This window comes from Dermacentor albipictus, chromosome 1 (genome assembly GCF_038994185.2).
Source record: "Dermacentor albipictus isolate Rhodes 1998 colony chromosome 1, USDA_Dalb.pri_finalv2, whole genome shotgun sequence".
NCBI lineage: Eukaryota > Metazoa > Arthropoda > Arachnida > Ixodida > Ixodidae > Dermacentor > Dermacentor albipictus.
In genome coordinates, this window is record NC_091821.1 from 352,855,809 (window position 1) to 352,912,891 (window position 57,083).

Sequence of the window (57,083 nt, forward strand, 5' to 3'; positions counted from 1 at the left end):
GCCAGCAGCAAGGCCTCTAAATCTGGTGACCTCTAAATGAGGGAGGAAAAAAGGAGGAGGGGGGAGGGGTTTAAAAGGAAAAATAAAAGAAAAAGCAGACTTGGCATGCTTTTCTTGCTCTTCTGTACCCATCTCTTGTTCAGCATTTAGTTACATCTAATGCGGCTCAACTTTGTTTCTTCGAAAAATAATTTTGAATTACTTTTCATCTCGAGCCAACGATTGAACGCCGCCCGCAGCAGATAGACTGGGCGTTTTCGATGGCACGGCGTGGCTATACATTATGACAGCATGCCTGATCTCTAGGTGTAATATAAAAGGTGCGTATATTATGTGCTCGGGGGGATTTCTTCCTCTTGTTTGTTAATCGAACTTGAAGCTATTGCCGGTAATGCTAACAAGTGACTAACACATGAGTCATTCAAAACTCATCTCTGACTAAACCCTGCAATCACTTTCGGGAGTTATCGTGCATTTGCCCCTGATCCGAGAGCGCTAATTAGCAGCCTAGACATGACAGCGCCGCTGCCACGTCAGTCTTATCCGAAGGGCAAGAGAATTCATTCCGCGTGTAGGAACGCGACCGTCCCGCACAGGACGGATCACGTTCAGGCAAGCCCTACCACGTCAGAGACGCCTCGCTCTTCGCAAAGCTTTACGTCCCAAGACGAGCCTCTTTTTCTCCCCTCAGGTGAGAGAATCCATTCGCACCGCGGGGCGCGAAAGAGTGCCCTCTCCACCACCCCTCTCTCTCTCTTTTCCGGCAGAGAACGTGCGTATGCGGGCAGACAATTCACTCTTTAATGAGGGCCGCGCGCGCGTGTGGGGGTGACCGGGCATCCCGCGTCCGGACCGCGGCCGAGCCATTTATCTGTCTGCGAGGCGCGATCGCCGTTGGGGCCCATGGGGAGGGGAGGAGGACAAAGAGAATGTAAAGAAAGGATGGGGGAGAAAGAAGCCCTCGAGGAGGGCGTTCGTGCACTGCGACGACGCCGCGGCAAGCAGCCCGGGCGACCGACGAGACAGCTTCATAGGCGACCGCTGGCGCCGACGATGGTGCCAAGTGGGCGTTCCCAAAAGGCAAGGCCTCTGGCAGGTATAACTGATGGCTCCGTGCCCCCTTGCGGGGTGGGGTCGCCTCATAAGGGAGAGGAGGCGGACCGCCCTAGTAATCAGGCGACCCCCTCTCCTCCTCCTCCTCGCCCACCACCCACCTTCCCGCCGCTAACGCCCTTCGCAAATTAATGACCCTCTTCCCCTCCCGCCCTGCTCTCCTCTCGCTTATTCTCTCCTCCCCTCAATTCAGGAGAGCAAGAGGGGAGAGGGGGCGCACCGCGGCGATTACCCCCGGCGACGTCGTGCACGCAGAAGCACGCCGCGGAGACCAGAGAACGCGGCGGCAGCCGGCGGCGGCCGCTAATCCCGGCCTAACGCGCGCGCCGACTTGTTTCCAAGTGCCCCGGCGGACCACACACGCACGCGTGTGAGCCTTACCAAGCAGCGGGGTTCCGGGGAGGAGGTGAAGCAAGAAAAGAGAGCGAAAGAAGAGCGTCAAAAGAAAGAGAGAGGGGGGATGAATTGGCTGATTAGGTTCTCGTTTTGTTTCATTCTTGGGTGCCGATGGCTCTTTCCCCGCCCGGCGGATCCCGCCGCTCTCCCCCGTCTTCAAATTCTGCCGCTTGCTCGCTATACAGAGTTGTGCCCTGCGCTCGGTAACCCCCCCTCCATCTTTCGTGTCTGCTCCTGTCTTGTTGTTGTTGTCGTTGTCTCTATTCGCAAGGCGCAACACCCTCAACTAACCTCCCCCCTATCCCCCGGTCCCGGCCACCCCCTTCTCGCTTGCGCCCCCCACCGCCTCAGTATCCCTGCGCGTCCGACACGGCTGCGAGCAGCTGGCGTGCGAGAGGATGTTCGTAGCGATCTTTACGACCCGCTTTCGATTACGCTGGCCCAGCGAGAGGCAGCCAGGGGAAATATGGACTAACCTTCGCCTTCAAGCGTGCTGCGGGACGATTCATTGATGAGGCGGTGCCCAATGAACACCGGCGGAAATGAAGAAATCCTCGAGAGTGGAAACGGAAGCGGGCTCGAATGCCGGCGGCACGACTATGGAGTTCACTTTTGGCTCTGAACGTATCGGATATAGCATGCGATCGGCGGCGGCCGTTAGCCGATGATCGCCCACGAACACGAGAGAAGAGCAGCATAAACGCATTCTATCAGGTTCCACGAGGCGCGCCTGCCCAGCTGTATGCGCTTATAAATATATGTACTTACCCCCGAGTGGCGTGAGAGGAAATTGCGATGTGTAACCATCAACGAATGTTGAATGTGCACTATTGATTGTGGCTCGATGCTCGTGGCTACGATGGCTCTACGGTAGTGAACGTCATCGGGAATTTGTGTTCCTCACGGCAGCCTCACAAATAAGCAATACTTTCCGTCGTTCGAATCTATCAGTACGTAGAGACACACTTACAGAAGCTTTCAAAACATATTAGGGCCGTTTTCAGGACTACGCACACATGTGTAGTGTATGGTCAGATTGAAGAGCGAACCACGTAAGCTAGCAGCTACTTATCAGCTTCAACGAGGCATGCCTTTTTCGCACCAAAAGAAAAACTCTGCCGAGCTATCTATCATAAGCGCGAAACATAGTGACGCGAAGAATGGTACGTGCTCGTTCTGCTTCCTAAGCATGAGTCGATCGCGTTTCATTCCGGCTTGGTGATACATAGTACAATACGTATACGGTACACAAGGCTACTCGTATAGTGTGAAGGCGACCGCTTCCACTGCTACTGGCCGCCAGGTTCAGCAGCATGTCGTCCTAGTCACTGGAACTCACTTACGTCGAGACGGCATGTGCTTCAATCCGGATGTCCATGAAATCTGGCAACAGACATTCATACAATGCGGCCCAGTGCTAAAGGAAACACCACCTTTATATCTGAGCAGTGATAACTGCTTATGTTTGGAAAAAACGCTTGGTGAAAGTTTCTTCATAATTGAATGTCTGCATAACAGTTCATATCATCCAGTTTTCATTTCCTTTATTTTTCTTTAGTTAGGTTGAATAAATATTGGCGTTACGTTGACTTGAATACTACTTTGGTGTTCCATTCAACTGTGGCTCGTGCTGTATACATAAGCCGAGGCGAGCCGGAGAGAAGAGCAGTGACGTACTTTACAGCTTTGCGACGCGATTCAGCAGGCAAAGCGTCACTGGCTTCGCGGCTGCAAAACCGAAGCAACACAGATACAACGGTAGTTTACGAAACAACATCTTTATAGTGCACGTAAGATTGGAGGCGAAAAAAAAAACAAAGAAAACGTTTCTGATGGCACTGAAGGCACGCTGGTGGTAAACAAATCGTCGCATGGTGCCCGTGGTGAGACAGAACAAAATGCTCGTGTAGCGGAACGAAATAAGTTAAGTTTTGCAAATAAGATCAAAACAAAGAAGACGCCGCTGCCACTGTTGTTGGAAATTAAAACTTCTTGCTCTATTATCCCCTCTGGCGGTGCGGATACTAAAGTCATGCAATGTAAAACGCGACACCATAGAGGTGATAGCGTATTTTACTTTAACGTGGGAATTTCCGGTTCTACGATGTCATCAGGCGCTTGTGTCAATGAGCAGCAGCGAATTCGAATTCGTTACGATGGTTGCCCGTGGCGCTAACCATCTCAATAAAGCAATTGTTATTCATTTATGATTTCGTAAACCTTCTTGGTACAATGACGGTATGCTAATTAGGTTGCGACATCATTGTTTATGCTAATTAGGTTAGTTGCAGTCTCAGCTCAACCCTACCCTAGATTTCGCAAAAGCAGTTGAAAAGGAGTACGCACTTGTTTCATCCCACCAGAGGACAAAGTTTATAAAATTATGCAACAAATTTAACTGAGGCACTCTGAACTTTCCCAAACGTCCCGATGACGATTCCCACAATCTTTGTCATTAACAGAGCTCATGGCCAATTATGTATTTTTACGGCCAGCGTTATAGCTCCCGAGTTTTCAATTCGACATCGAACAAAAGTATTGAAGGCATTGTTTCTGTTCACACTTGTCATGCGAAAATTGTCTTACCCACATACATTAATGCTATAAATGCTTTGTAAAACACAATAAATAAGGACGCAAACATCAGTGTAGCCGCAATACGCGTTCTTTAGCTGCCACTATATAATTAAGCGCAGCAGCCTCTCATATCCCAGCGTCTCGTTAACCATTACTGCAGTGTTATAATTCATTATTACGAGTCTATCTTCCTGACTGTGGTCTCTAAAGAGCTAGTCATTTCCCGGCAAGAAAAAAAAAAGAAGCAGACAAGAGAGGTTAAGACGTTAACATTCGCGACAAAATGCACTCTATTGACGTTCATTAAAACATTTCAAATGTAAGCACGCAGCTCATTACCCCACAATGTGATCTTTGGCACAACACTTCGGTGCTTTTTCTTTCTTCTATTTTTGTAATATGGTGATGCAGGTAACTAACTAAACTGACTGTTCACATTGACTTAGCCGGGTGTTAAAATGACGCGGTCTACAGCTTTTCTTTTTTTGTTCCAAAACGGTACACCGTCATGAATTGAAAAAAGTTGGCCATAAAAAGCAGCTTACGACGAAAAATGCTTGGATGCGAACACCTACCATTCAAAGCCGCATTAACACAGCGTCGATCACTGTTGCCTAGAGCGAAGTTTTTCTTGGACGAATTTTTTCATGTAGTGAAAAAGAACACGAAATACCGCCGTGAGGCGGCTCGCTGTATTAATGCGTTGATTGAGTTGTTACTGCACATTCAATCCCCAAATAAAAGGAAAGAAAAGAAGAATTGCTTCATTGCTGCTTTTTTTTTTTGCCAAGAAAGCAATTGACGCAAAGCTTTCCGTGCTAGACAAGCGTGATCAACACTGCATAAAAGCCGCGAGAAAGTCATCAGCGTCTCATCAAAAACATATTGCTAACAACACTGCACCACATAATAACACGACGAGAAAAGCCGACATATAAACTGCACTGACACGAGCACGTTAGTGAAATGCCTTAAACTACGCATCAGAATGACATACGTATTAACAAATTTTCACATAGCCTGCACACCTCTCATGCGCGGCACTGGGAGCACCACAATACTATAAACAACCATTTCATCTTTCGATCCTGACTTGAAGGGGAAAAAAAAAAAGCCACAGGAAGAACACAAAAGCGTGGAAACTTGACTATACCAGGTCTTAAATGCCATCAGCCGGGGGAGGCAAGGAGCAGCAAATTACAACTGTCCTCTTCAAATCGCCAAAAAAATTAGCAACAACGACGCGAAAGAAAAATGCCACCGACACTTCGCTTTTTTTTTCGCCAGCACGCACGTCGCGCGTTCGGTCTGCAAGATCGTCCACATTCTAAGCGCGCGTACGCGTACAGGTGCCTGGCTTTGAAAACCACCGGTGGATGCGATGCAACGGCACACCTTCCGAATACCGGCTTCCAGTCCACATATGTACACGCAAGCACGACAAACACACACACGCACAAACACACACAGGCCGCCGGTCGTTCGAAGCACGAGCTCACGGAGCCCACTGTTCACTATATCACAGACCTTGTCGAAAACGAAGAAGCACTTTTGTTCTTTTTTTTTTTGTTTGCTGTTGTTTAACTTCTGACGAGCCCGCGCCACTGACGTGTCTCGGCGGTAGGCAGCCCCGTGAACCCTCTCTCTAAGCGCTGTTTCAAACCATGGTTAGAAACGCTTGCACACGGTGCTTCGAATCTTCGTTACCGGCGTTTTTGAATGCGCGAACGGAGGCACAAGAGAGCAACTCTAATAGAAGAAAAGTCACGTTCTAAGTTACTATAGCGGTCGAATGAAGAAGAAAGCAGTTTTCCGTCATTCGCGTGTGTACGACGCTTCAAAACAAACGGCGACGTTTCTCCGGGCAGTCCAAGAAGGCTCGCAGTCTCACCATTCGTCTCTCTCACTAAGCCAAACACTAACGGCTCGCAGGTCCTCGCAGCGTTCGAAAGAAGTAAAGCTATAAGGGTGCGGCGGCGGCACAGCACAGCGGCGCGCTTTTTTCCAGAGTAGCAGTCTTTGGTCCACAACAAACAAGCCGGCACCGAGGGACCCTATAGACACGTGGTCTCGTGCACAGTCTCGAGGCACGTCTGGCACGTCACGTTGCAGCAGTACTGGAAGGTGCAGTTGCACGCGACGCTCACCACCGTCTGCCGGTTGCGCACCTTGCGGCCGCAGCACAGCGTGCGGCAGTCGTCGGGGCCCTGCGAGCCCAGCTTGCAGAGCCGCCCGCGCGTGCCCAGCGATCCGGTGCGCCGGTCCGGGTCGCAGTAGTCGGGCGACTCCTCGGAGAAGACGATGTCCTCGCGGCCCGGCGGCCGCACCGACTCCGGCACGAAGCCCTTGCCCGAGTTGCCGGCCGTGACGCGCACCGCGCCTTGGAAGCGCTGCTTGAGCCGCAGTCCCACCTTGCTGAAGGTGGGCAGCTTGCGCCAGCACGTCTTCAGGGAGCACGTGCCGGACATGCCGTGACAGCGGCACACGCGCTCCAGGTGCAGCCGCACGGCCTGCGCGCGCGCAAGTGGAAAGAAGAGCTGTGACCCGACGCTGTTTGTACACGTGAACCGGTATGCATGTCTAAACGAGAAGAAAGGGGCTTAACTCAAGGGCCCGATCTTTATTAATCGTATCATAAGAAGCCAACAAACAATGACGCCGAGGACAACATAGGGAAAATTGGTTGTACTTGCCAATAGAGTTAACGAAATTATAAATTAATGGAAATGAAGGTGGATTGTGCTTCGTGTGGCTGCGTGCCGCATTTTGGGGACACGCGTCTCCTATAGTAAGAGCGGGGATTCGCTGGTACGTGAATTGCTGGAATCCTAATACACGAAGAAAAAGGCTGATGCTGTCATGCAGTGCCCCACTATAGTCTCATTGCACAATAGCGAATACCGATTTTTACGTGAATTGCTGGAATCCTATTACATGAAGAAAAAGGGTGACGCTGTCATGCAGTGTCCCCACTAGTCTCATTGCACAATAGCGATTTTTAGACTCTCTGTGCTGATACTTTGGTCTTGATGGCATGTATTGTCGTGTTTGTAACGTTGTTTACTACACGTGCAGTACATTTGATGGTTTTGCGCATGTCATTCCCGCTTGTATAAGATATGAGTGTTTCTGTCTAATAAATTCAGTCGCAAGTTGGCGCTCTATCTGTCCGTTCTTCTTTCCGCTTAGTTTTTCTTGCACCAGAACCACATTTCAAGCATTAACCGCCTAGCCCAACATCGCATCCTGCTTTCTTTAGCTCGATCCTCTTCCTTTCACTTCACCGTTTACGATCGGCCTATTCTGTTGATAAAATACAGACGGAGAGCCTCTCGGACCACTGCATGGTGGAGCGCGAGAAGGAATGACATTATGATAGAATCGTTACATTATGCCTATAGTGTTTCGGCAATATGTTAGCTACCCTAAAACTGCATCCAGCACAAAAGAGGAAATGCTATGCCACGGAGCTTTGACAGAATTGCAACTGGCGTGTGTTATACGCTTTGCGTGGGACGCACTTGCCCTGCGTGAGCTGTTTGAAGAGGCGGCGAGGTTCTAAATTTGCACATTTATAGCGCGCATAAACCTTGTTGCGATAACCGACTGTACTATACGTTCCCCTTATCTGCTTGCGTAGTCGTGTCAACATAACGATTATCTTCATGAATGTGTTTACGGCCTTTCTTCCGTTCCTGAGACGAGAAACGCAGCATTTGTAAAGGAGTTACGGTTGAAGCACTATACGTCACAAGATGTTAAGATGCCATCACCGGTTCATACGCTTCTGGTACCACGCACGGTGATATACGCTAATGATAATAGTGCATTGAGAATTGTTCGAGGTTGCCCGGTCGGCGTCCCAACGCATATGAGTACCCACCTGTCGTCCGGCCTCGTAGTTGTGTGACAGGATGGTGGCGCGCAGGTCACCGACTCGCTTGCGGTTCATGAAGTCGCGCGACTTGTGGTATCCGAAGTCGACGAAGTGGTCGCAGCCCGTGCGCCCCTGCAGGTGGTTGGCGGCGTTGTGCCGCCGCCTGCACTGGCAGTCGAGCAGGCGGCCCTGGGCGCACGCCTCCGTCAGCGCGTACACCACTCCCGCCGCCACGATGGCGTCCACGAAGGCCGCCTCCCGAGTGTCTGCGCAAGTGCGGATGCGAGGTGAGAGGTCATCAGACCGTGGTGAAGGTGCGCGCATGCATCGCTGTTGTGTGCAGCCTCGGTGCTCTTATTAAGAAACCTCGTGACTGTGGTATCGAGGTCCGTCTGTCAAGTAATGCTCGCCAATCTGCTGTATCAATCAATCAATCAATCAATCAATCAATCAATCAATCAATCAATCAATCAATCAATCAATCAATCAATCAATCAATCAATCAATCAATCAATCAATCAATCAATCAATCAATCAATCAACGAAATTTAAGATTTCCTTTACAGAACTGACGCCCAGACGATGAACGGTTGGAAACCTGACGGGTCCCATGCATGCCTCTGCACAACATAAAGGCTCGGTCCTATCTGCTGCGCACAATAGCACACGTGGCCGTGTTCGCAATGGCTCGGGATTCACACCACAGACAAGTTCGTACCCGACGCCTGCACGTCTGATGAGGCATACAGTCGATCCCGGTTATAACAAACTGTCCAGAAAATAGTTCAGCCTATCAGGTAATTTGACATGCTCAAGTTCGCCGATAAGGAGCTCGAACTTTTGTGATGCATTGGAGAATATTCTATGAGCATATAAATTAATGTTCTGTGATGCGTATGAACGCTTGCTTGGTGACCAAAGCAGGCGGCTGTCTTTGGTCTCTCATGTTCCGCGCTCGATGCGTCCGCTTATGAATGCTTTAATTTCTTGTATTTTTACGCCTGATTACTTTCTTATTTTATTATTGACTACAATTTGCACTTTCTGCGTATAAACCCTCTCCTGTAACAGTCCCAAGTGGGACCAACATCCAGATTTGGCTATATCCGACGACCAGTTCGTTGTGGGGCAGTTACTTACCTGAGTATCGTTCAGTAAGATTCGCGCATTTTGTTATATAGAAAACAGTTCGCTTTTTTCCAGGTTCGTTATGTAATCGTCTCGACCATGCGACAGGCGGGGCGCGTGCAACGCCGGGACGCACCTTTCATGAGCACCTTCTTCATGGAGGAGCGAAGCGTGGAGCAATTCCATCGGTGGAAGCGGAACTGGTTCTGGCACTCGCGAATGCCCAGGTCGACGCCGCGCGCGATCTCGCGCACCACCTTGGGCTCCTTCCGACAGATGCGCGCCTTCCGGCCGCGCAGCAGCCGCTTCTTCTTGCACACGCGCGCCGGCTCCATGATGAGCTGCCACCGCATCGCCCTGCGACGAGAGAACACCGCTCGTTATATAGACTGCGTACACGTATAACGTGGCCCCCGCGATCGGCTTCGGCAGCGCGCAGGCGCGCTGATCGGCGGAGGCCACGTATGCATATATACAGTGTGGGCGCGCGCGCAAGCACACACAAGTACGACGCACCCACGCGACGTTCTAAGAGAACGCAGTATCAAAACGCACAAAATAATACATTCATTTGCACCGAGACTCGTTCATCATTGCGGCGGCAGCACCACTGAAATGCGCGGTAAGTAATTATGTATCCACGTACACTCCTGCCAAGGCTTCGTAGACAATTCATGTGTCTGCGAAAAATGGTGCGCTGACGAGCAGTTCCAAAGGAATGCTCAAAAAAAAAAAAGTGGGCGCGTTCGGCTTTCAGAGTTTGTCAATGATAATTGTCGAAGTGTTGCCCCTAAGTTAAACGTCATGTTGACATATTTACCGCGAAAAGGGCGAGTACAAATGCGTATAAACACGGAGGGACAATCCGTCCTTCAGCAAATGCCTAACACTGGCCGATGAAACATTGTTCAAAGGGCCTTAGTGCAGCACGCTAGTGAGGTAGCTAGGCTCAGTGGAGCCCTGGAATAGGGGCCCACCCTTGCCGGAAGAGGCTCCCAGTCGCCGGCGCCCAAGAAAGACGACGGAGACCTCGAGACGCTAAATCCTTGAAAGAACCAAATAAAGTTTTTCTCTCTCTCTCTCTGTGGGCCCGGGGTGGCGCCGTTTGCGACGATTGTGCCATCCGCTCGCGCCACTTATATTGGGCGATGGTCACCTGCAGTTTCGGTTACCACTGCGCTATTAGAAGTAAAAGAGTTGCCTGCTACATGCAGGCGCGCCAAGCTTCAAATACTGCCGCATTGTTTACGCATCATGGGTATTACTTTTTTTTTTTACATCCGCATATCTGAACTAGATTTGTCGTAGGTATATCTTATATATATGTTTAATATTATGTTTTTATCGTGCGACCCCTTGTAACGTCAACCAAAAAATTTTACGGAAGACGAAATCTGAGAAAAAGATGAATATCCGCGCACTCTCGGAACGCGGCCTAGTATTTGCATTTACAGCCTCTACCAGTGTATGCGAACAACATTGTGATGTTCGCTTTTACTGACTGCTGTTACAAACTGCTCAGAAATTGAACGTTTCCCGAGATCCCGTGGTCCGTAAACTTTTGTGGTCGACTGTACATTATGGTGTACTTTGTACCTTCAATACTTATCGATACTGTCTTCGATTTGATTACTGTTTACCCGGATATATAAAGTTGAATACAAGCGGAACTGGGTTTAAGCATATTCTTGCCGTCAACTTTCGCGAAAATTTATACTAACATTAGGATGTAGCATCAACGTGACAACCTGTATGTATACCATGTGGTTTTACACCTTCGTTTCTGTGTTTGGGAAAGAAAACGCGATCTTTATGTCGAGCAACATGCGGAGACGATTGCTTTCTCAGTACAAAAAAGATGCCACTTTTGGCATCTATCCATGCATGGTATTTAAACGAAAAAGGGGTTTTCCACGTTCGTAAGGTATCAGTCGGTAATAAGAACCGGCTTGAGAGATTACCTTCAAGTCCAGCTTCGGGCTGTCCAAAGGGCCTGCGACAGGGCTGAAGATCACGGTCTTCCGCCCCCGGCGCAGGTGCGGCCCGCGACTACGACACGGTAGTCCCTTGGGACCAATTAAAGTTTCTTGTCTGTCTGTCTGTCTGTTACGTCCTGATCTGAGTTCGGGCACGAAGACGATATAATTTCGTGACCTCCACCAGAAAAAAAGCACTGCAGGTGGGAATGCTGGCACCTTAGCTAGATCATCGACGTCTCTTTGCATGCCGAAGTTCGTGCTGCTGCATCTGTATGATGTCACATTTGTCAGGTTGTTTACGGACAACCTGACAACAAGGTATGCGCTCGTAAGCAAAAGGGGCTTCTGCGAAGTATGGTGTACGAAAGGGTGAATTTACGTATATAACAGAGGTGTATTTACTGCATCGCCGTTCTCAGCAAATTCTCAGAGGAGTTGAAACCGAAACGGATAGCAGCACCGCTGCATCGTCATGATGTGATGTTCTGGGGCCCCCCTGTCCTGTGTGTAACATAAATCTAGAAAAGACAATATCTGTCGTTAAAACTACAGGCCCGTCGCCCTGCGCGCAGGGTCCTTTCTTTTCTGGGCCATAGAAAACTTCGCTGGCGTATAGCCTTCCATGTACCGGAGTTAAAACGCCGCTGGATACGGGGTCACGACATCTGTGGCCGTCCTTCAGCGAGCGGAACATGGCTCGCGCATTACAAAAGGGAGAAAATAAAAGGGGGGGGGAGGGGGTGTGGCGACGAGCGGCGCAGCGTTTTTACAGGGGCAGCTGTGTGGCGCAAGGACCGTTTACACGCGATGACGTTTGCGTAGAACACGGCGCTCTCTTCGGCGTCCTTTTTCCTCCCTCCCTCTCCCTCTCTTCTCCCTTAGCACTCTAGCAGCGTCCTTCCCTCTTCTTTCTTTCTTTCTTTCTTTCTTTCTTTCTTTCTTCCTTTCTTTCTTTCTTTCTTTCTTTCTTTCTTTTTCAAAGGTTCAGCGGACCCCTCGGCCCTGTGCCAAGTTTGTCTGTTTACGCCGCAAGGCATAAAGGAGGCCATAACGTTCCCATCCACACGATGCCGCCGAGTACGTTGCTCGCCTGTACACACACATACACACGCAGGCACACGCAGCCCTTGCGGGGCCCGCTGGGTTATGAGCCGACCGCAAGGCGCGTACATGACGGCGCCGCGAAGGGAGCGGAAGTACGAGTTTTCGGGTGAAGACAGCCTGAAGTCTGGGTTACAACAAAAATTATCGGTATAGCGCGCACGCCTAGGCCGACGCGCTCATTTGTAAACCACTGTGCTTATGCATCCAAATTTGCGAGAGTCTGCATGTAGCGTCACACATAAACGTGTCCTTTGTGAGTGCGCGTGTGCGCATGTGCTTCCGTATATGGTGCTTGCGCGTGCACGTGTTTGTCAGTGGGCGCCACCTGGATCGGAAAGCAGCGGTGCCGCAGACATCTAAAACTGATTCGCTCTCAGTCCTGCATACTAGAAACGAGAGACGTACGCGAAGGATTAGCATGCCCAGCGCAATCTCATTGTCACGCTATGTTTTGTTATCACTGACGTTGGGAGCCCAAACCGCTGACCTATCAGCTGGCGTACGCCAAGAGCTATTACCCATGCAGAGAGTAAAATTGATACGGCAGCCACTCGTCAAGTGCAATGCGGGGCTTGTATACGCTGTACGGTCGCGTGACTAAAAATCGGCCGCAGTCGTTACGGTGCGGGTACACGGTCCTTCTGAAAAAAAAAAAAAAAAGAAAATGTGCACTGCAATGTTCAAACAAAATCAGTCTTTCTCCATTTACCTCAAAACGAGGAAATGGTCACGGGGGCATTAGAATGTGGCAGAAATTTTTGTAATTGACTTAATTGCAACCTATACGTAAGCTTTTTGCGAGATTTAGGCGCCTCATTCGTGATAGTCGTTTGTGGCGTGTATGTTTAACTTATAGAAATAAGTTTTAACCAGACAGTGAAGCAATCGCAATATTTTAAGCCGTAAATCAGTTCCGGCATCGGAAGCAGCCGTGGTTTTAGAGGTATGTGCTCTTCATGTGCGAGTCGCTGAGTAAACCAGCAGTATACTACTAATAAAAAAACGTAGGGTCTGGAATGGACACACCATCTGTTATTTGATTAGGAAACCGCCGCACGTTTACTTCCTGTCTCTGCGACCCACCGCGGCGACTCAATGGCTGTGGCGTCCTCCTGCCGAGCGCATAACAGTGGGTTCGATTCCTTGGCGTGGTGGCCGCATTCCACTGGTAGCGGAGTGCCAACACGCTTTCGACCCACGGGGTCGAAACAATAGGAAGCTTACGGCCTTTCTCACAGCCAGTTGTGCAGCTTCGGGACGTTATAACTGGCAGACGGCTTAAATTTACTCGTGGTTTCAATATCGACGTACTCTCTATCTCTCTTTCAGGTGTGGGTCCATAACGCCCTTTCTTCCCACATTCTTTGCCATAGCAAATGTGAAAGACTTTCCGTCTTGCGTACGTACGTAACTTCAAGCACGTGAAATATAGGCATAACCGTCTAACGCGGTAAAACGGCCACTCTCGAGTGCTCGTTTCAAAACAGCACAGTATTAAAGGCGCAGGCGCAGAAAGGATGGCCGTTTTTTGTGTATGTGCTTTCTTCTATATATGACCGCAACTTTTGCGTAGTTCTGCTCTAACAGCCGTACGCCCGAATCCCGACTATTTAACGCGAAACAAGAACAAAATTAATAACAGAAGGGTAAATGAAGTACTCGTTTTAGGTGACATTGATTTTTAGGCGGCATCCTGAAGCGATCTTGAACACTTCTTTCTCTCCCGACACACAAACGTAGACACGTATGAAAACACATCGCAAAGAAATCGTTGCCGTCATGAGCGCCTATAACGGGGAGAAATAAATGGGGTGGGAAAGGCTGGGAGGTCAACCAGAAGAGATTCCAGTTTGCTACCCTGTACTGGGGGAAGGGTAAGAGAAAATGAAAGACGGAAAGGATAGCGGAGAGGTAAAGCAAAGGCACGGAAAAAGAAATATATAAAGGAAGTGCAGGAACAGTCTGTGAGAACTATAATTTCTCTAGCAGGCCACTCTAACGCAAAAATTTCAAGAGTGCCTTGACCTACTTATAGTGGGACGATTGTACAGGCCGGCGTTCCAGGACTGTCTGCTCTGAAAGCGGCCAGTCGGCAAGACTGGCCAGCGCGGTCGCGACTACGCTGTGTGCGCTGTATCGGGGACAACGGCAAAGAACGTGTTCAGTAGTTTCCAGCACGAGATCGCCAGTACGCATAGATCGCCAGTACCGTCCGTATGTTGCGAAAAAAAAAAAGAGAGAGAGAGAAAGGACAGCATAATAAGTAACTGAAGCCAGAAAAATGCGGTCCTCGACCCCGAGTTCCATGAATTAACGCTTAGTGACGTAAAATTACTGTGAATTGAAGTTAAATTTTTTCAGGTGATAGAAAGATATGAAAAAAAAAACGAAAAGCTTATAATGCTTCTTCAGCGGCCATGTATTAAAAAGCAACGAAACATGAATGTTCATTTGTGTGAATCATACTGGATATATAAACAACACGATATACCACAACAAAAACAAAATAGATGAAGGAAAAAGGAAAACATGCAAGAAGTGTAATGCGCGTACTAACAACACGACAAACTGAAATAATAACGGATATTTAGAAAACAGCATGCTTTTTACGATTATAAGTGTCTTATGTGGGAATTCACTGTGGAACCAATGGTGGTGTCTGTCCGTCTGTTTGTAACCGATAGCTGCCGATGTTCCTATGCCGCGACATCAGTCTAGCCACCTTTCTGCCGTTAGCATACTTTTTTTTAGTATGTAAGCGAAGGGAGAAACCGCTATGAGAATGGAATGTGTTAGAGCGGATGCAAGTTAACCTCTTGTCACACGCGGAAACAATAGGAAACAGTTGGGCAGCAAACCATTGTAAGATGCAGAGGTCAGTAAGAAGACCAGAGGAGTAACGTATTGGTCTTATTCGCTTTATTTGTCCAGAATCGACTTCGAAAAAAAAAAATAGAATTCTCGCCTAATCTTTTCTACAGCTGCCATTTCACCAACCGAATGCGTGATTACAGCGTCGATTGTAGCCGTAATTATCGCTACGTTGTCGCCAACTCTGTCGGCCCTCTGTCGAGAGATATGACTTTTTCTACGCAACAATTATCACGGAGCTACTTTAACAGCTCATCTAGCATAATGACACGTTTCCTAATTGTCTGCATTGAAGGATAATAAAAAAAAAGAAATGATCCACGGATTTTACGTCGTGATTTGTTGTTTCATTAATGCAGAGCAGGGATGCATTCAGTGGCACCGCATTGTGGGCATGCATATCAGGCGGAAAGCCAAAAAGAAACGACAAACCACACCGAACCCCTGGAAGGTTGGAAAAGAAAGGTTCACTTTAAGAAAAAAGAAGAAAAAAACATCAACTGAGCTAAAGAAAATCTTGCGCGTCTTCTGCTGCTCAATGGTAAAAACCCGTAAAACCCCTAAAAGCCCGTGTGCTCCGTATCCAATAGAGAGAGAGAGAGAGAGAGAGAGAGAGAGAGAGAGAGAGTTTACTTGAAAGAAGGCAGATACGTCGGCCTCTTCTATCGTGCTCTAGCCTGCTACTCTGCACAGGGGGAGGCAATAACCCCACATCAACATATGGGGATCCCATGCATAGTATATAGGGCTTATCCCGTATGGTGTTTGGGAACATAAGGGTTCTCCCAGTGCGATAAATAGCGACAGAGAAAGAGAGGAAAGACAGGAAGGTTAACCAGATGAGAGTTTTCGGTTTGCTACCCTTCACTGGGGTGGGAGAAATAGGGGTTGGAAAGAGGGCAAAGAGAGAGGCCTGTGTGAAAAAAGGGAACATGCGGCTTTTTATATCGGATTCCCATGTGTCCAGATAATTATATGGAGCGTACCCCACATGATATATGGGAACATAATTGTTTTTTTTTATTCAGCATTGATTCAGACACAGTGAAGGTCTTATACCCGTATGTTATACGGGTATAAGACCGTATAGGTTGGATATAGGTTGGGATATAGGTTGGGTATAGGTTGGAAAGAGGGCAAAGAGAGAGGCCTGTGTGAAAAAAGGGAACATGCGGCTTCTTATATCGGATTCCCATGTGTCCAGATAATTATATGGAGCGTACCCCACATGATATATGGGAACATAATTGTTTTTTTTTTTAGTCAGCATTGATTCAGACACAGTGAAGGTCTTATACCCGTATGTTATACGGGTATAAGACCGGGGTATACGGGGTATACCCGTATGTGCGTATGAGGTTACTGGATGCGGAGCATATTACTTTTTTTTTCTTTTCCTACACGGAAGGCAAGAGGTTTATCGGCTCCGATGTACGTGCAAACGATTTTTTGTTTGTTTTTTTTTTTTTTGGCAGGACAGCCACTCCGTGGCGGATAAAGCTATACGCCCAGCTCCTCCGAGATTCAGCCTTCGTTATACAGAGGGGCTCGATCACTCTCCCCCTTTCTTCGGCTGCTGTCGAACGGCGTCGGCCGCCGTGAAGGACGTTGATGTAAACGGGGATACGGCTTGGGCGTCACGTCTCTTGACGGGAGCCACAGACAAATGACGTCGGGCACATCATTAACCCGCGCGTCCACGAGCCTTCTATTATGGCGCGGCCGCCTGCATCCATTCACGAATCACGCGGCCTGTCCTGTAAATAACATTCCCCCGTCGTGCGTGCGTGCGTGCGGGTTCGTGTGCGTGCCGTGCTGCGTCGAAGGGTGCTGCGCGTATAGCGTTTCTTCCAAACAATTATTATGGAGAGTCCTCTGGGGCCATGGTGTCTAAGGGAGCTGCGAGTGAGGTGGTTCGGCCAGCATGGCAACGACGGGGAGTACGCGGATTTGCCTGAACTTTGTCTCCTTACGACTTGAAACGGCTCCCGGCTTTGCAAATTTGTCGTTTTTTGACAAACTATTTCGTTATGAATGCAACAATTCGCAATGATTAAGCTTGTGCGCAGGTACTTCTTATGTTTCTCTCTCTCTCTCTCTCTCTCTCTGTGTGTGTGTGTTTGTGTGTGTGTGTGTGTGTGTTTGTGTGTGTGTGTGTGCGCGCGCGCGTGTGTGTGTGTGTGTGCGTGTGCGTGTGTGTGTGTGTGTGTGTGTGTGTGTGTGTGTGTGTGTGTGTGTGTGTGTGTGTGTGTGTGGAAGGCTTTTAGAAAACTTAGCAAGATAAACCTGTACTAAGTAACGCCGCAAGAACGCCTGAAGCCGCACGCACAAAGATGAGACAAACCCATGTAGTACCAACCATCTTACCAACGGCAGCTGAACGATCGCAGTGCCCGCGTTTCCTATAAGGATTTTTTTGTAGGAAACTCTATGGAACGGTGCCCGCCGCGCAGTCGACTGAGTGTTTACGAACATTTTCGGCAGTTGGACAGTCAAGTTAACGAGAATTGAATATACAAAAAAAAAGCAATGAAGATATCTCAATCGGGCGTCGATTAAATTTGTCCATCAAAATTTTTAGTTTCGTCACATTTACTGCGTCTTCAGAATCATTAAAAACGTCGTACTAATGCGGAACGGAATAAGACTTCTTCAATTCGGCACGTGTTTTGTCGAGTTTACAGAATGTGGACAGCGCCAGCACAGCCCCAGAGAACAGCACAGCCCGAGTCAGAAGTGTTTCAAGCTTTACGCGACACATTTTATTTAAATTTTAACTGTCATTCTTTTCATCAGTGCCCTTGCTTTTATGCGCTGTTTCGGCGTACACAGTGATACGCATAGCGCCCGTACGAGATAATGTGACCTCTTCAATTATTGCCAAAGGTGCCATACTTGGAAAAGCGCCATGGAAAAGCGCCATGTCAAACTTTGGATTGGAATGGCACCTTTGAATTATTCCTCGTTTGAGCAATAGTGGCCCACAGCATTAACGTCGTTAGGTTGTGCACATGTAGCCTGCAGCGGGTCCAAGCCAACTCACATGGATTCTCGGTACGCCTCCATCTTAGGGTCGATGAGCCGCCGCCTGTTGAAGTGGCTGATGCCGTTCACGCCTTCGGACACCTTCACAGTCCTGCGCCGAGGAGATGGAAAAAAAGCAGAGTGGGACCAACTTAATAATAGTGCCTTGGAACAACGTGAAGATGAACTGCGCAAAATCAGTTATGGCCAACGGTACAGGAGGAAAGAAAATGCTGATCAATGACGAATTCACAAACGTATAGTTTTTGCCGAGAGAATCCACTCGTCGAGTGAAAGCATCTGTCGGCGGAACGTGCTGCACGGCTTCTGCTGTAATATATTTATTTATTTATTTATTCAAATACCCTAAAGTCCGGGGCAGGCATCACATAGAGGGGGAACAACAGTAAGCACGAAGCAACGCAGCACTACCATGTGTACAGAAGTCGTTGGCCGTTAACAGCATGTTGATAAGAAAAACTCAAAATATGAAGGCAGATAGCAAGAAGCATCAACAAGCACGTTTTAAAAAGGAAGGATGAAGGTTACAGCTCAAAGTGACGTTTCAGGCTGGTTACAGACGCTTAGTAATCAATGACAGATGTAATGGTGCCAGGCAGATTTCCCTGACTGATGGCGATGACGAGAGGGGAATGGAAGAAGAGATTAGTGCGAGCAAAGATGGGTTCGTTTTTCAGTCGGTGGTCAATGCGTGGGAATATGCGATGCGCTGGCGCAATACGGGCACACATAGCAAAGGAAGAGTGGCTGTGATACAATTTGTGGAAAAAGCACAGAATGGAAAGCATTCTGCGTCTTTCAAGAAGAGGTAACTTGAGATCTTCCATTATTTCAGTCACACTTGGCGTACGCGAGTAGTTCTTCAATATGAATCGAGAGGTTCCAATCCTCACGCGGTTCCGTGGCGATTGGAGAGTTCCAACTTTCCAACTTAAGTTGCTTTCGAGCTATGAAGGTTGCTTGGCTTGTCTTGCTGATACTTTACGTGACTTGCGTTATAGCAGCAAATGCACAATGTACTTTGGGCGGGCGGGCGGGCGGGCGGGCGGGCGGGCGGGCGTGCGTGCGTGCGTATGTATGTATGTATGTATGTATGTATGTATGTATGTATGTATGTATGTATGTATGTATGTATGTATGTATGTATGTATGTATGTATGTATGTATGTATGTATGTATGTATGTATGTATGTATGTATGTATGTATGTATGTATGTATGTATGTATGTATGTATGTATGTATGTATGTATGTATGTATGTATGTATGTATGTATGTATGTATGTATGTATGTATGTATGTATGTATGTATGTATGTATGTATGTATGTATGTATGTATGTATGTATGTATGTATGTATGTATGTATGTATGTATGTATGTATGTATGTATGTATGTATGTATGTATGTATGTATGTATGTATGTATGTGCCTGTCTGTGTGTGTATTTCACAGCGCATTTTAATAAAGTGTTATTTGTAACATCGCGACAGTCGGCAGAGCGGCCGGGAGACCCTCCGCTTTGACGTAGAATTGAGGATAGTCGTAGAATTTCGCACCGGTGGCAAATTACGAGAAACATTGAACGGGCACGCCAGCTCTTTTGTCGTAAATCCGCACACGCGTTCCTGACGCCCCCTTATGTCTGGAAGGCTCACGAAGCATTTTAAGGCACAAACAAGAAAGAAAAGCACAAGAGGAGTACGGTCCAGTCCGTAATCGCCAGCGTGAATTGGAGGAATCTCATTAAGCGGAGCACTGTTCACGGCGCCGGACGCGCATAGAGACGCGCCTCCTTTTCAGTGCAAGGAACACCGACGCGCTCGCCAGGGTTCGCGATTAGCATTACCCCGCCCCGAGCTGCGCGTGCCTGAAATTCACGAAGAAGCTCACTCGTTTCCGCATGCACTGCAGTGCGCGATGAGAGAGAGAGAGAGAGAGAGAGAGAGAGAGAGAGAGAGAGAGATGGTGTTAATTAGAGCTGAGAACATCAGCCTATAGAGCTGCATGCGGGGTTAGCGGCAGATCCAGAGGAACGAGAAGCGAAATTACCGACGAGCCTGCAAGCGCGGACAAATGCGCTCGCACGAACACACGCGCTCACACAGCTGCCAGCGGGGCAAGAGACAGACGATGGCACGCGAGTGTCGTACACATGAAGTGGCGGGGATAAGCCGCCTTTTGTTGCCAGGGCGAAGAGGGCCATCGGCTGGGAGGGGGGCCACGTCGATTGATTCCGGAACCGACCCCCCTGGAGCACGCGAGTTGCTCGTTTATCTCGCGCGTATGCGAACAGATGTGTTGACGAACACGGTGCGCGCACGCGCGCGCGAGAGAGAGATATGAAGCCTGCCGCGCGACGGTTACCGTGGTGACTATACAGCTTTGCTGTTCTGACAGTCGCTTATTTTCTTTCTTTCTTTTTCGTGCGCCTGGTTCTTTCGATCCTTAGGGGTACTTACGGGCAAACGCGACAAGTATATATATACATACACGTATACGGGGGCGCCCGTGGTCGCACGCCGCGCGCTAATGCCGGCCGCGCGCCGTGTGGACCCCGTACTGCGCGGCGACCGGTCACCCCTCCTCCACGCGTTTCCCTCCTCCTCCTCCCCCGGTGCCGCTAAAAGGCAGCAGGCTTTGGCGCGCGATGCTTGAAAAGGGCGCCGCCGAAGAATGCGGCCCGCGGTGTCTGCGGGCAGCCGGATGCACGGCTGTTTTATCCGACGCACGTGACGCAGGCGCCACGCAGCCTCCCAAGTTCTCTCGCCGCTTCTCGAAGAAGGTTCCGCGGATTTTTCATTCTCTTTTTCTCGCCCCGCGTCGTCTGCCCTTGGGTGACTCCCCCCTTGTCGACTGCATTTGGGAACCGCGGCCCGAGTGAAAGCGGAGCAAATGTCGCGAAGCAAAACGAGAACGAAATGAGGACACCCGAGAAATAAAGGGTTTACGTAACCTGGCGAATGCAGAGACAAGTTTGACCGTCGAGACCCACCTGGACAGGACTTTCAGAGTGTGTCGCGGCAGCTAAAGGGGTTGCATCGACGCCTGCCGGAATAGAGTAAAAGGAACGCGTCCAGCGAATGCAGTGAATCTGTACACTCTACAGCCGGCTTATGAAATTCCAATACGGGCTTAAGAGGTGTACGTGGATACCTAATCGTCACTTCTCTGCCGATTGCAGGTATATTCGGAAGCATGAAAAGTTAACCAGCGGCTGCATAGGCAGTGGCGTAGCTAGGCCGTCTGGCACCCGGGGCCCATAGGTCTTCTGTCACCCCCCTCCCCGGGCGTAGCCGGCGGAAAGAGGGGTGTCTCCAGACGTATATGACACCCCCCCCCCCTTCACTGGGCCCTTGCACCCGGGGCCCACGGCCCCCCGGCCCCCCCTGTTGCTACGCCACTGTGCATAGGGAAAGCGCGAACTCGGCTGAGGACTCACTTGGAGGGGCAAAAAATTACAACGCTACTAAAAGCACAGTCACAACGGGGTACTCTTGCCTACAACTGTGTGCCCCTCGAATACCCGCACTCCTTGCAGTGTGCAGCCAAATGCCCTTCCACGCCACGCTTCACGTTATACTGAGTTACCACTTGAGGGACTCACGTTTGTAGGCAAGAGTAGCGATATAGAATGGCAAGGGAAATAATCGAAGCGTGCGAGATGACACGTTGCCGCACCATGCTTCTGCGGCTTAACATCTGTTGCTCTATCCGAGAGAGAATCGATGTTTTTATGTTTTAAACGTGGAAGTGTCATAACCTAACATGTTATCATGCTGAATTTTGTGAACCCCCCCCCTCCCCCCTTCTGCGCAGATTTTGTTCATATCGCGTTCATATTTCCTTTGTAATGCATAGCCTTATTTTCAGTTGTTACGCGTGTTTTGTAGTTTTTCCCGTGAATTGTATAAAAGCATCGGCATCCAAAAGAATAAACCACTTGAACGTCAACGCCCTGTCTGTCCTGTCTCTTCTCCCGTGTCCAAGTTTTACGCTCGCCCTGACAGCCTAAGTAAAGGCTGCGACGTTTCTTCGCAAGAGTGCAACAAGTGCGCCGTCAAACCACCACCGTCGACACCTCGCTGCCATCGTCACCCGTGCGATCGCGTCACACACACAGTAGCACGCGTCACGTTCATCAGGCGACATTTTGCCGAGCCACAAACAGCGCTGGATAGCCAGTTGAATGTCAAGTGTTTCGCAATGTATCTGTGTTTAATCTGCATAATTTTGTTACAGACCCATCCCCCTCGTGGATACTTGCGGACGAATCTATGCGTCTGTGCGTGCGAAAGACTACCGAAACTAGAGGGGCAAATTAAGACTGAACGATGGAGTTCACACGGGAGTAAAAACCGACATGGGCGTGGCTATTATTCTTTTTTTAAATACAGTATAACGCAGAGCTCATATCCGGCAGCACATGTTGCCCGTGCGATGCAGGACTTACAGCGCACTACCGCGAAACGAAACGTTCAGCGGAATACGAAAACGAGATAAACAGATATCAGCAAGCGCACCTCTTCTCTGGCTCTGACACTGGCTGGGCGAAATTTCTGAGTCAGACGAGCGCTGCAAGTGGATTTGACGGCGATGCCTCCTGCAGTAAAACGTAAATATTTATGTTCGCTAAGCTTGAAAATAAACGAGGCTCAGACAGTTGACCTCAGTAAGCGTATACCCTCTGTTGCTCTATCCAAGAGAGAAATGAAATTTTTAATTTTGAAACCTGGAACGGGTCCCAGTAAGCGGTAGCGACAAGTCTCCCTGTGCTCTCTCTACTATTCTGTGAATTCTTGTTTCGCTCATCGAGCAAGAAAAAACTTGCCGGGCGCCTCGTATATTAAAATTTTAGAAACGCTCACGCACATTTCAAGGTAGCGATAATGTATAGATTTTACACAGGGCTGGGAAAAAAATTGAAAAATAAACGTGTACTGGCAACCGTTAGATTTAAGACGATCCTTTGGATTCTGATTCTGTTGGCGTCATGCGAAGTTCATTGGTTTTCTTCAAACACGACAGATTTTTTTCTGAAGTGTGTATCCGTGCATGCGCGTTTACTGCGGAATCGCTTAGAACTGATTTAAAAACGAGCATTGCACACTTAAAAGAATAGAGCGAGCAGCTCCACAGTGGTGACATCGTCCTTGCCGCGAATGGGAACCAACCGAAAGCCAACGCCCTAGAACAATGACCGCAGGCCAGAACCCAATAATGTAACGACAGAACTGAGCCCGGCGGCGCGAAGGAAGGAAGGGTGGGGGGAAGAAAAAAAAACACAAAAATAAAGGAAACGAAATTAGCCGCGGTGCCCGGGGTTTCGGCGATTCCCGGAACCAGGCGCGAGATTCTTTTTCGCCTTAAAAGGCGCGAACCATTAGCCGCGCGGCGCGTCTCAAGTCTCGACCGACGTTTCTCCGGGCGCTTCTCTCTCTCTCTCCCTTCCTCGGCCAGCGCGTGTATAGTTTACCGCGTTCTTCCTCGGTGGCGTCCGCTCGCGTGCATTGTGTCCGCGCAGCGTACTCGACAAGACAGACGCAGAATGGAGCCGAGAGACGGACGATGGTTCCGAGGTCCACAGCGGGTTCTGCGCTGCGCGCGTGGGTCGAAGAGAAGCGAGAGGGAAGCCGAGGAAAGAGAGAGAGAGAGAGAGTGTGTGTGCGTGGCGTCTTGCCAGAAAAGTGAGCGCTCGTCTTCGTTCAGCGCGAAAGCAAGCAAGTGCCAATGGCTCGCTCATCATTGGCTCCTCCTCGCGCGCGCTCGGGGGCCCGCAATTTTAGGGAAACAAAGACGCCATTTTTCACGCCCCAAATTATAGCCTGCCAGGTAGTCCTGGACGCAGATATCCTCCGCAGAGCTTTCTTTGCCTGGACGCGCGAGCACACCGCGCTTGTCCTCCGCCACGTCCAGCGCCACTGCTAGACACTCGCCTCTTGCCCGACGCTCGCCTTCCGAATTCCTCCGCCGTTCCTCGGCTGGCTGGACGAAGAGGAGAGAGGATGTGCGAGCGTGGCTGCCAACCGGAGTAGGGGTTGGGGGCGCCGGGATCTTTCTCTCCTTCGAGATTCGATTAAGCGCCGCGTCGCCCCACCGAAGTTGTGGCGGTTGCATATGCCGTGAAAGTTGTCCTGTCAATTGTCCTGTCACTTGGTCCTCCCCCTTCCTCTCTCTCGAATGCCTCCCCCCCCCCCTCTTTTCTTACCACCTCGCTTTGTCAGTCGTCCGGCAGCCAGAGTGCCAGCTGTCCAGGACGCGGCGCGCATGAGATATGACGTGATTGACTTTCTCTTTTTCCCCTTGGATATTAGGATGCTAGCACTTTTCGGACTGGGCTGGGCCAGAAGCGGAGGCACGAGTTTACTTCGTTATAAACGCAACTATATAAAGGACCATAGAAGCAGTAGCTCACCGAACGCCTAAAGATGCACGAGTATGTCCCATGGCCAATTAAACTCAGGTATAACGTAAACCATGGACTTAACATTGCATCATCATATTTTTATCCACAGGTGCAGCAGAACTGTATGTCTAAGTGCGTGCTTCAGTGTCCGTCGGGTTGGAGCTGGCGTGAGTTTCTGTGCTGAGCTGTACAGTTTCTCTGGGGTTTCCTGCTCTTGTCTGCGGTGCACCTTATTGTGCTTGGGCTCCCTCATTTTTCTCGGAGCTTGCGGAACAGATTTGTGTTCGAAAACTCTTTACTTCCGTTGGTTCCTTGGATACTTTAATGCTATGTCCCACTGATGTGTCCCTCTCACAGTAAAATGCAGAGAGCCGTGGCTTGACCGTACAACTACACACTCTCTACTTCGATAGACGCCATTCCCCACTTATGCCGCCGTGCAAAGAACAAGAATGGCGTAAGGCCTCCCCGATTTCTGTCTTCCTCGCTATATCTCTCCCCTAATCGTGAACAAAATCTGCACCAAAGGCTATCAGTGTGCATGGCTCTTCGGACGTCGGTGCACCCCAGAATAGTAATCTGAGTCTAATAATGCAGGAAGGTTGGGGTAGAAGATGCTTTGGTTACTGCATTTTCTCTGTTCTGCAGCGAAAATGCAGTGAAAAATAATAGCGTAAAGAAATTGCTGCCAAAATACAGATCTCAATAAACTATGAGGACTGAGCAAACACTTGTTTAGTGTAATATATTTAAACGGTGGTCGACGAGTGAACCGTAACAAAAAACTAAGATCATCTTGGAATGTTTGTTATTTGACACATAGTTAGTTAAACAACTATTTATGGCAAACGGAGTAGTAAAATAATGTACTACGCATTGCTACCTTTAATGTTGTATATAATGCAGACACGTGTTCGAAGTGACATGCGTGTTTGAAACTTTCATCGATGTTAGTGCAAGGAGGACTCCTGCAACAGACATCAAAGACGGCAAAGTCAATCCAGTGTTCTTACTTGGTTTACTGCGTTGATCACCATTGACTATATTTTGCGATCGGTGACCAATTTCGGATGCAAAAGTGCAAAGCGGGTAACGTCCACTGCTTTAGGCCGCCCCCTACACGACACCCAACATCTCTCGCTGGCCCATCTCTGCATGTCCTTCGGCAAGAACGGCACGACGACTTCTGTGGCAGCCTGTCCTCACGGACTGCCGCCCTACGCCTACGCTCTTCCCATCCGTCCTCCTTTCTCTGAGGCGCCTATTTTCGCTTACCCGCTTGCGACTCCGGCGTAAATACGTGCGCACCCCCGATTCCTATCTGCGCGCCCCGCCATTACAATAACCGCTGTTACGCCGTGTCGCTCGGCGGGGAGATTGATGCGGGTTCCTTCCAAATGAAGCGCTGGCAAGTGCCGCACGCACGCACACGCACGCGTCCACCAGTTTCGCAGCCGCTCTCTGGAACGTCCGACTCGTGCTGTCTTTTAACAAGCCGCAGTCCGATGTCTTTCCGCCGATGCTTATCGGCATCTCAGTTGGCAATGGTGCGCGGTCAGGAGGAGTGTGTGACTCTTTTTTTTCTCTTTCTTTTCGAGAACAGAGCTGTAAACACAGGGCTGCAGTCAAGGATGCTGGCTTGCTTTCAGTCGGCTTGTTCAATGCACCGTGAGCGATCCATACGCTGAAGTCGAGGTGTTATTGTACCGATCGAAGGTCGACCTGTCCGAACTTCAAACATGACGGAGAGCCATCGTTACGGCGAGCATTATAAAACGTCACTTCTTCGGGTTTCTGCGCGTTCTATGCATGCCGCCTTATCTGGTCTGAATTTATTCACAAGCCTCCACTGCTAGCTGCATATGCACTCTTCGTAAAATGAAAGCTTTTGACGCTGCTTCTCAGCAGACAATATGTAGCGCCGAGCAAGGCTCCAATGCTCAGTTCAGTGAAGTGCACTAGCACTCTCATTTTCTGTGGCTTCGCACGAAATGAAAGCACCTGCAGGGACTTTGGCGTACCTCGACGACAGGTTACGTGCTGTATGCATTGGATTCGAACCTTCTGGCACGCTCTCTTGGATGAAAAAGAAAGAAAACGAGCAAACAATTACCCGTGTTTAGCGGCGTCATTGCTCTGCACGCGCATATTCATACAGTGTACGCATATGCATATGCGTGATGGGTATACGTATAGGACGGCATGCGTAACGCGTCTACATGCACCACGCAGATTGAACGATGACGAAAGCGCGGCGTGGACTCTTGGCAGGTTGACTCATCAAGTGTATGCATATACATCTAGTATAACGACATGTCTTGCGTATACGCACCGAAGCAACTTTCTGCAGCACTTGCGGGACTGAGAAAAAAACATGTTTGAATAAAAAAATCCGCTAGTTAGTTTGCTTTAAAGCAGGCCGACCTCCTTCGACTCTTGACAATGAGGCGTCTTTGATAGTTTAGTGTAGGTTGCATGCGAGGTGACGTCCGAGACGCGGTGTTTTTCAACACTCCGCATGGTTATTTTTCATTTCTCAAGTTTGCGAGCCGATATAACGCATGCTACGTTTTTGGCGGCCTTCGACAGGCCGCCAAAAACAGCAGATGCAGGGTAGATACAGCGGTACCGACTAACCCGAAGGTGTTATCGATACACACTCGTTTCCGGATTAAACAATATATATACACACACTCTCTGCCGCACGTCACAAAGTAGCGTAACCAGTGCATACACGAAGGTCTTCGGTCAACACCAGTATCTCCTCACACTCTGAAGATATACAAACCATAACCCGGAACTCACCAGTGTTATCCCACAGTTTCTACGAAACGATCTAAGCGAAGGTGATGATAAGGTCCTGACGGAAGACGCCTAACTCACATATCTCTATCGAACAATTATTATTATTTCTTTTTGCGTCCCCCATGAAGCTTTCCTCACATTTCCGAAACATGAAGAGTGTGCGTGCATGCGTGTGATGTATGCCCGGGGAAACGGCTCACGTATTCTTAACGCAGCCCTCGCTTTATTCTGTCTGTGTATCGTCCCGTGCGTGGCTGATTTATAACCGAGGCGTGCCGTGCAGCCTATACATACTGTTTGTGTACCTCGGGAAACGTCTCGAACATGGCAATCGCTTTATACAATCCCGTCGATTGAGCGAGGCTCTCCAGCGAAGGCCGCGACCGGCATTAAGCACAGTGCATTAAGATTCAGAACGGGCCCGTCCACGGCAAGACGTTGCCCATAGACTTCTCATATCCCGTATGGCGTCTTTGTTTATCTCTCACCACACCGGCACACCGTGTAGATTTTCTTCGGGCGCTGCGTATATGAAATATCGATGTACGACGCCGTGGCTCCTTCCTCGGCTAAACGCATTAAGCCTGTTTCAATGTGCCACGGGCGAAAAAGGCAGTCGCCGCGAGTTTAAAGGGAAAACGAAAAGTTATCAAAAGCGGGCGTCAACACGCGGACGCAGAGGAGAAAGAGAAGAAGTAGGCAACGAAGGTGGGAGAGGAGGGGGAGATCGCAGAGGGTGTACAAGAGCGTCCCAGTGGGAACGGGGACTCGAAGTTTGTCCACGTTTTGTTAATCTCTGACCCTCCCAACCCCCAGAAAAAAAAAAGAAAGAAAGAAAAGTGAGGAAGTGGAACAAGACGAAGAAAACGGTTATCAGTGCGCGCAGTGGGAAGTAACAAGAGGAAGAAGGAGGGAAGAGCAGGGCGTGTATGCCCAAGCGAGGAATCTGGAACGTTCGGTAGCACGCGCGCGCGTATACACGACGTCTCGAAGAACGGAATCGAACGGTGTGTTTGTTTGTTCCGCGTGTCTCCGTGGAGAACACGTTTTCTCCTGACCGCGCGGCGGAGCGTGTTACATACGAAGCGGCGACTCAGTTGCTACGTCTTATTCTCACGCCCTACCGGGCCCCGTTGAGAGAATTATCAAAATGTAAGAAGAGGAATAGTGACAATAATGAAAAAAAAAACGCAGCTCGAGCGAGAACGTTTGCTTTGAGAGCGTGATCTGCGCGGTGGCTGCTGCTGCTGCTGCTGCTGTTGTTGTTGCTTTTGGTTAAGAGCAATGCGGAGAGAACAGGAAGAAGAAGAAGATACACAGCTGGAAGAAAGAAGAATAGAAAAAGAAAGAGGAAGAAAAAGAAGAAGATGGGGAGGAGGTTATCGAAGGCGGAACAGAAACGGGTCGCGTTTTCCCGCGGTGTCTCGGCGTGCCTATATCTCGTCGAAGCGTCGTCGCTCTATGGAATGCGGAGTGTATGATTCGCGTGTGGTCTCCATAGAGTACGCGATAGAGAGAGCTCGTGGGAACAGCGAAGCGGGGCACATGAGAAGGGACTTCCTGTTATTTTGTGTTAGAGAGTTTTAGTCACACTGCAGCTACTACTATATCATCGCGAACGTCTCGCCACCTGCCAGCTTTCCGTGGGTTAATCGGTTGAACTGTGTCAGGTGCACGCGCAGCTCGGCTTCGCTAATACGCGTGAAGATGGTGAGGTGCCCGAAGCGGTATACCTGTACACAATTTCCTAAACTGTCTGTTGATGATTTAGATTATATATATATATATATATATATATATATATATATATATATATATATATATATATATATATATATATATATATATATATATATATATATATATAGATTTAGCTAGAACATTGTGTGTAGCAGTTGGAAGCACGTGCCTCCTGATATATTCCATTTCACTTGTATGCGTAGGACGCTATGAGGGGATTAACGTAGAAAAATGCAAAAGAATCGAAAGGTGGATGATATGATTTCACAATTAAGCCCGAGATTGCAAAATAGACAATGAATCAAACTATACTTCGACCGTGTGCACACTCAGTATAAAGGGTGATTTTGTATTTTAATACGCAGTACGTGACTATATGTAATTAAAAAAAAAAGCAGCACATTTAGAAATTCAAACAAGACAGAGATGCAGGGGAAGACGGAAACTTGAATTGCTCAACAATGGATGGTCGAACAAGGGGCGTGTCTCTGGAGCCAGCGCTTCGACAGGGAGACTTCGACAAGCTATCACGACAGGCCCTCTTTCTCCAAAGACGCGTCGCTTGTCCGACCACTGTTAATCAGTATTCATATAAAACGCGTTCCTTTAATTAAATGCGCTGCTATCCCCGTACTCTGCCTCACCAGCTCCCTGCAGTACACGGTATTATGAACGGCCAGCTGCAGTGCAAGTTTTGCCGGCCAGTTGCGACAGTGGCCGCAACTTTCCTGGAGCGCCGCCGCCAACCTCTAGCCACGGCGTGACTAAGTCGACTTCGTGTCGGAAACAATACGCGTGCCCTCGACTCTCCGTCGCTTCAGCTAGGATGCGTTTGACGAAGCAGGCTTTGTGCTGAAACCGCCACCGTTACGCTCTAGCCTCGTCGCTGGATCGCGCCAGTCGACCAGCAACGAAAACGGGCTGCGTGTTTCGGTCATCGTTCGCCGCTAATCCTCGGCCCCGGTTGAGTGTGAGGATGACCGGAGGATTAGCAGCAAACAATGGAAGCGCTGTTTTTTTTTTTCCTGAATGGCTTACATGGCACGTAGACTTTGCTGCACTGAGCTGGCGAGACGGCCCCACATGCAACGGACCTCTAGCTGTGCCCTCGAGCAGTTCTGTGTGAATGGAGTTCTCGAAGAAGTATGTAGAATGAAACAGGATTCATCAGCAAGCGTTCCGTCGTTGTAAGGACGGCCAAGGGCGGAGGAAGTCCCTTTGTCGTGCCCGAAGAGTATTCGACGGCGAATCGCCTGATGTGCGTTAGTATCTTGTAAGGCAGTTTATCGTAGTCAGTCGCAATACCGAAATCGGAGGCGCCGTAAAGGATATGATGTAGCATGTATACATATGATAGTGGCCAGATGGTCGACTCCTCTTTTACACTGCGTCATATATCTGGCCAAGTTCCCGTGAACTCACATTTTGTATCAGCGGCCAAGAAGAGACATGTTTGCTCGTAAGGCGTCTATGAAATGTCGAAATGAATACATCAACTTCGCAGCGTACAGAGGATGAAAGTCGGCACAAGAAAGTGAGCACTCAATACAAATAAAATGTTACCGTTTACATAGAGAAAACTTTTCTGGAAGCTGCGTTTTTTTTTCAGACCTGTACGTCATTATATATATATATAAAATGACGTACAGGTCTGAGTGCTCCCTCATCGTAAATTTAATTACCCTGCAATTACGACGACTCCCCAGAAGCTGCGCGAAGGATAATCCTACGATCGTTATTTACCTGCAGTGCATATAGCCTGCAGCACCTTGGAATAAGGTTCTGCAACTCTGACGCATCTATTGACAGCGCAACAGAAACTGCGCGGATCAACCTCCAGCCCCCATACATCTCGTACTCACTTTCAACGTAGACGCTCGTTGGTAGCGTCTACTCGGCCGCGTCGATAGGGGTCGCCTCGACGAACAAGCCGTATACGGCGCGGAATTCAGGAACCAAAGAGGCCGAGCGTGTACGTAAACAAGAGGGATGCCACCAGTCTTACTCGCATAAGGCGAAAGTCGACGGCAACAAGTGGGGATCAGCGCTTAGGCAATCGCCGCCGTGTTGATACCACGCGAAGCAAGCAGCAGAAGCGCGCCTGTGCTCGTGCGAACAATACGGGGTCCCACTGTTCCCTCTCCCACGCCGCTCTCTCCGCAAACAGCGACATGCGCGGCACAGGGTAGCTCGGCGCGCTAAAGAACAACGGAAGCTTTTTCCATTTTTTTTTTCCCTGTTGCCATGGGTTGCGAGGCTGTTTCCGAGGATTTCCTAGGTATACTTGATTGTGACGCGAAATACATTTCGTGAAAATGGACAGAAAGAAAAGAAGACAGCGAAGCTCGAAACGAAAGGCTCGGGAACCGCGTCGATGCAACTTGAGCGGAATCGAACTTAAGCTCGGCTCGGACGGCGCGTACAATTCTGTAGCAGAAGTTTGGAAGCGAATGCGCTCTTCATGGTGAACGGACACTAAATGGAAGCACCAACTTAGTTTACGCTGATCAGGTAAGCGATTCATTACTGGAAGAGAGAACGCAGGTGCTCAGCACCTCTGCATGCAGACGTCAGTGTGACGTCGTGGCTTTTAACGTGTCTTTTTGTATTCAGAACGTTATGGCGCAGTATGAATTCTTGGAACGTGCTATATAAGTTCAGTCCTTGGCTCCTTTAGAATACAGTGCGTCCCATTTTTACCAACAGATAAACTAGCTAGTTTCGAACAGACGATCCTGGAAATTCATTGATGTGACGGCTTGCCGCCGCGGGAACACGTCTGCGTCTTTTCTCCGCCGCTTCTCTCCACGGCAATTAAGAGTGGCATTTCTCGTATCGTGGAAGGGTAAGGTGAGAACACAGCTCAAATGATTTTTCTCTTCAGTCTCTTCAGCAGAGGCTACAAGTCGTTTGCCCACATATACTATATGGCTTCCGTAAAGACTTAGTTGCTTCAGAGTCGCATAAATTGAGTGGGACAGCACTATACTGCACTCCACAAGAGCTGTGCAAAAGGACCTGTAGTGACAGATCTGTCCCTCGTAGAGTGGCTTTGAAAGTTGTGACTAAGAATGTGGTATCTTTTGTTACCCTTACCCGTACTGTGAGGAGAGGGGAACAGGATGGATGGATGGATGCAAAACTTTAATAAAAGTCCTGAGGTATACGCGACTCAGCGCGCTGCGGGCCGCTCCCACGTTGGGACAGTCAGGCCTTGCCCGACCACCGCATCGTGGGCCCTCTGGACAGAGCCCATAGTCGAGCCCCGGCATCGGGGCTTTTGATAGCGGAGAGCCACTTGTCCTCATTGATTTGTTCTGTGCCGCCTAACGAGGGGCAACGCCAGAGCATGTGGTCTAGGCTAGCGATGTCATTGCATTTCATTACGGGTTGGCCTGTGAGCGTTCTGAGGAGTTCTCTGTGATTCGGTATCACGCGCGCCTTTCATGCAAAGCACGTGCTTTACATTTCCCGGCACCTCCAGCAGCGCTCGCAGCATCGCAGTCGGTTCGCGTGACCGACGTGGGTTACCGTAACGTCGCGTGAAAGCGATGCCATGAAGGACAAATTAGACGCAACGAGCTTGCTAGGAAGAGGGCTGAATACGATGAATGCCCACATAATGTATGGTGTCCCAGCTAACGTTAGCCGAGCTGTTCAACGGAAAAAATGAGGGATTTACGAAACGCGGTGCAAGATTGATACAAATTTAAAGCCTGCGGTGTTCGTTCGTCAGACCTCTGACGACCGAACGACGTAGAATTCGTATTAGGTGCAGGCATCATAAATAATTATGCATGCGTTTGTCTTTTCTACGTGCCTGGGGCTTCAGACGTTCCTGTTCTGTTACATATCACGCTTTACCTTTCAAAGTTTCCAAGAAATCATTTAGTTCTTAAACATGGCCGGCAAGGCAGAAATTCTGCTCGCATCCGCAATCTTTGCGAGTTGCATTTATAACGCACCCTGCGTGTGTTAACGCGATAGCGTTAAGGGCTCCATGTCGCAGAAAATCCGGTGTTGGCGCCGGCGTCGGCGGAGTTGCCGTGAGCGAAAATTTCGGTGTATATTTAGGTTCATGTATATGCCACCCCTTGCTATGTGACATGCCGTATGTGCGGGTTATATTGCCACACCGTTCTAGCGCTAAAGTTGCTCATACCCTGTCTTGCAGAATCCCGGCCACGGCGGCCGCATTTCGATGGGGGCGAAATGCGAAAACACCCGTGTACTTAGATTTACGTTAAAGAACCCCAGGTGGTCGAAATTTCCGGAGTCCCCCACTACGGCGTGCCTCATAATCAGAAAGTGGTTTTGGCACGTAAAACCCCATAACTTAACTTGTCTTGCATTCTTGACAAAGTTCATTTTGAGAATTTGAGAATTTTGAGAATGACAGCCCACAAACAAAAGTCATGGAACAAAACAGCCACAGCGCATTCCTTTTATGTTAAATATCAGACTTAAATGTTAAACGTGCGAAACAATAACAAAAACCTGAAAATAATGCTTTTTTTTTTTTTGGCGTGGCTGTGCACCACCTCGGGGATCGGCCCACGCAAGAGGCCGCGTTTAAAGCTCGCCTTCATGCTCACCTTCGTGCATATATAGCGTTCGACGCCAGCTTTTCCCGGCAAATATTACAGTTTCATAAGCTGCCATTACCGGGAAGCGCGAGAAGCAGTCAGGCATCTTTGAATGCTAGCGCGTTCCACTCGAGGCGAAGCTTGAGCGTCCTCCAATTTTTTTTTTCTTCTTCTCGAGGTTATCAAATTGCGTGGTAGTAACACCGTTTGGAGCCAGAAGGACGATTTTTAGACCAATCCGTGCATCGTATTGACTACAGTTCCCGTGCTTGAAGAACTGCCATATTTGCAGCTGCCGCGTACACCATACACCAGTTCCCTTCAGTAATCTTTTTTTTTTGTGTGAGAAACTTTATCACCTGCGTAGTGCTAGGCATAATCTATGTCACTGTGTGGGGGCGCGCGTGCCTTTAATTGCTATACAATTAATATTACTTCCCCCCTGTCAGCCAGATGTACAAACGTACGTGCTTTCGATGGGCGCATATCACCGGCTCTATCGACATCGGCACATGAGCGAGCCGCACACCCGAGTCTAATCAGGTAACGCCAGAATAAACCTATAGACACCCCTCGAGCGGTCAGTAAACCTTTCTCTCACGCGAGATACGCGCTACAATGAATATTAAACAGGCGTCGAAGAAGAAGAAAAAAAAAAAACAGAAGAAGAGGGAGACCCTCTCGATGCTCGCGACGCAAAACGCTGCGCCAGCTGATCTGCCGCAGCAATCTATCTGATGAGCGGCGCGTTTCTCGCGGAGGGCAGCAGCCGATAGCCGACGTGCCATGCCTGGGACAATTAAAGCAGGGTGCGCCCGCCACACTCGGCAACCACTCAGCCCGAGAGGAGGAGGAGGAGGAGGAGGAGGAAGCGAGGGCCACAGGTAAGTAGGGTGGGTGAATTGGGGGAGGGGTGGATGAACTCGCGTAGGCGGCTGGAAAGGTGAAGGCCGTCGAGTAGCGCACGACGATAATTGGCGACACCCTGCGGCGTCGGATAAGCGCAGTGGAAATCTGAGCTGATGAATTTTACTTAAAAGGGGCAGCGTAAGGATCACTACCAAAGGGACAGCACGGGCAGTAAGGACACACACACACACACACACACACACACACACACACACACACACACACACACACACACACACACACACACACACACACACACACACACACACACACGCACACGCACACGCACACGCACACGCACACGCACACACACACACACACACACACACAAGAAAAAAAAAACGGTCAGAACTATACAGAAAAAGAACCACGAGCGCTTACTTACAACTGTTTATCATCAGGCGAGGGCACTGCAATCTACCCTCGTTTCCACGTATGCGCAAAGCAACAATGCAACCACGCAATATCAGTTAAGAAGCGAAGGCAAGCGCTCGTCACACACGCGCCTTGAAGAAAGCGAAGAAAGAATCGAAAATGTATCCGTGTGGGAGTTCGACAGCGAGCAGCTCTTAACACTGCAGTTATGACGCGCTGCTCATTACGTCGACACGTCCTGCGTTGACAACCCATCGCAAGTCCCCAAATAATTAAATTAGGTTGTTTTACGTTCCAAAATAATGATCTGTTTATGGCGCACTCAGTATAGTAATAGTTCTGCGGAAAACTGCAAGGTGGAGAGAAGTAATTGATAAAGGTAAAACGAGACACCTATCCAATCGTAGCGATTGCTACAAAGGAAACCCATATGGGTCCCTCGAAAGAAAAGCCTTGCAGTTGAAGAAAAAATTAGTCCTGGTCCGGGACTCGAACCCGGGACCACCGCCTTTCCGGGTCAGCCGCTCTACCATCTGAGCTAACCAGGCGGCAAGCAGACGGCCGGCAGACGAAGTCGAACTCATCAACAACTCGAAGCAGAGGCAAGAGTTTGACGCATTAGTTGTGCGGAAACCCGCAAGGTCAAGAGAAATAATTAATGAAGGGAAAATGGGACATCCACCCAATCGTAGCAATTGCTGCAAAGTAGTTTACTTTCCACCTTGAACCATATGCTGTGGCACTGTTCTGTGTTGCACCACTCGCCTTACAACAGGCAGGAAGACTGGGAAGAAGCCGTCTAGAGCGACGGCCTTCCAGTCCAGCTTCGGGCTGTCCAAAGGGCCTGCGACAGGGCTGAAGATCACGGTCTTCCGCCCCCGGCGTGGGTGCGGCCCCCGACTACGGCAACGTAGTCTCTTAGGACCAAATAAAGTTTCTTGTCTCTCTCTTCTCTGTCTCTCTGTCTTTGTAGCAATTGCTACGAGTGGGTGGATGTCTCATTTTTCCTTTATTAAACATATAGCGTCGGGTTCCGCATTAACTTCGACCGCCTTCTTTAGTGCACTCAGTGCATGGCACTTGAGTGTTTTTTTTTTTCCCTTTCCGCCCCCGGTAGCAATGTAGCTGCTGCGGCGGGGATCGAGCTCAACAGCACTACCCCAAAGTTAACTGTGCCAACGCGTACAATCACACGATTCTGCGAGCACGCGGAATTTGCTAAGGAGAGCGCTTCACTGCAGCACTACTCTTTCACCGGCAACTGCGGCTACACAGCACAGCTTCTTTTGCTTCCCCTGCACTTTTCACGCTGTGAATTCCTTTAACTTCAATGCGCTTCAATGCGTGGTCTGCAGTGCCTTGGACTACAAGTGCGCAACTTCGATACATTTATCCACAGCCTATCATAATTCGTGCCCTATAGAATGCAATACAACCATATATATATATATATATATATATATATATATATATATATATATATATATATATATATATATATATATATATATATATATATATATATATATATATATATATATATATACAACAGTGTCGACGCTACGCTGGCTTTATAGAATGCTACATATTAGTTGCTGACATGATGCGATGTGCTACGTTTATTTTTTATTAATTGAACGCTGCGAGTGTTATGGAAGGTTACTCAAAGTATGATGTCACGACTCCGTCACGTGCGTTCCAATACTTGACGCTTCGCATAACCAATATACGCCAAATTGTGGATCAAAGCTTTCTAGGGTGAGTCATTGCGTATGTTAGAATGATGCGTGATAAGGCACATTCAACAGGTAAGTAACTAACTATACACCCTCGTTTAGACATTATTACGTCCATGCTTTGTAACGTCAAGGAAAGGAGGTGCTCGAGTTTCAAGGTCGCGTTATCCTTCTTCTTTTGCTCTTGTTTCACTTTTGTAGCTTCTGTTAAGGGCAGAAATAACGCGTTGGTTGCTCTCGAAGTGTGAATTCATGGTGTATAGCTCACTCAGTTTGACCTCCTGAGCGCCGAATTGTCAGTGCAGGGATAGAATAAGTATATTCTCCGAATACGATTTCGTCCTTCGTGAAGTGCATGAAAATGCCAAAGAAACATCGCACACTAACATGGGCGAAATTCTGCTGCAAAATTGTAATTACGGATATGTTAACCTCAGACGTTCTCACAAGACCAGGCATGTTCGCTTCTAACACATTTCACAGACGGCTGCCTTTCTTCAACCTCAATAAAGTTTAATATCCGCGAGAAAGTAAGAGCAATTCGATAAGTGTTTTCTTACCTGAAATTTCTAAAGAGCGCCAGGTGGAGCGAGCATGTTCGAAAAGCCGCCAAAGTGAAGTTATTGCGCTGTTACACACGCGACAACACTTGACTACGGTGTGTCCGACGTTGTCCGCATACGCAAGTAAAAGCATCATGACAGTTTTGACAGCAGTTTACTTCAACAGTGTTCTTACTCAAACCATATACTATCGCGTACAAACTATCAAATTTTCGATCATCACTAGTCATGTTTAATTGCCGCACTCGAGACATCAGCTGAAATATCCTTTACAGACTCCGTTCGAATTAGGTCCCCATAAAGTTTGACGTTTAGAACGACGGAGAGTTGTTCGATCAATGCGCGGACGTCACAGTTGTGTCTAGCGGTGCTTCGTGTACAGTACTGTGGCGGGAACCCCTTGACGTCTAAGCCAGAACAATGTACGACCCGACAAGTACTGCGAGCTCTCGAGAAATTGCTGTGCTCGCGGAAAAAAGAGGGAAAGAAAGCTTGCGACACATGGCGCACACATTTTTTTCATTATTATTTTTATCTCTCGGTAACGAGCGCGGATAGCGAAGAGCACTAGAAAGTATCGACCGTTGCGATGTGATCCAAGGCATATAGTCGGCTAATCTCTACGGTTATTGTTTATCTTTTCGTGTTTGACGACGCAATCTGAACGAAAGCTGATGGAATATATCGGTTGTTCTCTGAGTCAGGCGTTGCGCGGGTAGAGGCCGACATGCGGAGTGATACGATTTGGGTTTCCTTTTTTCTTTGTCTCGTCTTCGCTAGTCGAAGTAAAATACACCGGGAGTTAACGGCGCTTGAGTTGCAGCTGTTGCTAGCGCAGAGTTAACGCTCAAAATTCTGTAGGACTCGTGCGGGCATTATTTGAACGTGCAGTGACTCGGTGGCTGGAGCATGCGTAAGGAAGTCGGCGTGTTAGTCGTGTCATACTCTCATATAAACTCGTACAAAATGTCTACGTGCAAAAGAAGAGTCACAACACTATAGTTCGGACAACGTACGAAGTTAGCTACGCATTTTCAAAAGGCTCTATAATGAGCGTGCATCTTGCATGTAGAAGCCCTTCTCAGCATTCTTTTCCCCCAGTTGCAGTAGCACTTACTGTAAACAGTGTACTGATTAGCCTCGTGTTCGCAAGATTTGCGCGCGGCTTCCGCGCGATTCCTGTGAGATCGTTTCGAGAACTCGCGAGAAAGGAACGATGCATCCAGATCGATACTAAATGCTATGAATCCCGCAGTTCACTGTTGTTTCTCTGCGCTTGTGCTACGTTATATATGCACTCTCTTCGTCTGTACACCTGCTCATCATGAAGCGCATCGCGACCGCACGTACGTGTTCGTAACCAATAATGTTTGGAACCCAACATACGTGTACGTGTCGGGAATCAGCTCTCCGGCGCAACATGCCGTCGTGTTTCGTCTGCGTATGTTCCGGTATGTGTGAAGCTTTATGTGAACTTTGTTTACTCCCTTATCTAACTCCACCCCGGGCGCGCCGAACCTGCGCAGTCTCTTCTTATTTTACAATATCTTATCTTTATTCTATGTGCTATTATGCGAAAACGAGCAGCCGTCACCACAATAGGTTGACTAAATCTCTTTCTCGTATTTTCACTTCAATAATATACTAAATGCTAACGCATGGTGCATCCCTTGGGCCAGGAGGAACTCATTGAGGACCGTATACGATATTCTTTTGAGGCGTGTACGCAATACAACGAGCCCTACACGTTCTTTTGCTTTATTTATTTATTTGTTTGTTTGTTTATTTATTTTTGAGAAATCGCTGATGAGCCAGGGTGAAAGCGGATGAAATGTGTCTTGTCTTAATTTGCAATCGTAGGCGCATAACAGCTTCAAGGTCCTTCTCGAGAAACGCTTTAAACGTGCCTTACGACACGCAACTTCAGCAGCGGGACGTTCTCGTACGCCACGGCTGTGCGTCCTGGATCTGAACTGCACCCCACTAAAGCGCGTGCAGCATTCCTGGGGGATACGGGGCTCCAATGAGACTCTGTATAGTCCGAGTTCATTTCGCAGCCATACGTGTAAGTGTGCGTGCGCTTTGTTTGCGCTTCTTTTCTTTCATTCCTCGTGATCTAGACCTATACCTACATTGAGTAGCATTCCGAGCCTGCCTCTTCGCTGACCTCTCCAGATACCGGCGAACTTACTCACTTTCTCTTTGTCTCAATGTTGCCAATGCAAAGGAAGCATTGCATCTGGCACAGACAGATCGCTTTTCAGTTCCGCACGGCGCGTTCGTTCACTGGTGGCCAGATTGAGATCGATAAGCACGGTCAAGGATTCGCTCATCGAACTGCCGCCGGTGGCGGCACACATGTTCCGGCGTAACACAAGACGGAGCACTGCATGCGCGCATCACCCGGCCCCTCACGGCAGCTCAGTTTTCAAGCAGTGGCGGTGGCGAAATTGACAATGGAGGCAGTCGGGAGCCGGCACAACACTACGCTATATATATACTCTGATATGCGCGCTGCGCCTTTTCTTCTTCTTCTCGTGTTCGCTTAATCCGAGTCCACGGCGGCGTCAACGATAGCTCTATATACGAACAGATTGGTATGCGATGCAAAACTCATAGCAACAGTCCACGTGGACTAAGAGAGAGAGAGAGAGAGAGAGAGAACGAAATATTTATCTGTTGTGGTGCACTGTGGCCGCATCACCGTTCTTTGTATACGCATAGAGTAACAGGCGATCATGAAGACAACGGAAACGCCGGCTAGCTGACAAAAGCGCAGTGCCGTGGATGTAACAATGTCCTCGGCGTAGAGATTTGGGCGAGTTGCTTGAAGTTCATGACGTAATAGCAACGCAAAGTGCCGAAGTGCACGGGAACAGATAGGAGTGCGGCTGGCGGAAAGAACTAACACGACACAAGCGTTGTGTCTCCGCTTTTGTCTGGATGTCTATCCGCTAAACGCACGCTCATATAGTCTTACCTCACTTACAGGTGCTTTGCGTTGAGTTTACGTCACGAGCAATGTTTTCATAAAGCAAACTTCGCAGCTGAAGAAAAAAATCGACCTATAGTCGACGAAGGTCGAATCCGGCACTGGCGCTTTTCCGGGACCGCCGCTACACATATGCGGGTTAGCTATGCGGTAATTTAAATATGGGGTTTTACGTGCCAAAACCACTTTCTGATTATGAGGCACACCGTAGTGGGGGACTCCGTAAATTTCGACCACCTGGGGATCTTTGACGTGCACCTAAATCTAAATACACGGGTGCTTTCGCATTTCGCCCTCATCGAAATGCTGCCGCCGTGGCCTGGATTTGATCCCGCGACCTCTTGCTTATCAACCCAACAGCAATTAACTATGCGTCCTGAAGGTGGCTGCGCCAAGGCATGATTACTTAAATTAAATGAATGATTTCCGGGTAAGAGAGAGAGAGAAAGAGAGAGAGAGGTTTGCCTGACGTGCTGCTCCAGATGGGTATGATGAAAAATGAAATGATATACACAGTGCCCGACATAGATACACAACTTACACAAAGCACACCACATCACTCAACAAACTAAAGTATCTCATTGAGACGTGTGCGTCTGTGGAAGTTTGAAATTATATTTCGTTAATAGGCAGCGTTAATTCGGCGTAAGCTAATTAATGTATCATTATACCGGAATTCATTCACCACTATTTCATCAGCAGGATCACAGATGAACCTTGAGATGTCGTTACTCAATTTAAAATAGACCAATGCAAGTTTTGCGCGTTACTATACACGTTTAAGCCCAAGTACTACTCCCTGTAAATTTGTACGGGTGACACAAAATCGTTGATTTTTGCGGTGCCCAGCTGCGCGCAAAGATATAAATTGGCAATTATTAGGCTTGTTGTTTAGGATTATATGTAAAGGCAAAATTGTCGAAATGCTCAGAATCTTGACACTAATTGCAGATAAATTACTCAGAAGAAAGAAAGAAAGAATATAACAATAAACGAGCATTTATGGCTTTTGTTTATTGACATTATTGTTAAGGACATGTGGCACTAAGGAGGGGTGTCAGTTACTCCTTACTGCAGCAGATAAGCGAGGAATTGCAGCATAAAAAATAATTGAGAAGCATCATGCACATAAATGCCGCAAAGTTATTCCTCTGGATTTCCTCTCAACCCAGGTGAAACAGAGGTGATGTAAGGTACGAAAATAAAGAAGAACAAGAAAAAAGAAGAAAAAAAAAGCAGGAGTAGATTTGCCTGATCAAAAATGTATAGCCTGGTTTGTATACTTATTATAATCATAACTCTTTCAACCCCAACCGTATAAAACTAATACAATAGACAGGCGGCGAAAATTCGTGACGTGGACAACAAGCAACCCTTTTTTTTTTTGTATAGCTATGCACACGGCCGTGACTTTTCTGCATCGCCCACAAACCATTCCCAGCACAGTTTATGTGTTAACGATTTGTTTCCATAACACCGTATCACGAGCGACGCCGTAGGCGAAATAAAGTACGCTATCGTTGTGAAAAAACAAAAAAAGGAAAAGACAAGAAAAAAAAATATCAGAAGGCAACTAGCGTCTTGCGGAAACACAGCCACAACGAACGGGCCGCGCGTGGCGAAACAAGTAAAAGCAATGTGCAAATGAGACAAAAAATTGGAAGTGCTATGACCCGCAACGCTCGTTAAATGTCGGCATTGTTTTCCTTTACACATTTTCTTATCTGGTCTTTGTTGCTCGCCCGCTCGCGGGTGGTCGGCACGCGTTAGGATATTGGCCAATAATACGCCGGTCGTCAAAACATTCACGCTTTCCGCGCACGTTTCGCAGAGCGAAGTGTTATGGCGACGCTCTTCGAGGAAATTCCGCGTAAATACAGCTTTCCTGAGCAGTCGCACGGGCATACGTATACACGCAGTATGTAGTTTATAGGCTAGAACGCATGATGAATAGATAGTTGTAGCTGCAGCGAAAGCGATGTTGTATACATAGTGTTGAGCCATCCTATACTTTTCGGCGGAGCGCTGCTGTAACTGTGCACGCTGGTTGCGACCGAGAATTCGTCTACACTGTCAAATAATTCACACCCGTAAAAGTGAAAAGGGTGTAAATGTGTCTGTAACTCTCACCTTTAGGGTGTTATATATATAACGGACACCTTAAGAGTGTGAGTTATAGACACATCTACACCCTTTTGCACTTTTAGGGTGTAAATTATTTTACAGTGTAGAGCACGCGATTAGATGAATGCAGCTCGCGACGCGCATGCGAGGAGAGGCTGTATATAGACTATATATGTACACATGAGCGTGAGTTCTTGCGCGCCTATAGCGTCACAAGCACATCACGTGCAGCACGTGCCAGCTGGTATACACGTATTCCAACAGTGTAAAGTTACACCACTTCATGGTAGGCCCATTCTCGCGTACACGGCTTATAGAAAGGAAATTTGTTACCCGCCGCGGTTGCTTAGGATATATGGTGTTGGGCTGCTAAGCGCGAGGTCGTGGGATCGAATCCTGGCCACAGCGACCGCATTTCGATGGGGGCGAAAACACCCGTGTACTTAGATTTTGGTACACGTTGAAGAACCCGAGGCGGTCCACATTTCCCGAGTCCCCCACTACGGCGTGCCTCATAATCAGAGAGTGTCTTTGGCACGTAAAACCCATAATTTTTTTTCATACGCAACTTGCGACCGTCGGCAAATCTTTCACTTTTACGGCATTTTTTTCCTTGTGTACATCAATCGCGTCTAACAAGAAAGAGCGCGCTAAATAATATAGCGACGGGCGTCCAAGCACATAAGTTTGGTCAGCGGTATGCACAGGTAACTATATACATGTAGTAACGCGCTCTATAACACAAATCGATGGACGAGAGGATGCTTGCTCGGCCGAAATCTACGCCTCGCTTTCGTACGTGTTAGCACGATTCTTTGAGAAATACTCTTGCACGTAGCCAAAGTGCGCGATGCATGCTTGCCAGGCATTGCAGAGTTCTTGGCCGATCGCCGTCTATATATTGCGCACACGGAAGCCGTAATAAGCACTGATAGTGTACATACCAATTGGTGCGTGCGAACTTGAGTGCGGCCAAATGTGCGAATCGATAACTGAAGCCGGCAACGTTTAATTTTGCAGTTCAACGGACAACCTTTTTAAAAATAATTATTCTGACAAAATTTGGTCTCTAGTTCGTCTATTTGACAGCGCACCGCCGGCCAGCCGTTCTCCGCGAGATGTGCTGCCGCATCAACATGCGAGCAGGACGATGCCGAAATCACGCACGTCGAAAGGAGATGGAGAGGAGGGCGGGAAGGTGGGAAAGGAGGGACGACCCGTGTGTTAACCCCTGTAGACTTCTACTGGTGCGGAGCACAATGGCCCCCGGAATTCCTCCGCCGGCGAGATATTTGGAGGCAAAATGGAAGGAAGCACAAGAAGCCATATAGTGCAACAGGGCCCAAAAAGACGGGCTAGGGGGGCGGTGGGGGGATGGGGTCCCCGCGGGTACAAGAAGGGAGGCCATTCTCCCCTGAAAGAGCCGAAACCTGACGTTTACGGCCATATCCGTCTCGGGGAGCAGTATTTTATCTCTCCCGTTAGTCAAGGCAGAAATTGCCTCTGTTTCAAAGGTATCGCTACTACACCGCGCCAGCGTCTTTCTCGAGGGAGTGCTTTGACCTTCCGCGAGATTCGGTCACGAGAGGTTAGCGCGCTCATAGCGTCGTTATTGTTCTCGCTTTTATTTGGCTATTCTTTATTTGCTACCAACGACAAGGCGCAGAGGAGATCAAGAACCGGCGAACCGCCAGCGACGGCGAGGGTGTTTTTAGGTAATCGCGCTATCTGTATGCAGGGCGACGAGGGCATTGTTCTTTTATTTTATTCTTTTTGCTGGTCAGCCGCTGATGGCGCGAGCATAATTTTTAGAAATGCTGCGTCCAACACTCCGTCGTGGAATGCAACGTCGTTCGACGCACGCACATGGCTCGTGGTACTGCGACAGAGCCGACGAGCATTTCTCTCGAGACGAAACTTTCACAGCTCTCGGAACAATCCCACTTTCGCCGATCGAGGCGTTACCAAAATAAGTACTACCTCCTTGTTTTCGTATTAGAAGTAAATGCTAATGGTGCATTCTCCGCGAACTATAGTCATTTCCTGATACGTGCATTTCATTCACTTCAGCCCTTGCCGTTATTTGAACGGGCCTCTTTTGGTGAAGCTGCCGGCGCATCGCGGTGATTCCAGTAGTTGCGCCGGACTCTCGTTCGTACTTCGCGAGCGCCGCGCAATGACATTCGATCGAACGCGACGCTCGTCTGAGGCAGTGCAGTCGCGGAAAAGACACGAGTGGAGAATGCGAGGAAGGCACAGCTAGGGGGAAAAATAAACGCAGTCGCGTCAAAGAGACACAAGCGAAGGAACTGATTATTCCAAACAGGCCGTTAGACCGAACAACTGCCCTCGTTTCCGAGAGTGAAATAATTGCCTGACGGACCATCGAGCCGGTCCGTTCTACAGGCGGTCAACATTTCGGGGAGAAGGAGCGCCGCCCGACGCGAGGCCGCAGTTGTAACAACGCGCACTGAACAGGCGGCGAACAGGAGAAGAGGACAGGGCGTGCGTGTGCGGCGGTGGTACTCACGTTGCCGTGCGCAGGAGCAAGGCGAGGAAGAGCACGGCCCAGGCAGCGGCGAACCAGCGCACCGCGTAATCCATGGGTCTCTCGGCGGGGCTAACTGCAACGGCGCTGCCCGCTCCGCGCGGAGGCCGGCGGCATGGCTAGTGCTCGTTCGGCGCGCCGCCGCTCTCCGCTACCGCAGCCGCGGGGGACACCCTCTCTCGCGGCCTCCGCCGACGCCGCAGATGCTGCTGCTGCTGGACCCTCTGCTCCTGCTGCTGCTGCTGCCGGAGGGCGGAGTCGCCAGGCGCCTCCTCTCTTCTACGCTGCTGCTGCTGCTCCCGTGGCGGAGGAGAGCCCCGAACGGGGGGGGGGGGGGGGGGATCTCCCTCCTTCTTCTTCTACCTTTCGGCCACGGCACCAAAGGCGCCGCCGACGGTGCGGGGACAGCTATGCGACAGGACCGCGACCGAAGAAGACCGGCCCGGCCGCTGATGCTGCTCTCGAAGAGCTCGACACGCGGCCTCGATTCCTCCGCGGTCCTCGAGGGAGAGCCGCGTAAATTTCTCGCCTGTGCTCGAGGCGGTGACTCTCGGCGCCTCTGCGTGTGACCTCCAGCGGTGCTGCTCTTCACGGGAGGGCCCAGGGGTGGTTTCGCGAAGAAAAGACCGTCGAGCGCCTGTCTCGCGTTCCTTGCCGGCTTAATGGCATCAGCTGTCGCGGTTTAGTTGGGATTTTGAGCGCACTCCGCAAGGAATTGGCTCACCGATGGTATCCTGCGTTCAGCTTCACGTCTTGTTCCGAGGAACGGTCAGATGATCTGCGCAGCTTTTTTCCTGGTAGACTTGATTAGCAGGCTTGCGAAGATTTAGCAGTGTCACGCCGTCACTCCTTGAAAACGAGTCGTGAAAAGTTCGTTCATCACAGCTCTCGAAGTGAGCTAAAACCTAGAGCTATTCGTCGTCGCGTCTATGAGTAGGTACGCCTCAATAAATCCCACGTGGTTTAGTGAACAGATGTAGCTTATGAAAAAGGAAGAAGGTTTCAGTTATCTACCATTTAGATAACTGGGGTTGTGGTCTTTAAATGCACTATGTTCTCACTTGCCGCAGGAATTTCTCATTGTTCTTATTGGAAGAACGCTGGCTATTGACTTGTGGTGTTGTTGTTCTTAGTTTTGTCTAAGTATCTCGCTGCGAATCGGACGTCTCAGCGTCCCCTTCAAGCCGTCGATACATCCGCGGACGCTCGTAGCTTCAGCACTGTTCCCAAAATAGCCAACTGACACCGAAACCTGAAAAAAAAAAAGACAAAAATGAAAGATGTCAAAAAAGGATGACATTATATTGCTTCTACCTGATGTGCACTTCTGCTGCCGTAATGCCATCACACAAGAGCAAAATATATTAGAAATATATATCGCGAGTGTGCCAGTTTGGTAAAATGTCGACAGGAGGTTGTCTCGCAGAAGAGATTTTGTAAAAGTGTGAAAATTACATTTAAGATCATTGCGTATTTTGTGTGTACTTTAAGAATGCGTTACACCAACTTGTATGGGGACAAACCTTGCTCCTTCAACCCTCATGACACATAAGTTTAGACGTTGTAACTGGTTCCACCGCAGCGTACTGGAGTTGCACAGTCATTGCTATTCGGTCAACAACTTTCGAAGCTATTGCTTCCCCGCTATCATAGGAGATTCGCCATGGTACATTAAAAGAAAAAAAAACACTTGCGCAATCCCGAGTGATATCTGCCGGAAAGACATCCAGATGAGCTCCCTCCGAAGTGCAGTATATATAAGTTTGTTACGTGCCTTATCTCGGGAGAGGAGAGGAGGTGAGATCGTGACAGATCGATAAGGTTTTGACAGTTGTCGTGAAAGAAAATTGGTTGTCCTTCCGGGTGCTTAAGTCCATCCACCATTATGAATGCAAGGTGTCATCATTATGCGGGGTGTTGATTTTAGACTATACATAATTTTTTTTTAAATCGCCATGGCAGACAGCATAATTTTAGTTCTTGAGCTCGATTTATCGAAACGGCGAACTTTACTTGCACGAGAAAGCGAGAGGAATACTTGGCTAATTAACAAAAAAGTCAATAATTGAGTTTTTAACTAATTACTTTAGGCACATATTACAATTTACGAATTGTACCTGGCCAGGTTGCAATGCATATCCTCTTGGAAGAAATTCTGAGAACGGCACGGGTTTAGAGATATGCGCCATCAAACCTGCTGTAAACAATCATTGTCGATCCACTTACTTTTAACAAAACGCCTTTTGATGCATTGAAGGGAACTACGAAATTTGCTGAGAACCACCATGTATTTCGTCGCGCACTTTGGGAATGAATATCTCGGAACTGGTGCCATCTTGAAAATTCGTTCCATGGTGACATGCCTCCCGAACACCCCGTGTACAGCTCGAAATTTCAATATATGCCATGGATTGTACTCTGTGGATTGTACTGTGGGCAGTCGCGCAAAATATGGCCAATCGATTCTTCGTGGCCGCAGTGGTCACAGGTTGCGGTGGCGGCCCTCTCTATGAGTAACGCATAGGCTTTGGTAAGAGCAACCAGCTGGACGACCGACCCCTATCGGAAAAAGAAATTCGACACCATCGACAGGAGCTAACGTCAGAGAAGAAGGCCGTGCAAGTGCTACTGCGCTTCTTGCGATCTACTGGCCTTTGTGAACGTCTGTAACTGTGTATCTGTGTGTGACTTTTTTTTTAAAACTCTTTCCTCTCTGTCCTCTTTCTAACCCCTATCTCCCAGCCGCACTGTAGGGTAGCAAACCGGAGTCTAAGATCTGGTTAACCTCCCTGCCTTTCATCTCTCTCTCTCTCTCTCTCTCTCTCGATATATATGCCGTAAAGTAATTAAATGCAAAGCTAATTATATGTTTTTGTTAATCAGCCAATTATGCATTGCGATTTCTCGTACAAGAGAGAGAGACAAAAGGGAAGGAAAGACAGGGAGGTTAGCCAGGGTGAATACCGGCTGGCTACCCTGTGCTGGGGAAAGGGGTAAAGGGGATAAAAGGAGAAGGAAGAGAGAGAAAAAAGCAAGAAAACTGCACACAGTAACGCGATGTTACGCGCAACAATAGTCTAAGGCGGTCGCACAATTCACATGTCCTTAAGAACTTAAGCATACTTAGCGCCAGCGAACAGGACAGAGGGAAGACGACACCACAATTCGCTAACTTCAACCGCTTGATTTTCAGGAAACACACTCCTATTTAACCCATGCGCAGTGGCGCCACCTCTTCGAAATTTTAACCATCCAGAAAAGTCGTCTCTAACAAGTCAACCGAAGGGGCACTAACACACGTATCACTATTCCGACAGATAGCCTGAGCCTCAATAATCTCTCGCACATTTGTATCTTTGTGCTTCGCTACAACCCGGCAGGACCCATGCATCGGCGCACAGCCGCATTCCTCACAATGAGTTGACAGATGACCGTATTGCTTATTTCTCACGTTTAGAGTATGTTCTCGTAACCAGTCATTAACCGGTCTTCCTTATGTCCTTGTTCGCTGGCGCTAAATATACTTTCCAACTCAGTTTTCCAACACGCCCAACAAATAGCAATGGTTGACTTACGTGGATGTATATGTACTACTGTGAACGTTCAACAATGAATATGCCCTTGTGTTCTGTCACCAGGTCTGCTAGACATCGCTATGCCTTCAATTTTTTTCTTCGTGCTTCGCATGCATAATACCATTAGAAACAACAGAACATCAAGTACATCAGAAGCACCAACAACGCAAACAGAGCTATAAAACAACTTCAAAATGCAGTCAACGTCATTGCTCCATCGCTACAGTGCGCACTGAAAGTATTTCACTTCAATTTTCGATCCTCCTAGGCAGAACTGCAAATGCGAACGCATGTTCGAATAGTAAGTACTTAGTGCATGGAATTTGTTGTGTTCATGCATATTACCACGAACCTTGGGCTGCACCAAGGCGAAAAAAATTCCCAAGCGCACGCTATGAAGGTGAGTTTTAAAGAGTTAAGTTACGCCCTTTTAAGCACACCTGGCTTCTGACTGTTAGTACATGCTCGTAGCAGATATTACGATGCACATATGGCTGCAGTTCCGTCTTCTTTTCGACCAGGTACTACGTGTCACGCTGAGAACGTCAGTTTGCATCATACATCCTGGTCTTCTGCCCGACGGGTTTTCACGGCGCAATCGGGTGAGCTCCTTTATTTTTTTATTTCCGTCTTTCTTTTTTTTTTTTGCCGGATGCCTAACTAATGGTGCAACGCCAATGAGTCAGCGCATGGTAAACGCCGCACGCAAGACATAACGCCCTCGCGGGCTAGGAAGCAACTTTTTTCCCTTGGCAGCCTGCCTAGAGACATCAATCAATCAATCAATCAATCAATCAATCAATCAATCAATCAATCAATCAATCAATCAATCAATCAATCAATCAATCAATCAATCAATCAATCAATCAATCAATCAATCAATCAATCCCAAATCTCCACAAGAAACGCATGTATCAGAGAGCACTGCGCACCTAACCTTACAATCAATTTTTATTCAAGGAAAGTTTACTTATCTGCCAATAAATTATTGGCCGAAGCATGATTCGCGCATGCAGGCTTCCGAAAGGGGGCATGATTGAGTCAGCAATTGAGCGACTGATTGGCCGACTTGACCAACCAATTATTCCCATCGCCGCTGGGCTTCTCCGCCTGCACTTCGCTGGACAGGTCGCCTCCACCGGCCGCGCGGCGCAGCATTGTGTGTCAGTCTCAGTACCCTCTCGGCCGTGGTCCCATTGTTCCGGTCTTATCGCGACCGGCTCGCATTAGCGAGACGCCGTGCCTCCGTGGCGCCCCCGTCCCCGCCAGAGGAGGGGGGGGGGGGGGGCGACTGCGTGCACGTGTCTCGCACCGCTGTCTGCGCGGCCTCTCCCGCTGCACAGCGTTTCGACGAAATGCAAAACCCTCAAGTGCGCTTCTCCACGCACTCCGTTGGACCTAAATCGAAGACGGTGCACCTCGGGCCGGAATTGTAATTAAGGTGTCAACGTGAAGGCTGAGTGGATGATTACTGCCAACCTCCGTTAGCCTCGCCGTCAGAGCTTTCAAAACAACGCGTGTCTCAGCTGTAACAGTGCATGCTACTATAACGGTATCGCGGCAGATTTGATCTGTGGGAAAGCTTGCTTACGGAAATTTGCTGCACCCAGGTAGAAGTACTGCATTACAACACGACGTAGGTTGTGCAGCTTCGTACAAACAGTCCCTTTGTAGATGTGCGCACTTCTACTGAAAACAGCTTCAACTTATCCGAATAAAATCGAAACTCTGCAGATGTCGACAGACAATTGAGTGCCCTTCCATTGTATTTTCGCACATATTCGCACGCAACCGAATTTATTTATACTTGCACTCAAATGTATAAGCAGACGAACTGTGGGCAAACTATTGTAAATGTCGGCCTGCTATCAGTTCTGGTCCATCTTGGGCTACTTCGCTGTTCCCTTCATTTTGTTCCCTCCTAGTGTCGTATACAGCCAGCCCGGTCCACTGAGTCCGCTGCTTGTGTTAGGCCTATGCATGAGCACTAAAGGCCAACGAAACAATGTCAACAATGTGCTCGCCTCGTTTCCCAACCTAATTACCTGCATTCTTCTGGGTCAGGTTACCACTGCTACGCGTACCATATATCTGCAATGTTTGAGGAGGGAAGTGAAAGGGCCGGTTCAAAAATGATGCAACGTGATCACTGTACCGCAGACCGGTTTTTGAATGCAAAAACAAATAGCACAGTCAGGTGCGTACTGGCGATAAGTTATTCTAATTTACGTCCATCTCCTCGTACCAAAGCACCTTAGCGCCGCCACATCGGACATTCCACAATGTCGAGAAGTGGACGTTCAGAACCAAAACATCGCGGGCGCGTACTCACCAGCATAGCTTTTTGCACAGTTTCTGTCACAGCGAGCGCCGACGTCTGTTCCTGTTCGTCAACATGCCGTGGATCCCGTAAGGGAATAAGTTCTGTTGAAGGTACCAAATATGTTTTTTCGCTCGTAGCAAGCTATAGGCTTCCACAAACACGGCGTCAGCAGCCACAGTTTCACCTGTGCAGTTTCACCGTGCAGCCGCAGTCCAACACACACTGCAGAGGAACTGATGCAGTTCACATCGATGGCGTACTCCTTTCAGCACACGGCGAGGCGCCGCAGTGACTGTACCCGAGTAAAAAAAACTCGCAGTCGTCAGAAACACCACAAGAGAAACACTATGCACGCAGATCGAGCACACAGCCGGTAAAGCCCAAAACTTCGATCGGGGGCGTCTTCGTACGCGGACGGCAAACGTCCGGCGTCGTTGGCTCGACTAAGGGGGACAAAAGGCACCTCAAGAACGGTGCTCGTAAAGAAGGAGGGAGCAGAAACGAAAGAAAAAAAAAATAAAAAAAGGAAAGAAAGAAGCCCCTCGAAGAGGCCCTCGATGGCGATCGCTGACGCGAAGAATCAGCTTTTCCTCGCTGTTCTTGAAGACGGAGCTCGGCGAGAATGCTATCATATCGCGCGTCGAGTGGCCGAACAAAAGAACGGTTCTTGGGGGCTGCCAGATAGAGTTGTCTTTTATCAAGGTAAACAGGTCGAAAGACACTGGCGCAGGTGTATAGAAAGACAATGGAAGCTTCCAGTCATTGGGGCCCCTCTCCCAACTCGGTGGGCCTCCACGGACGCGGATACACAACCGTCTCCGCGCCTTGCGCGAACATGCACCGCTTTTCTTGGCCCAGATTCTCCGTTCGAAACGAACCACTTGAATAAACATGCATATACGGCCGGCAGATACGCGTGCTCCCCTCGTGCGTCGCGTGCAAAGGGCGGAAGCAATGCGCTGTCGATGGACCGTTACGAGTATTGCGCATGGGAACACCGCAATCGTGAATTGGTTTGTTATTACATCTCCTCTTGCGTCCTGGGGTTTCAATACAGGGCAGCTCAGACAGCACTGCGTTCACGCTTCGTACGCCGCGCGCAACCGTATTCCCATACATGTCCTCGCGTATGCTGAAATGAAATTGGAATATTAGAAGGGAATTCCCAGTGCCACACGCTAAGCTCAATAGAGCTCAAGCGGTGACTCTGAGATTGTTGCAAACAAGAACTTATCCAAGTCCAAACTTTATTAACAAGATATATCCTGAAAGAGAGATACCAATCAATTGCGAGAAGTGTAATGGCATCATTACTCTGGATCACATGCTTTGGCAGTGTCCTGTGACTTTCACAGAATGTGACAAGGAGAGAGACTGGTGGCAGCGAGTCCTACACAGTGGAGTTCTTTCCGATCAAGTACAGGCCGTCCAGAAGGCCCATGATACGGCGGTAAGGTTAAACCTTACTGTCCCGACATGGGAGCCGCCTGCGTCAACCTAAGGGTTGATCTTCAGGACATTAAATAAAGTTCATCATACCATCATACCATTAGACGGTGCAAAATGAATGTGGACTTTCGCAAAGCGTTCATCCTTTGTGGCGTTATACACTGCGTCGCTTCACTGTGTTACATCATTGCGCATTTTGCTTCGTGTTCTCGAGCTGCTGATTTAGAGCTTTGTGACTCGCCCAAAGGCCAGTCACTTTTTTTTTTGCATTCATTCTTGTGTGCGTAGAATACATGCTCCATTTTTGTGTGTGTGTTTGTGTCAGCTGGGCGCCGATACAATTTAGAGTTCCTAAACGTAGTATGCATGAACGTATCTTCATGATTCAGGCATGTTGGATTCTGGGGTTTTACGTGCCAAAACCGCGATTTGATTATGAGACGCGTCGTAGTGAGAGACTCTCGAGTAATTTTGACCAAGGGATCCTTAACGTGCCCCCAATGCATCGGACATGAACGTTTTTTGGATTTCGCCCCTATCGAAACGCGGTCGCGCGGCAGCGATTTGATCCTGCGACCTCGTATTTAGAATCGCAATTAACACCATAGCCGCTAAGCCACCGCGGCGGGTATTCAGACATGTCGCATGTGTTTAGCTCTTCTCTTCGCCATGAACTACCAATAAACTCGCTTCTTTCCTTTCTTTCTTTTTTTTCCAAATTTCAACACAAGAACTTATTCTATGAGCTTTGTGGGGAAGTGCATTGACATGTATGTATTACGTCTCTGCACTTCATTGTCTACAAGTTAATAATTTAAAGCTGCACGTCAATCAGCTAGACTTCTTAAGCTATACAAGTCCAGAGTCCGGTTTGTACTCTGCAGCAGCAACAACAATGACGACGACGACGACGACGACGAAGACGACAACAACAACAACAACAACAACAACAACAACAACAACAACAACAACAACAACAACAACTACTACTACTACTACTACTACTACTACTACTACTACTACTACTACTACTACTACTACTACTACTACTACTACTACTACTACTACTACTACTACTACTACTACTGCTGCTGCTGCTGCTGCTGCTACTACTACTACTACTACTACTACTACTACTACTACTACTACTACTACTACTACTACTACTACTACTACTACTACTACTACTGTTACTACTACTACCACTACTACTGTGGTAGTTGCAACACTGCTGCTGTCGTTGCTGCCTGCCTTTTTTCCTTCTCCTTCTCCTGCTCCTACTACTACGCGGCTGCTGCTGCTACATGCCAGATTTTCGGCCACGTGCCCGAGCAGTCCCGCGTGTACTTTCAGCGGTCATTGAGCAAGCCGACTGAATGGCGATTGACGGCTTCGACGTGGTCATTTCTAGTGACTACTGGAAGTAGATGGGCATTGACTCGATGGCGTTAGTGAATTGCCAATAATGCCATTGAAGTACGAATGACCATTTAGAGCAGCTTCGCTGGATAAATGTGGATATTGTGGCTGAAGAAAAACAAAGCAATTTTAATATTCTAAAGCGGAATGCAATTTTTTCTAAAATTTTGTGTAATATATTCGCGTTTTCTGAAAGACTTTTGGTTTCTCTAAAGCATAGACGAAAGGCGAAGTCCACTAATTTTAAGACGTCAGGAAAACTTGGACGTTATGCTATTTCCACTTGCAAATGGTCGCGTAGGTTATTCTTACACCTTCTAAATATTTCATACATCTTGTTATATAGATATTAGAGCTTCATCATTTGTTTTCGTTATACTGATTGATTCATTCAGTAATTCATACTTAATTACTTCGTTGGTTAATAGGGGCACCCCCTCTTTATTGAAATAGAGGGAAGTATGACCGAACTCGTAATGAAGAAAGTGATCTTAATGAAGTATTGCCGCGCAGCGACCTCTCTCGCAGCCCATTCAAGTTTACCAATAGTCTTGGAAAGGCGCCATGGTGGCAGCGGCGCAAGTGCGTGGTCATGAAGAGCTCCGATAGCCACTTCTTTTTTTTTTAAATCGAAAGGATTATATGCTCCATCGAGCGAAAACACGCTGTAGTCGGCGCGACCGAAAGACGGCACCAAAAATGGCCGACGGCGCAAAGAGTGAAAGCACGTATAAAATGCTCGCGTTGACCTCACGTTTCACAGAGAGGTTTCTGTAAGCAAACTAATTTAATGGCTTTGAAAAGGACATTCGGTTAATTTTGGTCTGGGTGGAAATAGAACCCGGGCCTCCACGGTGCGAGACAAGCACGCTTCCCCGATGTCATGGCGGCTTTACGGCCATGGCGTCATCGTGCGCGTGCGTCATTGGGCAGGGACGGCACAGCCAATGGGAAGGAGGTGGCGCCACGTCATGAGTGCACGTCATGAACGCGTTCGTGGCGTTCCGAGGTCTACAAACGGCATGATGATTTCGCATTCCCATACGTAAGCATTCTTACGTGCTTCTGTCGATTTTTTTTCTTCAATTAGCATTGATACTGACCGTGCCAAAAGGTCAGTGTCACCCTCACTAAACTTATTCTTACATTGCCCTCAGCCTGCTATACATTAGAGCGTTTGAATGCGTTTCCATTTAGTTTTTCTAACTTTCGTCTTCAGAACTTCGAGACTTTGCGAGAAGCGGGTCGAGCGCCACCTGTTTCCATTGCCTGGCGAAGGGAGGCATGAGATACACGAATTCCACCGGTTGTCATTAACAAGAAAGAAGCGCCTGCCAATCTTTGAAATTGCCTTTCTTGTCTTCTAGTTCTCTCTCTCTCTCTCTCTGTACCACCTTATACCGGTGCAGCTCCAGTTCTGCCTCATTCAAACTCAACCAAAGCGCCCATTATAGTTGGTTTTTGTTCAGCCGACTGAATAAGAATAGAAGTTGCCGGCTTTCTCCCTTGATACCTATTCGAGAAAGGCGTGCAGACAGACTGAGACACTGCGCTCAGTTCATCGTCTTTCTCCGCAAAAGATGCGCGTTGTGCTTTTCTTTTTTCGTGCCGCGTAACATAGAACCAATACGAAACCGGCTCGGTCTTACCTGAGCATTCATTACACGAGGGATGCTTGACAAGCTGTGAGCCTTCGTCATAGTGAAACTTCGCCAACTTGCAGCGTGTACGTGTTTCTGTCTTAACCCATGCGGCGCACATATATAGGTACACATATCGGGGTAAGCGTGGGGCACACTGTTGCTTATACAGAGTGGCGACACCCAAAAATATAGGGAGCCGTATAAGTGAAGGGTTAATCGCTGCTTGTCTTGCGAAGAATACAACAGGATAAGAAATCCAGGGAGAGATGCCGACCAAACAGATGAACGACAGCCCATCGTATATGCAACTTTCATTTATACCTTCCATTTAAACATCATCTGGGAAGACAGTGACGGTGCCATATTCTTAGACGCGGAGCGTGAGCAGATGGCTATGCTGATAAGTCGCGAAGTCCCTTTTACATATATATATATATATATATATATATATATATATATATATATATATATATATATATATATATATATATATATATATATATATATATATATATATATATATATATATATATATATATCTTGCTTACTGCACGTCCAGTGCCAAACCAACGCCGGGATATAAAACCCGGGTGTGGCAACTGGCTGACGAGAGCGTACGTTGCATAAGTCCTTAAGCGCGATTTGTCCTACAGAGGTTGTGTGTCACATCACGGAGTTGTGTTGCAGTGGCCGTTCGCCCGTGGTTTCACAGTGCGCATGCAACAATCAAGCCAAGCGTACAGCTGGCGAACACAACGGCTTATCTAAAGGAAACGCGGTGGTTTCCGTGTTTGAATGTTCAGAGCAATAAAGATGGAGTGTTGCAGACTTGCGTGGCGGTGTTCTGTCCTACGGAGAAATAGAGTGCATACGCGTTGCGCGTAAGGAAGCGGCCGCTGAAATTTTAACCGCAGTATGAAAGGATGGTCTCGTTAGTATGTATGTATGTATGTATGTATGTATGTATGTATGTATGTATGTATGTATGTATGTATGTATGTATGTATGTATGTATGTATGTATGTATGTATGTATGTATGTATGTATGTATGTATGTATGTATGTATGTATGTATGTATGTATGTATGTATGTATGTATGTATGTATGTATGTATGTATGTATGTATGTATGTATGTATGTATGTATGTATGTATGTATGTATGTATGTATGTATGTATGTATGTATGTATGTATGTATGTATGTATGTATGTATGTATGTATGTATGTATGTATGTATGTATGTATGTATGTATGTATGTATGTATGTATGTATGTATGCGTGTGTGCGTCTGTGCGTCTGTATCTCATCTGCCATAATACATCAGAGTACATACAAGGCCTGTCGCCAGGCTAACATCCCCAGTTCCCGATAAAGACAGCGTATTTATGCATTTTCTTGAAATCGAGGCTCTGCTATACAATCCAGCTGCTCGTGCCATTGCACGGCCGCTGGATAAAAAAAAATAAAGGTCCAGCGGCCGGGGCCATACTATGCTATGCAGGTGGCTTCGAGCAAATCAAATATGATGGTGTTTACAAAACTTTGTTAAAGTAGGGATGGCTCATCGGCCTATTAAAGATAATGAGATCAATGGGGAATCGGGAGATGACGACAGGGCCAGCTACCTAGAAATCAAGTATAAAGCGGCGTCTCGAGCAGTCCTGGGGATGGATGGCTGCATGGATGGCTGGATGGATGGCTGGATGGATGTTATAAGCGTCCCCTTTGAAACGGGGCGGTGCGTGGTGCCACCAAGCTCTTGCTATTATACTGCCTAATGTCCTACCTAGGTTAAAAA

General features: G+C 48.3%; 1 protein-coding gene across 3 annotated transcripts; it reads right to left on the bottom strand.

The window, feature by feature from the left end:
- Nucleotides 1-3,266: 3,266 nt before the first annotated feature.
- On the bottom strand, nt 3,267-45,115 carry LOC135909597 (protein Wnt-6-like). 3 transcript variants are annotated; one of them, XM_070531809.1, is made up of 5 exons: nt 44,856-45,115; nt 18,089-18,181; nt 9,228-9,448; nt 7,970-8,229; nt 3,267-6,596 (listed from the first exon to the last, which is right to left on the bottom strand). In XM_070531809.1, the coding sequence occupies exons 1-5, from the start codon at nt 44,927-44,929 to the stop codon at nt 6,141-6,143; spliced, it is 1,104 nt and encodes a 367-aa protein (XP_070387910.1). In that variant the 5' UTR covers nt 44,930-45,115; the 3' UTR covers nt 3,267-6,140. The 3 variants fall into 3 exon arrangements, with proteins under 3 accessions (XP_070387910.1, XP_065297642.1, XP_065297641.1); XM_065441570.2 differs by lacking the exon at nt 44,856-45,115 and adding an exon at nt 21,532-21,620; XM_065441569.2 differs by lacking the exon at nt 44,856-45,115 and adding an exon at nt 21,085-21,223.
- Between the last annotated feature and the right edge of the window lie 11,968 nt (nt 45,116-57,083).

Bases quoted from the DNA above. Each gene is read 5' to 3' on its own strand.
- LOC135909597 (XM_070531809.1), bottom strand. From the start codon at position 44,929: ATGGATTACGCGGTGCGCTGGTTCGCCGCTGCCTGGGCCGTGCTCTTC. The intron at 9,449-18,088 runs GTGAGTTGGCTT...CTCTCGTCGCAG, and splicing joins GAGGCGTACCGAGAATCCAT to GGCGATGCGGTGGCAGCTCA. The intron at 8,230-9,227 runs GTGCGTCCCGGC...GCACTTGCGCAG, and splicing joins GAAGAAGGTGCTCATGAAAG to ACACTCGGGAGGCGGCCTTC.